General features: G+C 41.2%; 2 non-coding genes across 2 annotated transcripts; one reads left to right on the top strand and one right to left on the bottom strand.

Moving 5' to 3' along the window:
• Window positions 1-30,482: 30,482 nt before the first annotated feature.
• Trnat-ugu (transfer RNA threonine (anticodon UGU)) lies at window positions 30,483-30,557 on the bottom strand. The gene has a single exon. It is a non-coding gene; the product is annotated as a tRNA-Thr (tRNA).
• Window positions 30,558-30,983: 426 nt separating this feature from the next.
• Window positions 30,984-31,058, top strand: Trnat-ugu (transfer RNA threonine (anticodon UGU)). Its single transcript has one exon. It is a non-coding gene; the product is annotated as a tRNA-Thr (tRNA).
• The last annotated feature ends 41,031 nt before the right edge of the window (window positions 31,059-72,089 follow it).

The raw sequence follows: 72,089 nt of genomic DNA on the forward strand, positions 1-72,089 counted from the left end.
TATCTTGTTACATGTACCACACTTATTCCCATCACACACGCTCCGGTATACCCGTCAGGTAAACCTGCACAGGTATACCGGAAAGGTATACCTCTGCAGGCTAGAGCACACACACGCTATGGTAAACCGGAACTTATTAACTCAGTCAGTCGAGAAATGGCGAGCAGACAAGAAGACGACGCGATCCCATTAGTCGGTTTGTTAGTGGCCGTGAAGTGTAAAAGGAAGCAAAAACGAAAAACGTGGTGTAAAGAGTAGCTTCATATCCTTCAGATTACCGTAATTATTTGTGGATGAATGAAGACATCTACCAAAAACTATTGTCACTTGTGACTTCTTTAATACAAGGGAAAAATACAGTTATGAGAACTTCTATTTCTGTCCATGAAAGACTGACAGCTACTCTGAGGTTTCTTGCAACGGGTCGATCGTACGAATGTCTCAAATATTCTACAATAATATCACCCCAAGCTCTTGGTAAAATAATTTCAGAGACATGTGATGCCATCTACATTGTGCCGAAAGGAGTGTATCTTCAGGTATGTATAATAAATGCACACATTTTTTTAAAAAATTTTTATTCTTAATAACTCTTTTTACAACTCAAAGACAAAATTTCAACTGAGGCATAATAATGAGTAATATATGAAATTAGAAAAATAATTGAAAATTTGGTAGTATTCGTCAATTAAGATCATAGAAAAATTAAAAATGCCTCTAAAATCAAATATTATTAAAGGTAGCTAAGTAAGTAGCTGCTGAGTATGAAACTGGAAGTTCTTGATTTGTTACAAATCCTATAGGCGGTGTTTGCCGTGTAAACTTATCATATGAAGCAGCTGCTGTAGGACTTAGGTGAGCTCCTACTTGAGCTGGAACTGCTTTGATATTCGGACCAGTATGAACTCGTTGGCACGTTAATCATTCCCATTTCAGCTTCATAAACGAGGTCGTCGATTCTTCTTTTCAACAATCAAACGCTGGTTTTTTTCCAGTGTCCTCATTCTCATTGCGATAGATTTTCCCTATAGATCATACCTGTCATCTTGGGACGAAGGCTTTTTAAAATGATCTCCCACTGATAGCGGGACATCACTGGTAAAATCCACACTTTTCCGTTTTTTTTTTTTTTTTTGCCAAACTTGGACACTCGTCTTCCTCTGAGAGTTCTTCACTGCTGGGTGTTTGTGGGGCAGCATCCTCAATTCCATCCTGAAAGAAACACATTATTAGACCCTAAAAGTTATTTATCTTGGTTTTATTATTTATACCAGAAATATAATTTAAAATAAGACAAAACTATAAGATAAAAATAACACAGACCTTCCTAAAAACTATTAAACAAATACTTGTACTTTAGTATTTTATAATTCTATTTAGTATTTTCTTCATAACCCAACTTTTTAAACAAGCATTGGTTTTGTGTTATTTGAAATGCTATTTTCATTTTGCTTGTAAAAGTAAATTTTTAAAGGCAGTTGCAATCCTCATCGATATACATCCAAAATGTGAAAAAATATTAATCTGCTGTTGTTTCAGTTTCCTGACAGCTGGCCAATGTGGCCTAGCGGTTCTAGGCGATTCAGTCCGGAACCGCGCTGCTGCCATGGTCGCAGGTTCGAATCCTGCCTCGGGCATGGATGTGTGTGATGTCCTTAGGTTAGTTAGGTTTAAGTAGTTCTAAGTTCTAGGGGACTGATGACCATAGATGTTAAGTCCCATAGTGCTCAGAGCCATTTGAACCATCAGTTTCCCGACTCCGCTGAGAAATAGAAAGTTATTGCTAAAACATTTGAAGACAGATGGAATTTCTCACATTGTCTTGGTACCATGGATGGTAAACATATAGACATAGTTCCCCTAGCGAACTCCGAAGACGTTTAATTCAAATACAAAGGCAGACACAGTATGGTACTTCTTGCAATAAAGGATGCTAACTATCGGTTCCTTTCAGTGGATTTTGGAACTAATGGACGTGTTTCTGATTGAGGCGTTCTTCAGAATACTAAATTTTATGAAAAGTTGGAGAGTAATGAGCTCAGACTTCCAAAGTCATGCAAATGGTTCAAATGGCTCTGAGCACTATGTGACTTAACTTCTAAGTTCATCAGTCCCCTAGAACTTAGAACTAATTAAACCTAACTAACATAAGGACATCACACACATCCATGCCCGAGGTAGGATTCGAACCTGCGACCGTAGCGGTCGCGCGGTTCCGGACTGTAGCGCCTAGAACCGCTCATCCACCCCGGCCGGATTTCGAAAATGTCCCTTACATTTTTGTGGCTGTTGACTCCTTTCATCTTACATGCAATATTATGAAGCCTTTTCGACAAGCACAACTAGATTCAACTAGTAAAGAAATTTACAACTACCGCATTTCAAGAGCAAGACACGCTGCCTAAAACTGTTTCGTATATTCCATACTCAAATCAATTTGGAATCAGAGAACATACCATGCACACTGGACTCGCATTCGGGAGGACGACGGTTCAATCCCGCGTCCGGCCATCCTGATTTAGGTTTTCCGTGATTTCCCTAAATCGGTCCAGTCAAATGCCGGGATGGTTCCTTTGAAGGGGCACGGCCGATTTCCTTCCCCGTCCTTCCCTAATCCGATGAGACCGATGACTTCGCAGTTTGGTCTCTTCCCCCAAACAACGCAACATACCATGGCAACATGTATATTGCACAATTTGTTGATGGAACAACATCCAAGCTTTTACGTTCCTCCAAACGGTACCTATCAGGAGACGTGCGATGCAATTACTGCCATTGCACGTCTGGATACTTCGAAATCAAATATGATAACACTGAAACTTCTGAACCACGGGAACAAAATGTCTGCTGCTAAACAGTTTAGAAACGGGTTCACATCATACTTCATGAATCAAAGCAAAGTTCCATGGCAAGACAATAGGGTTCTTCGAAACAAAAAATAGACTAAAAGGAGAAGTTTGGCCACAGTAAGTTAATAAATCATACAACTATGCATTAATTAATGAAAGCCCCGCGGAGTGGCCGCGCGGTATGAGGCTCCATGTCACGGAATGCGCAGCCCCTCCCGCCGGGGGTTCGAGTCCTCCCTCGGGCATGTGTGTGTGTGTGTGTGTGTGTGTGTGTGTGTGTGTGTGTGTATGTGTGGTTCTTAGCATAAGTTAAAGTTAGCTTTAACTATTGTGTAAGTCTGCGGACCAATGACCTCAGAAGTTTGGTCCCTTATAAATTCACACATATTTGAACATTTTGAACAATTAATGAAAAATGTAGACTCTAAATATAAACTTTCCATTTGTAAATACAAAATGTAGTTTAATTAAATTAAATTGTATGAGCATTATAAATAATCAGAGTTCTTACTTCATTGATCTCACATCCATCCTCGTCATCCAAGTATCTTCATCGACAAGAAAATCGAATAAATCTAAGTACCACAATTATGATGTGTAGACGTTGTCTGTTGAAACTCCGGATTTCATTGACATGTCAAGTTTCTTCTTCTGTTTACGTGCATTACTTCTTAAATTATTTATTTTCTTAAATACTGATTGCTTTGTAGCATCGGGTTCCAACTCCTTCAATTTAATAACAAGTCTTTCACGGTCGTGGTACTCTTTACTTTTTACCTGCCACAGCAAGGTTCCAACCTATACATTTCGATAAACTCTTCTATCACTTGGTTCCGTTTTCGATTTGACGTGTTGATCAAAAGAGTTAAGCACTACCGTGCGTGTAGTCACTAGTTAACACTGTTCTACACGTAACTATAAAGACAACTGACGCTCTCTACTCAGGTTGCTAGCCCCCAGCTAACCAAAACCTGCGCAGGGGTGCCGGAGTGACTCACACACATGCTCAGGTCTACACGCCTGCGCAGGTAGAAAGAACTGAATTTTGATTCCTCTGTGGTCACCTGCACAGATCTCTACGCCTGTACAGTTTGGCCTGCAGAGGCTGGCACACACGCTCCGGTTTACCTGTACAGGTAACCTGTCCAGGTTTACCTAACACGTGTACCGGAACGTGTGTGACGGGCCTTAGCGTCTAAATGCGACTGTACATCGATCTTCACCCCGTCTTTGGTGCATGGCAAAATTAACCCTCAAATTAGATGGCAAAATGTTATTTCCATGTCTCCCATGGTCACTCATAGCCTCCAAGACGGATTATAGGGAAAAGAGTTGCATACAGCAGTTGAAGGGCTTGTGCACCACTACAGGTTTCAGGACTAATAATGTCTTTGGACAAAATCCACACAGAGGAAACCAAGCATTGTAGCGCAGTGGTTAGCACACTGGACTCGCATTCGGGAGGTCGACTGTTCAAAACCACGTCCAGCCATCTTGATTCAGGTTTTCCGTGAATTCTCTAAATCGCTTCAAGCAAATCCTGGCATGGTTCCTTTGAAAGGGCACGGCCGACTTCCTTCCCCATCCTTCCCTACTCCGATGGGACAGATGACATCGTTGTTTGGTCCCCTCCACCAAATCAACCAACCAATCAACACAGAGAAAACTTTGAGCTCTGATTGTGAATGAAAATTTAATCTTTCCGTTAAAAGTAAAATATTTAAAGAAACCAAAAACTGTCTGTATTATTTATCAAAATACAAGATATGGCTCACTTTATTCACACTACTTATGTAACTTATGGGTTATGGTACATGAGATGCCAAAAACATGACTGTGGACCCTCAAATGAAGTGTCAAAATGTTATTCCACCTCTCACACACATAAAATCACAGGGTCACTAACAGTCTCCAAGACTGGAGAGATCTTTAATCCAATGTATCAGTTAAATTGCATATTTTCGCAATACACAGTATAACTATGTAAACGGTAATGTTTCTCCTCACCAAGCACCATTTTAGTAGGGAAGAAGCTAATGCACTCTATTCCACACTATAAAAATATAGCTTACGTTATTTACCGGTCGATACAGGTATTTTCTACTTTCGGTCTTTGGCCTACTTGTTGTGCTCCACTGGTAGTTCAATAAACGAACTTTCATCACTTGACGTTTTCAAAAGTTCACCTCACCAAGCATCTTTTTAGGGGGAAAGAACATAATGCATCATGTTCTGCAGTACAAAAATATAATTGGCTTATTGATCAGCTAAGAGAGCTCCTTTTCTTACGTTCGATCATAGGCCTACTCGTAGGGGTGAAGAAGATAATGTATTATGTTTTACAATAGAAAAGTATAATTGACGTTAATGACCGACTAATACACATTTTTTTTGCTCTAGATCTTAGGCGCACTTGCTGTTGTGGTTTACTGGTGACACTGTAAATGAAATTTCATCGCCTGACGTTTTTAGAAGTTTTCGAGTAATGCTTCACCGCACCAAGCTCCATTTTATGAGGAAGAAGGTAATGTATCATGCTCTAAACAATAAAAAAATCTAACGACATTATTGGCAGGCTAATATGGTTTTTTATTACTTTGTTTTTTAAGCGTGCTTGAGATTATGTTACTGGTAGCACGGAGATCGGAAGTCTGCACCATATACCAGCTGGAACTGTGGTGCCATGCATCTCTAAAGCGTTTACGGATGTCTTTTCCTTATCATAATCAGGTATTGAATAATACCAAGAGATAGCTCAAAGCTAAGATCTACGACACGTTTATCTATCGATATCACATTTTCCAACACTGTATCACGACGAAAGTGGACCAAAAGTGGCGTATTTTGGAGAGATCTTCAATGACGTGTATCGCTTGGACTGGATAGTTTAGTAATACGCAAGTATAACTACGAAAAGCTCCAAATACTACATGTTAGCTTCGTAAACACTTAGATCAACAACATTTCTTCTGTCAGCTAGTTACAGAACAGGATCTGTTTCATCTTGGGAAATAATAAACACCACGGACTATTCCCCATATTCCAGTGCAATTTGTGTATAGAATTTTAAGCTTACCACTTCATCAAATTAATGGTTGTTAAATGCACTATTTTAAACTCTGCAAATGACTTTCCTGTTGCTAGACGCGCGATGTCGAGACAGTCTTATTTAGATATAATGCAAACAACCGCTTAAGCATTTCCAAACAGGAATGGATCTTTATAAACAAATTTCTCGAAAATTCTCTAATGTAGTATGCATCGTTGGTTTGCACCATTTTCTGTGAGTACTCCCACATATGACTGCTTTCTATTCTACCTACAGTAGATGCTGATATATTGTTTTCATCAAGCGTATACAAATTTTTCCGTATGCTGTGTTTAAAGTAGTTTGTAACACTTGTTTGCACATCTCCAGTGGCTTGTTCTTTTTCCAATGGCAGTTTGTATATGGCAATTGTTTTCACCAAATACCACAGTTTGCGTTTTATTTACTTCAGCTTGTTCCATTTTCAGGTTTCTTTCACGTAAATGTAACACATTAACGCCACTTAAAGGAAAAAATTCTGTAACAGATAATGGTTTAAGTCTGTTCGATTCGTTGATTCTCTTTCTTAAGACCTGCAGAATAATATTATTCATGGGACTCAGTCCTAATTCAGCAGTATCTACATTTGGTGGTAATATGGAGGACAATGTTCTGGCCTGAGAAAAATTAGTTTCTCGAGCATTAATGTAACATTTACGCTGTCCTCGTTTAAATCTGTGTTTACAGTTACCACTTAGTTCACAGGTTAATATTAAAACTGTACATGAACATAACATAATTCATAATCTTTTCTTAATCCTAATTGTCTGTCAGACTTACTCGTACACCAGTCAACTTTCATATGTTCTTATAACCCCAGCAGACAAATCGCAGAACATTGTTAAACACAACACAGCAACTACTATGGAGACTATCTGATAGATTACACCACACAGAAGAGACTGGCGAAGAGTGGAGTGGAACACAGGCAAATATTGTTTGTTGACATTTAATACACTTAGACTGTCTTCCATAGGAATAAACAAGCAATCCATTATGTATTTATAAATCATAGCTTTCAGTCAAATAATACTATGTTCTTTAGACAATAAAATATCTCACGACACTATTGAGACCATAAGAATGTTGCTGATACTATGGTTCACTCCCGGACTTGTAATTTGACATATAAATTTGTTATTTATCTTTATTCTCCCAACACCCACCCCAACTCACCCCACCTCCCCCTATGAACCATGGATCTTGCCGTTGGTGGGGATGTTTGAGATCCTCACCGATACAGATAGCTGTACCGTAAGCGCTACGACAAGGAAGAGATATCTGTTGAGAGGCTAGACAAACAAGTGCCGCCTTTTCAGTAGTGCAGGGGCCACAGTCTTGATGATTTAGTGAGCTGGCCTTATAACATCAATCAAAACGGCCTTGCTGAGATAGTATTTTGAATGGCTGTAATGAATGGGAAACTACAACCACAATTTTTCCTGAGAACATGCAGCTCTACTGTATGGTTAAATGATCATGGCATCACGTCATCAGCCAGCGTGTGTAGTGCCAACGGTAAAATTCGGAGGCGGTGGTGTTATGGTATGGTCGTGTTTTTCATGGAGGGGGCTTCCACCCCTTGTTGTTTTGCGTGGCACTATCACAGCACAGGCCTACATTGATGTTTTAAGCACCTTCTTGCATCGCACTGTTGAAGAGCATTTCGGGGATGGAGATTGCATCTTTCAACACGATCGAGCACCTATTCATAATGCACGGCCTGTGGCGGAGTCGTTACACGACAGTACCATCCTTGTAATGGACTGGCCTGCACAGTCCTGACCTGGATCGTATAGAACAACTTTGGGATGTTTTGGAACGCCGACTTCGTGCCAGGCCTCACCGATCGACATCGATACCTCTCCTCAGTGCAGTACTCCGTGAAGAATGGGTTGCCATTCCCCAAGAAACTTTGCTGCACCTGACTGAACGTATGCCTGCGAGAGTGGAAGCTGTCATCAAGGCTAAGGGTGGGCCAACACCATATTGAATTCCAGCATTACCGATGGAGTGCGTCACGAAGTTTTAAGTCATTTTCAGCCAGGTGTCCGGATACTTTTAATCACATAGTGTAAATAATATAATAATCAACGAATTGTTATGAACTGCTGTAGTTTTCAGGTAGCCGAGTTATACACATGCCAACAATAAATAAATAGTGTTGATGTGCTAAGTACACTACTGGCCATTAAAGTTGCTACACCACGAAGATGACGTGCTACAGGCGCGAAATTTAACCGACAGGAAGAAGATGCTGTGATATGCAAATGATTAGCTTTTCAAAGCATTCACACAAGGCTGGCGCCGGTGGTGACACCTACAACGTGCTGACATGAGGAAAGTTTCCAACCGATTTGTCATACACAACAGCAGTTGACCGACATTGCCTGGTGAAACGTTGTTATGATGCCTCGTGTAAGGAGGAGAAATGCGTACCATCACGTTTCCGACTTTGATAAAGGTCGGGTTGTAGCCTATCGCGATTGCGGTTTATCGTATACCGACATTGCTGCTCGCGTTGGTCCAGATCCAATGACTCTTAGCAGAATATGGAATCGGTGGGTTCAGGAGGGTAATACGGGACGCCATGCTGGATCCCAACGGCCTCGTATCACTAGCAGTCGAGATGACAGGCATCTTATCCGCATGGCTGTCACGGATCGTGCAGCCACGTCTCGATCCTTGAGTCAACAGATGGGGACGTTTGCAAGACAACAACCATCTGCACGAACAGTTCGACGACGTTTGCAGCAGCATGGACTATAAGCTCAGAGACCATGGTTGCAGTTACCCTTGACACTGCATCACAGACAGGAGCGCCTGCGATGGTGTGCTCAACGACGAACCTTGGTTCACGAATGGCAAAATGTCATTTTTTCGGATGAGTCCAGGTTCTGTTTACAGCATTATGATGGTCGCATCCGTGTTTGGCGACATCACGGTGAACGCACATTGCAAGCGTGTATTCGTCATCGCCATACTGGCGTATCACCCGGCGTGATGGTATCGGGTGCCATTGGTTACACGTCTCGGTCACCTCTTGTTCGCATTGACGGCACTTTCAACAGTGGACGTTACATTTCAGATGTGTTACGAACCGTGGCTCTACCCTTCATTCGATCCCTGCGAAACCCTACATTTAAGCAGGATAATGGACGACCGCATGTTGCAGGTCCTGTACGGGCATTTCTGGATGCAAAAAATGTTCGACTGCTGCCCTGGCCAGCACATTCACCAGATCTCTCACCAATTGAAAACGTCTGGTCAATGGTGGTCAAGCAACTTGCTCGTCACAATACACCAGTCACTACTCTTGATGAACTGTGGTATCGTGTTGAAGCTGTATGGGCAGCTGCACCTGTACACGCCATCCAAGTTCTGTTTGACTCAATGCCTAGGCGTATCAAGGCCGTTATTGCGGCCAGAGGTGGTTGTTCTGGGTACCGATTTCTCAGGATCTATGCACCCAAATTGCGTGAAAATGTAATCACATCTCAGTTCTAGTATAATATATTTGTCCAATGAATACCCGTTTATCATCTGCATTTCTTCTTGGTGTAGTAATTTTAATGGCCAGTAGTGTATCTGGATAGTATCCTCACCCTGTTTGTCAGAATACATGGATTATCAGTCAAAGATTATAATAGATTTAACACAACATTCTGAAGTAGCTAAGCAGTAAGTTAAATACGATATTGCAGGGCCTGTGTTTTTCAGAAGTACGATGCAAAGCCCCTTCAGACATACACCACAGCTCGTGGTCGTGTGGTAGCGTTCTCGCTTCCCGCTCCCGGGTTCCCGGGTTCGATTCCCGGCGGGGTCAGCGATTTTCTCTGCCTCGTGATGACTGGGTGTTGTGTGATGTCCTTAGGTTAGTTAGGTTTTACGTAGTTATAAGTTCTAGGGGACTGATGGCCATAGATGGTAAGTCCCATAGTGCTCAGAGCCATTTGAACCAATCAGACACACAAGCAAGTCCGAAGGAACAGGTTCCGTGGCGACTACAGCCATTATGAAATACATGAAATACTTTCGCAGTTGCGAATATGGACAATCATCAGTTGTATAATGGAATGATGATAATCGAAATATGTGGCGGACGGGACTTGAACCGGGATTTCCCGATTATCGTAAGCGGTCGCCCAACCCCCTCCCCTTTTTTTATTTATTTTTTTATTTGATCGTAGCGGACGTCACATGACATCCCCTGAAGTTCGTTCTTGATCCCTTCACTCAATTTTTTTTAATTTTTTTTTATTTCAGAGACCATCCAGCTGTCTGACCGAACACGCTCAGCTACCATGCCGGCAAACTCCTGGGCTACTCAAACACGATTCAGGGCCAGACCCAAACTTCCAAATGTCATCAACCATGCGTCAACAACCTGTACTCGTACATTCATTATGTACATTCCTGTATAGGGGAGGCATATTAATTGAAAGACCCTGTGTTCTTCAGAAGTATAACGCAAAGTTCATTCAGACATGCATGCGTGTCGGAAGGAACAGGCCTGCGACGGTTTCGAATCCGGCTCCGACACAAATTTTCATTGTCGTCGTTCAATTACGCTGCTGATGGTTGTCCATATTCGCAACTGCGAATACATTTCATGTATTTCATAACGGGTGTAGTCGCATCAGCGCCTGTTATTTTGGACATGCATCCACGTCCGAAGGAACTTTACATAGTACTTTTCAACAACACAGGCACTCCAATATCCTACTTTCCGCAGACACCGGGCAGGAAAATACATAATGACTGTGAGAGTACTGGTTGTAGACACATGGTTGATGACATATGGAAGTTTGGATCTGATCATGAGTAATGCTCGGACAGCCTAAAGGTAAGGCGACCGTTCGCGAAAAGCGGGAAATATGGGTTCGAGTCCCGGGCCGACACAAATTTTCATAGTCGTCATTCCATTACAAAGCTGATGGCTGTCCAAATTCGCAACTGCGAATGCATTTCATGTATAGGAAGTTAAATGTCGATGCCACCAAATAAATAAATAAGAATGTAGCAGTGCAGTAGGACGAAACTCTGAATTCCGTGCTTTATCTTAATACTAATTGTGTACATGGTTTAGCTGCTAGCTATTGTAGAGGCTTAATTGACTAATGCTACAGTATATATGGCTCAGAAAGTAGCTAGCGGACGCATGCTTCCATCAACGTTTGCAGATGGGCCTATCATACTAGCAGAAATAAGCCGAATGAAATTCAAAGTTGTGAGAACATTATATCGACGGCCAGAGTGTTGAAACTGAGCCCACTGCTGAGAATGAACTTGGTGTACCTGCATGGAGTCTATGCTACTTAAGAATCAACTGCAATTATATCCTCACTGATCCCTGAGTTTCGATATCTTGATCTACTGAGTGAACTACCTCTAACAAGGACTCTGTAATCCTTGATTACCCCTTGCGATCCTCCTCTTCAAGGGCAAAACTCGTGACTAAGTATCGGATAACTATGTCTGCCATTGACTACTTGTACTCAAGATCTTTGCAACTAAAGTCACTATTTCTGCGAAGCTTGTGAATGCTGGCCACCAGCCTAAGATAAGATTTCTCTGTGTATTCGCAGGGTTGTTGCATTGTAACCGCACTGTCTATAGTGATTGTCCAGCAAACATAGTGAGTACAATGGCTATGCTGATACAGCACACAGTTCAAGTGTCCACTGTTAATTGGTGTTGCAGTCGTCAGAAGATCCAAGATGGCAGTGGCGGAAAGTTAAAAAATACAAGATGGCATTTTGAGAAAATTAAAAATCCTAAGATAAAGGAACTAGCGTAGCTGTACCAGCTGTACAAATTTTAAAACAGTATAAAACTAAAAAATAATCCATCTGGGAAACTAGTCCTTTTACGCATTTCAAGCCTACTGAGGGTCTATAATACTTCCCTGGGGAACTTCAGATATCAGTTCTGTTTTACTCGATGATTTTCCGTCAGTTGCCATAAATTGTGACCTTTCTGACAGGAAATCACGAATGACAGTAGCACATCCGAGACTATATTCCATACATACGCAATTTGATTGGAATTTTCTTGTGGGCAAAGGTATCAAAAGTCTTCTTTAAATCTAAAACTATGGAATAAGTTCGACATTCCCCGTCGAAGGCATTCCTTACTTCGTAAGGATAAAGAGCTAGCTGTGTTTTATAAGAACGATATTTTCTGTATCCGTGTTGGCTATTTGTCAGTAAGTCGTTTCCTTCGACGTAATTCATAATGTTCGAACACAGTGTATGTTCCAAAGTCCTATTGCAAACCAATGTTACTGATGTGGATCTGTAATTCAGTGGATTATTTTTATTTCCTTTCTTGGGTACCTGCGTGACTTGCATTGCTTTCCAATCATTAGGTACAGATCTTTCGACGAGTGAGTGGTTGCCCATGATTCCTAAGTATGGAGGTATTGTATCAGCATGCTCTAAAAGGAACCTGATTGGTATACAATCTGGGCCGGAGGCCTTTCCTTTATTAAGTGCTTTAAGCTCACCAGACCGAGAATATCTACTTCTAAGTTATTCATGTTCGCAATAGTTATTGATTCGCATTCTGGAATACTTACTTGGTTTTCTTTGGTGAAGAAGTGTCGGAAAACCGTGTTTAGTATCTCTGCTTTAGTGGTACTGTCACCAGTAACATCATTATTGCTATTGTGCAGTGAATGTATTGATTGCGTCTTGCCGCTGGTGTACTTTACATACGACAGAGTCACTTGGGGTTTTCTACTAGATTTCAGAACAGAGTTTCGTTTGAAAACTATTAAGAGTATCTCGCACTGGAGTTTGTGCTAAATTTCGAGCTTCTGTAAAACTTTGCCAGTCTTGGGAATTTTGCGTAGTTTTAAATTTGGTATGCTTCTTTCGTTGTTTCTGCAACATTGTTCTGACTTGTTTTGTAAATCGTAGGGGATCAGTACCGTATCTTATTAATTTATTTGGTATATTTCTCTCAGTTGCGATCGGAACTATTTCCTTCAGTCAAATCACATCTGATCTACGATTGCATAGCTAGATTGAAAGAGTGGAGACTGTCTCTTCGGAAGGCGTCAAGCCTAACTTATCTGCTTTTTTAAATAAATTTAGTTTGCGTTTATTTTTGGTGCCTTTGGATGTTACAGTAATCAGTCTCGTTACAACAACCTTGTGGTCACTGATCCCTGTATCCGTCATGATGCTCCCTATTAGCTCACGATTATTTGTTGCTAAGACGCCGTCGTTTTGCAGTTGCGTCACTTTCAGTATTGTCACGAAATCGTCGAAGTTCTTCACAAGATGGGTGCAGTGTCGCTCCAAGGGTTTCAGAAGTGAGATAGTCCGTACAAGCTCGGTCACGTAGGAGCCTTCTGATAGACCGCAACCGTTTCACATTTTCTTTCGTTACAAGGAAGGAAGAAAGAAATGAAGAAAGAAAGATTAGAGTCTTGCGCCCCTCACGACAAGGTCATTACAAATGGAGCACAAGCTCAGATTAAGCAAGAATGGGGAAGGAAATCAGTCGTTCCTTTATCGAAGGAACCGTCTAGGCATTTTCCTTAAGTGATTTGGGGAAATCGCAGAAAATCGGAATCTGTTTGACCGCACGGGGATTCACTTTCGTCCTGCCAAATGTGAAGCCAGCGTGCTAAACGCTGGGCCACCTCGCTCCATGTTCTTTCGTTAGAACTTGTCCGTGAGCAAAACTATTGTCTTTCTTGCCATCTCTGGTGTGGCGTCCTTCTTTAGCTTCCTGTTTGCCAGATATTGCAGCAGAGCGCTTCTTTCCTAGTGGCAGGTATCAGCACACAAAGGAACTCTGGCATTTCCTTTCGCAGCAGGTAGGAAATGTGTTCTAATCTTCTCATAGCAATCTTAGTGCGGTTTGCTGCTGTTGCCATATTTGGTTTCGTAAGTCGGGATTTGCCGATTATCCTGCATGTTTCCACCCGTCACACTATATTTGTTCCAAGCCTGGAATTTTATATAATAAATCGAAAACTGGGTGCCATTTTGTTTTCCAATAAAAACAGTAATTTCCTTCCTTGAAGAGTAAGGATTGTAAGGATACTTAGATATTCTTTTTGGGTATCTTAACAGCTAACGGCTCCTCGGTCACTCTTTTTTTTCCAACTCTGTCTTGCTGCTACAAGCTGGACCTTGACGTAGAAAACTGTAAAACATTGAGTCAACATTCCACATTGGTGCGGGCTTGTCAATTTGACAAGAGCGGCACTAGAAGGGTAGTGGAGGGGGAACTAGCATGTGACTGAGCCTTGGAGGAGTGGGGGGGGGGGGGAGGAGAAATGGCACAGCGAGCCACAGAGGTGTTAGCGCTTGCCTTCTCGCATTTTCCCAGCAATGATCTAGACAAAACCAGAGGTCTATCCATTCGCAAGCTGTTGATTATGCTATACAGGCATACAGGCTGTTAAGTAGTATACAGGAAACATCTGGGGAAATGGGTAGAGGATTAAAAAAAAAAACAATATTCAAGTATTCATAAGGTCAATTCTTTTTATTTTATTAGTTACAGGCGTTTTTTGTTCTTACATGAGCTGCTTCGTTTCTGTCTTTTTGTTTGAAAATTTCCACCTTGGTTCTACAGGTATTTATTTCTCTTGTCTTCTGATGGGGAAACGAAATGCTCAAAATGTCTACTATTATCTCCAACACAAGGTTCTAAACACCACATCCCTTATCCCAGGCGAAGGCTTAATGTGCTGAAATCGTTATTGAAAACGCTGGCGAAGACTCTTAGCATTCGCAACAGAGCTTTGATCTGCAAGCAAGAACAATTTTAAATCAGCGTTTTCGCAATAAAAGGATAAATCGTGGGGCAGCAACTTGTTGACCTGCTCGATTTCTCGATCTCAAAAAAATGTTCAAATGTGTGTGAAATCTTATGGGACTTAACTGCTAAGGTCATCAGTCCCTAAGCTTACACACTACTTAACCTAAATTATCCTAAGGACAAACACACACACCCATGTCCGAGGGAGGACTCGAGGACTCGAGGACTCGAACCTCCGCTGCGACCAACCGCACAGTCCATGACTGCACCTAATGGTAGATATTTTCTGCATTTCGTTTAGCCATCAGAAGACAATATTAGAACAGAAAAAATACCTGTTGAACCAAGCTGGAAATTACTATACAAAAACACAGAAACGACGCAAATATTTAACAACAAAAAAGTGTTGGTAAAAAAGGGCATTAAAAAATTGACAATATATATCCACTCATATGAAAATGGATATATGTATACATGTACATGTTGAAAATTACTGAACTATATGAAAAAATGTAAAATAGCTACAAATTACGGCGTGCACACACTTTTTTCAACATGAAAACGTCACTACAGATATTCGTATTTAGGTTATGACACGTCCGATATGCCTGACGTCATTGGCGATAATGTGGCGCAGGCGACTAGTGAAATTCTGCATGACCCGCTGAAATGTCGGAACATCGATGCCGTCGATGACCTCCAGCATGTGGTCCCCAGTGTGCTCCTCCAGGACATCAAACGCTCTCCTGCTTTGATGGGGTGGAGCTCCGTCTTGCATGAACCACGTCTTGTCGAAATCAGGGTCACTGTGAAAAATGGTAATGAAATCATCTTCCAAAACCTTCACATACCAAATGGTTCAAATGGCTCTAAGCACTATGGGACTTAACATCTGAGGTCATCAGTCCCCTATTCTTAGAACTACTTAAATCTAACTAACCTAAAGACATCACACACATCCATACCCGAGGCAGGATTCGATCCTGCGACCGTAACGGCAGCGCGGTTCCGGACTGAAACGCCTAGAACCGCTAGCCACAGCGGCTGGCCCTTCATGTACCGTTCGGTAGTCACCGTGCCATCAAGAAACATCGCACCTATTATTCCCTGACTGGACATTGCACACCACACAGTCACCCGTTGAGGGTGCAGAGACTTCTCGGTCGCGAAACGCGCCAATTTTGCTTATTGATGAGCCCATTCAAATGAATGTGGGCTTCGTCTCTAAACCAAACCATACTGACTCCCGTCATACCCCGCGGCCAACCATGCAGTTTGAATGTCCTAACGCAAACCGTTCAGAAGGTATGACAATTTCATTTCCTATAGTTCAGTAATTGTCACTCTGTGTGTGTATGTAAGTATGTATGTATGTATACATGTTCCATATCTCCTCCTACATGTCTGAACATGGTACTTATTTTGCTTACTGTCAGGGGAGAACCGCTGTGGGGGTAAGAACCACATGCCTATCAAATGGGTAGGCTTTCAATCTGCCACGTCAGGCGTGACATTTTAATTTATTACTTCTTTAATACTAACTGTATTGACAACACATTTAACAAACAGTATTCACATATACCACTGAACGAACCTGCAAAGTTATATCATTGTATCAAACGTAGTTCTGGAGATATGACGCCATAAACTCTGAGATGCGTGAAAAGTGCCGCATCATGCTTGACTTTTAAATTTATTACTTCCTTGCAATTAACTGTATTTACAATAAAATTTCTCAGACAATATTCACATATGCCGCCGAATGTACCTATAAAATGAGGTCATCGAACGACACAGAGTTCAGGAGATATAGCGTCATAAACACTGAGATGCCTTTAAAATGGCCGCATCATGCTTGGCGTTTTGATTTGTAACGCCTTTACTATTTACTCTATTCGCAATACATTTCGCAGGCAATATCCAACTATACCGCTGTATGTACCTGCAAAATCATGTCATTGTATGTACATTGTTCAGGAGACATGACGTCACAGAGATTGAGCTGCGTAAAAATGAAACTTCAGGACGAAATTCCGTAGGGACACAGGTGAATATGTGTACAAATATGTGTGAAATAGCCGGCCGCTGTGGCTGAGCGATTCTAGGCGCTTCAGTCCGGAACCGCGCTGCTGCTACGGTCGCAGGTTCGAATCCTGCCTCTGGCATGGATGTGTGTGATGTCCTTAGGTTAGTTAGGTTTAAGTAGTTCTAAGTCTAGGGTAAAGTTGACCTCAGATGTTAAGTCCCATAGTGCTTAGAGCCATTTGAACCATTTGTGTGAAATATGTTAACAATATGTGGCATATGTTTATCTGGCAAAGCCACGGGAAAAAAAACCTCCTAAGCACCTGGATCGATTGCAACCAGACTTAGATCTGGAAAGACAGTGGGTGTAAGAGCCAGCAGTCTCCTGGAGGTGGGGGTGATGACGTGGAGATTGAAGGAGGAAGGAAGATACAGACAGACAGAGAGGGGGTGAGGAGGGGGCATAGAAGCAAACGTAGGGGAGGAGGAGATGAACTCAATGAGTGGGAGACGGACAGAGTAAAGGGAAGAGGAATAGATGGGCAGAGAGAGGGTGGAGATGGACTGAGAGATGCTGGAGGAGAAGACAGACTCAGAGAAGGTGGAGGAGGAGATGCATGGAAAGGTAAGAAGGAGGAAACAAACAGAGAAAGGGTTAGATTTGATGGGAAGAGAGAGACGGGAGGAGGGGATAGAGAGAGGGAGAGGAGGAGATGGAATAGAAGAGATGATGGAAAGAGAGAGATGGAAGAAGGAAAAAATGGTTCAAATGGCTCTGAGCACTAGAACTTAGAACTACTTAAACCTAACTAACCTAAGGACATCACACAGACCCATGCCCGAGGCAGGATTCGAACCTGCGACCATAGAGGTCACGCGGTTCCAGACTGTACTGCGTAGAACAGCTGGCCACTCCGGCCAGCCGTAAGAAGGAGATGGATAGAGAGAGGGAAAGGAAGAGATGGAGAGAGGGAGAAAAAGGAAGGAAATGGATGGAGGGAGGAAAGAGAAGGAGATGGACAGAGAGACGGGGGGAAAAGGAGATGGATAGAGTGAGGGTGGAGGAAGAGATGGAGGGACATGCAGGGGGAAATAAACAGAGAAAGGACTGAGGATATGGGGAGAGAGAGAGAGGTGGGGGGGGGGTGGAGGATGAGGAGGAGGAGATGGACAGAGAGAGGGGCAGGAGAAGATGGGCAGTGAGAGGAGAAGGAGGAAATAAAGGGAGTGAGGAGTAGACAGCTAGCACGAGGAGATGGCCTCAGGGGGACGAGGATATGGACAGAGGGGAAGCAGCAGATGGACAGCGAGAGAGTAGGGGGATACCGATTGTGTGTGTGTGTGTGCGAGAGAGAAAGAGAGAGAATTTTCTCGCTTCTTTTTAAGTATTTGCTGACAGCACTTCACCGTGGTTGTCCAGCAACTTTTTCTCCTTCAGATAATGTTTTACTAAATAATATTTTTAATGTAACTGTTACACTGTGACATTAAGTTAGCATGCTAGTGACAGGCAGAGCTGTGGCTGCGATCTGCAGTGTGGTGAAGCTCGGACAGCCGCAGGCCGCAGACAGCGCGTCCGGAGCAGGTAGCACAGCGCACGCCCGCCGCGACCTGGGTCAGCAGAGGTCACGCCCAGGACTGCATATCGATTCCTCCCGGGCAGAGCCGGAATATGACGACGCAGTTTATCCCCGAGATAGGAAACTCATTAAACTGAGCCAGCGGCGGCTTAGTTATCTGATGACGCCCTAAGTTACTGCTACAGCACCGAAGCCACCTTTGCACCAAAATGAATTCCGCGTCGCGGTTGTCAATCACTTCTCTTCTTTTTCCCTTGTCTCTATGTGTATACTGAAGTCGCCTCATCGCGTCCGTCTGTATCTCAGAAACTGATGAAGCGATTTTGATCCGGTTTTCACTAACAGCTTAACTGATTGGCGAGGAAGATTTTTTGTATTTCATTTGCTACTGTTTCATACAAAATGTCGGAACTATGATGAATTAAAAATTAAGTAGTGAAAATGATGCCATTGCCACCTACTGAAAGGTCGCCAGAACTCGAGAGAATAGCAGTGCCGTGAGAGACCAGAAAGCGTGGCCAAATTCGCATCCGGCATTGTCTAGCTGTAAAAGTCTGGATACGAACCAAAAGATTGTAGGATCGAATCCAAACTAGATGATCTTTTTTCACTCTGCCTTTTTAACCTGTCATTCGCCTCTCAGTTACGTGGGGATTCGCCACAAACGAAACGTGGCTAAGAGTCCACGTTACACTGTAACTCCCCTTTTAGGGATTGGATAACTGGTTAGGGACATGCAGGTCGCGTAAGTGACACCGAATTGACTCCAAACGTTTTAGAAGAACTGCATAGCGAAAAAAAAACATGCGAATGCCAAATCTGTGGTTTGCAATTCTGTATGCATAAAGTAAAACGCAGCATGGGGGGGGGGGGGGGCAGCTTTGCTTAGTTTGTACAAAGAAAGTTCTATAGTAGCGTAGCATATGACTCACATTACAGTTTTTCTTCTTTCCGTGGCTCAGACGTACATGCCAACACGATTGTCTGCTTGGTGGAGCGAAAAATAATATTTATTTGAATACCTTTAAATTACACACAAGACTGATAAATGAATCGTCACTGGCAATAAAAAAAATTAGGCCTTTTGAAGATAATAAAGACATGTGCGCGATCTTCTCGAATGGGACTCAAAATTTGTTTTGCGAATAATTACACAAGATTCTGAAATACCTCTACAGATAACTGAAGGTCGCATATGGAAATATTACAGCAATTTCAGACAGCAAATTTCTGCTTCCGTCAGATTACAAGTCACAATTCCCACTCTTCATTCACTACAAAACCTTCAAACAACGGGTTGTAATTTACTCAGCTCTGAAGTACTCTAATAAACATTAAGAGTAACGAAAAGAAAACCACGTCATCACCAGGCTGTCATGTGAGACATACAATTTGAAATATTCAAGTATTTTTTGTCATTGGTTTCCCTGCAATCATTTAAGAACAACTTCTTCTTCTTCTTCTTCTTCTTCTTTAGCTTGTGCCTTTATCAGATTTGACGCTCTACACACGTAAAAATTTGAAAACGTTAAAAACATATGTTTTGACAGGGAAAACTGTGCGAGTGTGAAACTGTTGCATTCATTTATTGCAGTTTATGTGACAAACTCCTATGTTTTCATTACTTTCTTGGGAGTGATTATCACATCCACAAGAAAACCTAAATCGGGCAAGATAGAAGAATCTTTTTACCCATTCGCCAAGTGTACAAGTTAGGTGGGTCTACAACATATTCCTGTCATGTGACGCACATGCCGTCACCAGTGTCGTATAGAATGTATCAGATGTGTTTTCCTCTGGAGGAATCGGTTGACCTATGACCTTGCGATCAAATGTTTTCGGTTCCCATTGGGAGGCACGTCCTTTCGTCTACTAATCGCACGGTTTTGCGGTACGGTCGCAAAACACAGACACTAAACTTATTACAGTGAACAGAGACGTCAATGAACGAACGGACAGATCATAACTTTGCGAAAATACAGAAAGTAAACTTTTCACTGGAGGGAAGACTTGAACCAAGTACCTCTCGTTCCGCAAATGCTCACGCTAACCGCGGGACCACGACGCTCCTGAGCTCAGACTCTCCTTGATGTTGCCTATCTTGCGCATGAACTACTCAGTTTGTATATTTTGCTTATTTTTTTATAGTTCCACACAACTTTTTCCTGTTTTCTCGATTGATCTGTGTTCAGTTTCTCAAGGCCTATCCACTGTGCCAACTTATAACTAAATTTGAGGGGGGTGCGATGGGGAGGTTCCCTTGTTAGATACACAGAATAACAGAAGAAAATACGCCTCGGCATGCACGATTAGGAACCTCATTGCCCCATCAACCACCCAATACGCGAAAGTAAGGCCTGTGGAGAATTCTTGTGTAAATATCTTACCCTAGTTCTAATTTCACGAAAAGGTACATATAGATAAAATGACCAACGGTAGCACGCATTGTAAATAAGCTATATCTTTAATTTCTTGAACTTTAAAATAGCGTTTACGAGAAGACTAACTCTGAGATGTTGCAGATTATTAATTTAATATTACATACGAAATAACTGAATACTTACACATTGTGTAATATCAAATTAACTTGCGTTTGCCGCGTTTCCTACAAGGTATTATTTATGTAAGTGGGCTAATATATTCGAAAATTGTAAATTCTGCGTTGTATTAATACATGTCACTAGTGAGGACACTGATGGAAAGGATGTAGTAAAAGCAACAGCTAGTGATAAGCTAAATAGCTGCGGTAGTGGGTGAACAAACAGTATGGAATTTTGTATAAGAGTTGTTGTTTAGGCAGGGAAAGAAAATTCTTTAAAATGAAGACTTCGATTAGAAACTATAAGCTACAGTGTCACCTTGTTCAGTCAATAGCATTTATTCCGCCAACTTACTTTCATTTCATGCTGCACTTAAGAAGCTCTGGAACAAACTTAATGACCTTTAATTTAAATAAAAGAACTGTTCTCCACCGGATCGCGATCGGTCCCTAAAAGGTTATTTCTGAGCAGAGACATTATTTCAGATGCTATCGTGAGCTCCAGTTCCGCACCCTGGGTGTCAAGTCATAAATGAATTTACAATTTATTTGTTGAAGTGGAAGAGTTTTGTGATCCCATGCTACCATCGGAAAGAATTGACACAGTGGTTAAGAAACTGGTCACGTGATCAGTAGGAATGAGATCCCAGTCCACAGCCATCCCTCATAATCTTGTGTTCTTCCTGTAAATCATTTGACATGAATACCGGTTTAGTACTGTAATCTTCCTTTTCCTGGCTGCTGGAGTTTTCTATCTCGACATATGACTGAGAGAGGATTGTCAGCTCCTGGTGGAAATGTACTTTTAAACGTTTTCTTTTTTATATACCAGTATCTCTAGAAAATAGAATAAAGCTGTAGTTATTTTAACATTATTTTGAATAATGTTTATCAAGTTCAGAACTTTTGAAGTTTCTGTCTTGTTCTAAGCTCCTCATGTCTGCACACATCACCTTTTTCTTATTAACGATGGCTAAGATGGATGTAGGTAATGCTTCACCATTCAGGAAATGAATATGATTTGTTCGAAACATGACATACAAGTCTTTAAATAGCAGAAAAACATTATAAAGAAAACAGTCATAATAAACCACTGACAACAGACAAATGCTGTGGTTCTGACTTTTGACTCTTTTGGATGCGTTTTCAGTTGTAAAAGTGATCAAACACTAGTAAGGAATTCTGAAGAAATCCGTTAGTTTCCCCGAACAGTTACGCATACCTTCTGAGAGAAAACTAAAATGGAAACGCAACTACTACCCTGCAATATTCAGATCGAATAATGCAAACCTTAATATCGAAGACAGCAAGGGAGAGACGCAAGATGTTGAGTAGTCAATATTACTTTCCAGTCTTATTCCTCATCAAGATGTTCTCGCTCTCAACCATGATCTCCTAGTAACTGTAATTAATTACTAGTTGTTTATATTCTTTTAAATTCGCTTTAATTATAAATCAACTTGCACATATTTTTATCTCAGCAAGATCGCTTACGTGAAAAAATTAATATTACATAGTTAATAAGCGCAGAAGCATACGGTAAATCAAAAATGAACATACTTGTCGGCAGGAAGTCTATTTTCAACGAGGATATAACTCCTCTGCGTGTGACAGAGTAAGTGAAGGTGCAGAGTTTTTATTTAATGAGCTACGGTGTCGTAGATAATTGTAGGTTTTTAGAGAATAACGCCACAGTCTCACGTCATTTTTCACTCTGCATGCTAAATCGTCCTCCACGAACAGCGGTTAACGAGAAACTGTTTTATAATTGAAAGAGCACTTAAGCAGGAATAAAATGGTTCTGTGGTTGCGTGCCCGCATTTCCATTACACTTTCATCAGGCGTGTTTTGGCTCACACTTCCTGTTACATGGCTCATCGCACTCAGAATACTAGGTAATAAGTCGCACAATGGTGGGGAAAAGTAATTTGCCTCTCTCCGAAATTGAGGTCATTACAGGCGATACGTTAGGTCGGTCAGACGCGAGTGAAAAGGGAACCTGTCGCAACTTTCTAGTAGAACCATACGTGCATCGGACTGGGAAAAAATTATTCAGGATGGCCATAAAGGAGGTTTAATTCTCTCCTTTTGATCAACATTGAAGACATGAGTAACATCACGTAACTTTTCAGATTATTCTTGGTTTTTCGTACAGCATCTCGCTGAAAATATCTGGATGCGGATTTTCCGAGGAGAACGAACTTTGACAGATTGCATTCGTCATCTTCATTCGAGCCACACACATGGCGAGATGGAATGTGATGCCATGGGGTACAGAAACCGATCACCTGTGATTCGCATAGCAGTTAACTTGTACAGCAGTCCTTACATTTCTGACGTGTGAAGACAACTATGTTGTACGTCGTTGCCTCTCTGTAACTTTCTCTTTCAAACGGATAAAGCAAGACCTCAGTTTGCCCGCCGTGTCCTCATCCACCACCATTCAGAAGGCACTCAATCGTTGCTGTGGCCAGGTCTAGCTCTAGATCTCTTTTTTTTTTTTTTATTTAATTCTCCTTTAACTTTAGCCACTTATGCAAGGAGAGTGAGTATTTACATATTCTTATTCCATACCATATAGTGAACATAGACATTTTAAATTAAACTCTTACTACTTAAAATACATCATACAGTCTTTAAAACTGCAATGGGATAATTCAAGCTATTATTACATTTCAGTATTTAGCATATCACAATAACAATGAGGAATAATTATTTGCAGACACCGAAAATAGTCCTCCATATACATCACGCTTGAATCTCTTGTTTATACGAAGGCCCATGGACACTGCACAGGCAGACAGCTGCTCATCCAACGATATAAAAAAAGATTTTCTCTTGAAAAGATCGATGGTATCCCTCTTGCTTAGCACTGATTGTTCACCCGTGTCCATATTGTCATAACATTTACTACTGACGAGGCAACAATTTTTTAAAAGAAATTTCCGTCATTTGAATGTAAATTACTGTTCATTTTTCAGACAATCATTATTTCGTCTTTATAGTCGTTCTCAAGTTCATGTTGAAATGTTACAGTGTATCTGACTTGTCTACGTGACATGTCATCGTCGAATAAACTTATTTCCTGTCTTATAGACTGGTTGTCAATTACAGGATATGATTACACATCGAGGATACATAATAGGACTGACATTGTGTACAGCAAATAACCATTAACACGGAAAATGCTGTATTTAACAGCCAATACATTGCTGTGACCTGAATTCATGAGCGTCACATCAATTTTTTGGCTGTTAACTGTGTGTTAATGGTTACTGACAATGCACAATGTCAGCCATATTATATATCCTCCATATGTACGCATATCCTGCTATACGACAATGAAACGTCCCATAGAAACGTCAGGTACACTGTAACATTTCAACATGTATTTGAGAATGGGTATGGCCGGCCGGAGTGGCAGAGCGGTTCTAGGCGCTTCAATCTGGAACCGCGCGACCGCTACGGTCGCAGGTTCGAATCCTGCTTCGGGCACGGATGTGTCTGATGTCCTTAGGTTAGTTAGGTTTAAGTAGTTCTAAGTTCTAGGAGACTGATGACCTCAGCAGTTAAGTCCCATAGTGCTCAGAGCCATTTGAACCATTTTGAGAACGGGTATAACACCGAAATCACGATTGTGTGAAAAATGAACAGTAATTTACAGTCAAATGATGGAAATTTCTTTCAAAAAGTACCACGTGGTTGTTGCTCTCCATGAACGAAGAACCATTCATGGGACAACAGTTTATGAGACGGTTTACTGAGTATGGGATTCTCTCTGGAATGAATTTTCCTATACCTTTGCATTATTTTTATATCCAGCAGAAATACACAAATACTGACATAATCCGCTGTGGACAGCTGCCGAAACAATTCTGTTACAAGTCCTTGATGAGGTTATGCCAATGTGTTTCAGATCTGAAACAACCTACAAAAACATGGTTTGTCATTTGGATGTTTTTCGCAATATAGAGATGCCTGAACTTTTGTTCTTTTTAGGTGCGAAGGATAACAGCCGTGATGCAACCAGTCGGAGGTAACTGTAGGTCTTTATGATGCAAACTGTTGGAAGTAGCTCTAGGTCTTTATCTCCTCCGTTAATGCTGCCACAAATGGTTTCAAAATGTTGGAAACTTTTTCCGGGCCACTTCTCTGTACCTCTCCCTGTAGTTATAATGAGTCGTCTAAACAGTTTCACTTGTGAAAACCGAGTTTTTGACGGAAAGTTTGATCGTTTTCATGTGTAAAGTTTCCCTTTTGACTGTTAAAAGATTTGCTATATCTGTGTCCACTCATGAAAGGCTTGATTCTTTAATTTAGCAACGAAATCCGTATCCGGTACACCAGTGTAGTAACTTGGCCATCAGTCTTATTACATGCCACCAGGTGGTCTACAAACTTGTTAGGTAAAATACCTGAGTACACTTTGTTGCATAATAATTAGATGCCTTCATGTTGACATTCACACTGGTAGATTAGCTGAAGTATATAAAGTGCATGTCAGTAAGTTTGTAAGCCTGGTTCCTGTTTTTCTAGGTTTTCTGTGGAGCTCCTTGAATCTGTGACTATAAGGATGTCGTAGAACTGATTTTCACTACATCTCACGGCTTCCTTGATTGAAATATTATGGTGGCTGCGTCATTACTGGTGCAATTTCTGCCGTCTACGTCTACCTCATGAGGGTCCGAGATGGTTTATGAGCTCCTCCCTCCTCCTTCTCCTTCTTCCCCTATCCATCTAGGCCAATTAGTTGATGTATTAACTGGGGTCTATTATGCTGTTGGTTGTGCTGATGACTTTCAGGGCCTAGATGCTTCCCCCGTCCCCTCCCCAACTCCTGTCCCCACTTCCCTTCTCCCAGTAGGACTTGGGCTGTGTTTATTTAGATTCTAATTGATTACCAAATTAGGACTACGCTTTCCCTTATTGCTATAATTTATTACCTCCCTGTCTTCTTCCCTCATCCCTATATGCTGTTATTCAATGTTTATTTTCAATCATATTTATTTTCCAGTTAGGACTACCTTTTCCCTTATCCTCTAATTTATTAACCTTTTCACTGATATTTATCACCCAGTTAGTATAATTTATGATCCAAGACGGCACTCTGAAACTACAACACAACATGGGTGCTTAAGGTGGTGGATATGTAAAGTGTCTAAGGATTCTCCCCCAGCACCCTCAGTTCAAAGTTGTTCCATTTTCCACAGCACTGCAGTTGCCCATCCCCTGCCCCCACCACTCATGCATAGCGTCCCGGCAGGCTTGTCATCGGATGGACTCGGGGTTTGTGCTCTGTGCACCATCGTGAATGGTAAATTATCAACGTGAATCGTCACTAGAGATCTGCCACCTCCAAACAGAATAGAAACTGACTCGCACAATCCCCTTTCCTCTCACTCATTGTTGTAGCTTGTTAAGTACACTCGTGCTATGTAACATTTGCACTGCGGAGGCGCAGAGTTCTTTTTTTAACACGAATTAAACTCTTGTTTCGCAGCAATTACACTCGGGAGGTGCGTAAACAAATTACACTGATAGTCCCTGGTTCCATGTTTACCATAGGCTTCTGTTATGGGGTCATGCTGTACCACCTGGTGTAGTCTACATCTACACAGATACTGCGAAAGCCACCCTGCGATGCGTGACTGAGGGTACCCTGTACCACTACTAGTCATTTCCTTTCCAGTTCCACTCGCAAATGGAGCAAGGGAAAAAGGACTATCTATATGCCTCCGTATGAGCCCTAATTTCTCGTATCTTATTTTCATGGTCCTTACGCAAAACGTATGTTGCTGGCGGTAGAATCATTCGTTAGTCAACTTCAAATGCCTGTTCTCTAAATTTTCTCAATTGTGTTTCTCGAAAAGAACGTCGCCTTCCCTCCAGGGATTCCCATTTCAGTTCCTGAAGCATCACCGTAACACGTGTTGTTCGAACCTACCGATAACAACTCTAGCAGCCCGCCTCTGAAATGCATCGATGTCTTCCTTCAATCCGACTTGGTACGGATCCCAAACACTCGAGAAGTATTCCAGAATACGTCGCACCAGCGTATACGCGGTCTCCTTTACGGGTGAACCACTCTTTCCTAAACATCTCCCAATAAACCGACGACGATCATTCGCCTTCCCTACTACAGTTCTCACATGCTCATTCCATCTCATATCACCTTGCAACTTTACGCCTAGGTATTTAAACGATTTGACTGTGTCAAGCAGGACACTGGTAATACTGTATCCGAACATTACAGGTTTGATCTTCCTTCTCAGACGGATTAACTCACATTTTTTCACATTTAGGGGTAGCTGTCATTCATCACACCAACTGCAAATTTTGTCTAAGTCGTCTTGCATCTTTCAACAGTCACTCAACTTCGTCACCTTACCGTACTCCACGGCATCATCAGCAAACAACTGCAGATTACTGCCCATCCTGTTCGCCAAATCTACATCTACATCTACATACATACTCCGTAATCCACCATACGGTGCGTGGCGGAGGGTACCTCGTACCACAACTAGCATCTTCTCTCCCTGTTCCACTCCCAAACAGAACGAGGGAAAAATGACTGCCTATATGCCTCTGTACGAGCCGTAATCTCTCTTATCTTATATTTGTGGTATTTTCGCAAAATGTGAGTTAGCGGCAGTAAAATTGTTCTGCAGTCAGCCTCAAATGCTGGTTCTCTAAATTTCCTCAGTAGCGATTCACGAAAAGAACGCCTCCTTTCCTCTAGAGACTCCCACCCAAGTTCCTGAAGCATTTCCGTAACACTCGCGTGATGATCAAACCTACCAGTAACAAATCTAGCAGCCCGCCTCTGAATTGCTTCTATGTCCTCCCTCAATCCGACCTGATAGGGATCCCAAACGCTCGAGCAGTACTCAAGAATAGGTCGTATTAGTGTTTTATAAGCGGTCTCCTTTACAGATAAACCACATCTTCCCAAAATTCGGCCAATGAACCGAAGACGACTATCCGCCTGCCCCACAACTGCCATTACATGCTTGTCCCACTTCATATCGCACTGCAATGTTACGCCCAAATATTTAATCGACGTGACTGAGTCAAGCGCTTCACTACTAATGGAGTATTCAAACATTACGGGATTCTTTTTCCTATTCATCTGCATTAATTTACATTTTTCTATATTTAGAGTTAGCTGACATTCTTTACACCAATCACAAATCCTGTCCAAGTCATCTTGTATCCTCCTACAGTCACTCAACGACGACACCTTCCCGTACACCACAGCATCATCAGCAAACAGCCGCACATTGCTATCCACCGTATCCAAAAGATCATTTATGTAGATAGAAAACAACAGCGGACCTACCACACTTCCCTGGGGCACTCCAGATGATACCCTCACCTCCGATGAACACTCACCATCGAGGACAACGTACTGGGTTCTATTACGTAAGAAGTCTTCGAGCCACTCACATATTTGGGAACCAATCCCATATGCTCGTACCTTAGTTAGAAGTCTGCAGTGGGGCACCGAGACAAACGCTTTCCAGAAGTCAAGGAATATGGCATCCGTCTGATACCCTTCATCCATGGTTCGCAAGATACCATGTGAAAAAAGGGCGAGTTGCGTTTCGCAGGAGCGATGCTTTCTAAAGCCGTGCTGATGCATGGACAGCAACTTCTCTGTCTCAAGGAAGTTCATTATATTCGAACTCAGAATATGTTCGAGAATCCTGCAACAAACCGATGCTAAGGATATTGGTCTGTAATTTTGAGGACCCGTCCTTCTACCCTTCTTATATACAGGCGTCACCTGCGCTTTTTTCCATTCGTTCGGGACTTAACGTTGGGCAAGAGATTCGCGATAAATGCAAGCTAAGTAAGGAGCCAATGGAGTAGAGTACCCTCTGTAAAACCGAATTGGAATCCCATCAGGACCTGGCGATTTGTTTATTTTCAACCCATTCAGCTGCTTCACAACTCCAGGGATGTCTATCACTATGTCCTCCATACGGGAATCTGTAAGAGACTCAAACGGGGGTATGTTTGTACGATCCTCCTGCGTGAAATATTTACTTATGTAGAGAACAACAACGGTCCTATCACCGGAGAGGGGAGGAGGGGAATATTTACGACTCCATTTAAAACAAACGAAGTCTGGGAGAGCCTCTTCCGCGGTCTGCGTGAAGCCCGCCCGCCACAACAGTGTATTCTTAACTGTGACTACCTAACCATGCCCCCTGCCCCTCGAGGCAATACCTACTGCAGTATTCCACTGCGCGCCGGTCGCCACGCGCCTGTGGCACACAGCCGAGCCGACGGTGGCCGTCGACTGCCTTGTCTGTCTCATGCACTCCTCCCATCCTGCAACAGTGCAGAATATTTTCTTTTCCTCCCATAACCTCAGAAAACTCTGGCCCTCGGACGCTGAATGCTCAGCCGAGCCCTCTAAGCTGGCCCCACACATACCGGGTGATCAAAAAGTCAGTATAAATTTGAAAACTGAATAAATCACGGAATAATGTAGATAGAGAGGTACAAATTGACACACATGCTTGGAATGACATGGGATTTTATTAGAACCACAAAAATACAAAAGTTCAAAAAATGTCCGACAGACGGCGCTTCATCTGATCAGAATAGCAATAATTAGCATAACAAAGTAAGACAAAGCAAAGATGATGTTCTTTACAGGAAATGCTCAATATGTCCACCATAATTCCTCAACAATAGCTGTAGTCGAGGAATAATGTTCTGAACAGCGCTGTACAGCATGTCCGGAGTTATGGTGAGGCATTGGTATCGGATGTTGTCTTTCAGCATCCCTAGAGATGTCGGTCGATCACGATACACTTGCGACTTTAGGTAACCCCAAAGCCAATAATCGCACGGATTGAGGCCTGGGGACCTGGGAGGCCAAGCATGAAAAAAGTGGCGGCTGAGCTCACGATCATCACCAAACGACGCGCAAGAGATCTTTCACGCGTCTAGCAATATGGGGTGGAGCGCCATCCTGCATAAACATCGTACGTTCCAGCAGGTGTTTATCAGCCAGGTTGGGGATGATGCGATTCTGGAACATATCGGCGTACCTCTCACCCGTCACACGGTAGCAGTCACTGACGTTTTGCTGTCCAGCGCCATCTGACAGACATTTTGTGAACTTTGTTTTTTTTATTTTTGTTCTAATAAAACCACATGTCATTCCAAGCATGTGTGTCAATTTGTACCTCTCTATCTACATTATTCCGTGGCTTATGAAGTTTTCAAATTTACACTGACTTTTTGATCACCCGGTATTACTATGAAGAAACGGTGATATGTAATGCTCGCTCTATTGATAGCATCGCGGCTGCACACTGCACGCAACAGGGAGGTTGTGTCTTCGATCACTGTCATGTGCAATTATCTTAAAATTCCTCTTTTCTCAACAGATCTAATTTGAAATATGTATTAAGCAATCAAACACTATAAAGCACAACATCTGTAGGCAAATGGCAAGCTGCAGAGCAATTCTAGCACTTATTTTAGCGTGCCATACTTGATAGCAGCTGGCTAAAACGTATATTGAAATGATAATTAAATGAACACCCTAGCTGCAAGCAGGCGTTGATACACTTCGTTGGGGACATGTTGAAAATGAGTGCCCCGACCGGGACTCGAACCCGGGATCTCCTGCTTACATGGCAGACGCTCTGTCCATCTGAGCCACCGCGGGCACAGAGGATAGTGCGTCTGCAGGGACTTATCCCTTGCACGCTCCCCGTGAGATCCACATTCCCAACATGTCCACAACACCACATTCGTAGTGCGCCTATTAGATGTTTGCCCATCATACTCATTACTCGTGGCAGATTAATCTACCAAGTCCCGTACGAGTTCGGGCATAGCGTGTGCGTTCGCACACAAGAAGGTCAAAGGCCGGGAACCCATATTTATTTTAACTATATATGACCATGCAGCTTTGCTAGAATTGAAATGATAATTAAATGAACACCCTAGCTGCAAGCAGGCGTTGATACACTTCGTTGGGGACATGTTGAAAATGTGTGCCCCGACCGGTGTGGTGTTGTGGACATGTTGGGAATGTGGATCTCACGGGGAGCGTGCAAGGGATAAGTCCCTGCAGACGCACTATCCTCTGTGCCCGCGGTGGCTCAGATGGACAGAGCGTCTGCCATGTAAGCAGGAGATCCCGGGTTCGAGTCCCGGTCGGGGCACACATTTTCAACATGTCCCCAACGAAGTGTATCAACGCCTGCTTGCAGCTAGGGTGTTCATTTAATTATCATTTCAATTCTAGCAAAGCTGCATGGTCATATATAGTTAAAACGTATATGATAACTCTGTTTGAAACATAGTACAGTCTCCGTTATGAGTATATCCCCTCATCAATACTCCCTCCTATAATAACTTTCTGTTAGTAATAATTACGCATTACTTAGTGCGATTTGTGCTCTAAATAACATCTATACACAAACAGAATCAAGGCAAAATACCATGATTATCCCTTGCAACTGAATTTCGGTTGTGTGTGAGGGCGAGCCAAGGACTGTTTTATTGCTGGAATACTTAGAAGACGCAATAAATCTACTAAAATGAATACTTACACCATGCTTGTTCGTCCTCTTCTAGAGTGTTGCTGCATGGTATGGGATGCCTACCCGATAGGATTGGTGGAACACATCGAAAAAATTTCAAAAAGGGGTAGCTCGTTTTGTATATGGGAAGATATAATGCAAGACTTGGGTTTAAAGTAAGGCTGATGGATCCTTAGAGAAGGAAACGACTGATTTGCCTTCCCACTCTTACATACTGGACATTGTGTGTTTGTTATTCTATAAGTCTTAAGAAAAATGTACCAGAAACTGCTACTGTTCCCACAAATAATGTTATGTCACAGTTCATTAAAAAAAGAAGCAATGTATCGAACAGGGTAAGGCCAGATACAGTAAAGAATTTCTCCTTTAAATGCAGTTTATGTGGTAAGATGGAAATGGAAGAGATCGAGCTCACATAGTATACGAAAAAAATCTGGATATGAAAGGGGACTACACGATATCTGCATTTACTCTAAATACTAATGCAAAGCGATCACACGGTGGTGCACTTGCTAAAAAATAATGGATTTGAGAGTGTTTACTGCAGGTATAGGAAATACGAAAGAAATTTTTTTTATATACCTCTACTCCGAATCAAGATCTGCTTAAAAATTCAGGAAATAAAAGGTGAAATTAAAATTCCTGAACGCTCTTGGTTACTGACAGGCACAGTGTATGCAGTCTCTTTAGTAGATTCGTTTCAACTTCTACGTGTACTGGTAATAAAATTCTGTTCTATTGCGACGTATAGCAATGCGCATTAGTTTATATAATCTTTTTGACATACGAAACCTAGAAGATAAGCAGACGTTTTGGATATTCTACATAATTTCCAGTGCATTAAAGATACATAATCACAGATACTAGATAGGGAATAGTAAAATATGCTGTATAATTGCATATAATCCCAGTGGATATAGCTTTTTTTTTAAATTAAAGTGAGTCAGCACACCACAACATTCTATATCAAGACACATAATATCTAGATAGGTCTACTCTTAACATCATAGCACTCCTTCGAAAAATACTAGCCGACATTAAAGATCCATTATTTTAGTTATAATGAAAAAATCAGTGCTGATGGCAAAAAAGAAGATAATTTATTAGTAATGACCGGCTTCAATCTATACAGATCATTTTCAGACCATAGTGCGTCTCTGACATTTTAACATTAATTTTCTTAGAGGGAGATCAGGAACTATCAAACGCATTGACAGTGCACTGAAAAGACATTCGATAAAATCCAAAGTAGTTACACCCTTCAGTAATCCGAAATTGACATTTCATCAGGAAGGAACCCAAGGAATTTTGCAGAGTGAGAAAGAAGTGGTAGATGAAATAATAGTATTTCTGCAAGAGGAGTCAGTTGAATGTGTGATGTCATATACGCTCGAATGTGCATGATAATTACAATGATGACGTGCTTACCGAGTGAAATTGATACTGAAATAGGTGTCAAGCCATGTAGTTCATCATTCTTGTCTGGCAGGGAGCCACAGATTTCATTTCCAATGAAACGTTGCAAATGATGGTCTTTGTCCAAGGGACTGGTATTAAACATAATTAATTTCATGGAAGATCATCCACAGCATAGAAAAAGAACAATTATGAACAGATTTAGAATAAGTTCGCACAAATATGACAGTGTAGTGCATAAGAAGAACTACGGATATTCAAGGAAGGCGCACTTTTTACAAAAACTGGTGTTTGCATGTTTCAAGACTGCACGATACGGTTTACAGGATGTGCATGATAGTGACCTCCTGTATTATGGACATCAAATTCCGCGTGACAAACTACAGAGATTTTAAGGGAAGGAGTGGGTGGCTGCATAGCTTCAAACAGTACTACAGAATTGGAAGACGTAAAATAACAAAATTTCAAACAGAGCGTCAACTTGACGAGGCACTGCAAACTGAGTAATCGGCCCAATAATTTGTGCATGAGAGAAATAAACTTTTCCTATCGTTTGGTAAGGAATTTTTACCAAATCCGAGCGATCATGATTTGAAAAGGAAATACATATGAAAAGAAACCTGGACGTTAAAAATACCAAGAGAATTGTACCAATATCAACTAATATCAATGCCTTAACGCATTCATATACAATTATGCCGACTGATAATCTGGATGATAAACTGGCTGGTAAGTTATTTACTGTGCTGCGAGAAGTTCGATGTACTCTGCCCCTATGATTCTTTCTCACGTGCGTGATCTTGCAACGGCAGTAGGGAATATTTACGTCAAAGCAAGCAAGAGTGAAAACAATGTTCAAATGTGTGAATTACTAAGGAGCCAAACTGCTGAGGTCATCTGTTCCTAGACTTACACACTACTTAAGCTAACTTAAACTAACTTATGCTAAGAACAACACACACCCATGCCCGAGGGAGGACTCGAACCTCCGGCGGGAGGGGCCGCGCGATCCGTTACATGGCGCCTCAAACCGCGAGGCCAGTCCGCGCGGCAGCAAGAGTGAGAAAATGGACGTAAGATAAATACAACTATGGTATGAACACTGCTTTTTGCCAACAGCTGGTCAAAATAACTTGCTTTTACTTCATTTCTGGTCTTTCAATAAAAATCATACAACTTTAGATAAAATTATGCCTCCTGAAAAGTATGTGACACTGCAATTCATACCATTTGAAACCATTGGATATATTTAGCCTCAGGATGTTTGTTTTTACAATGCCTATAAAACAAATTGTCGCACTACCTCCAGCTATGGCTTAAAGGATAGCCAGTTTCAAGATAAGCTCCACGACAGACTATTTCGCATTTGGTTGCACGCAATCACATCACCCCTTTAGACTGATATGATTCTATATGCGTTCTTAGAGGGGACACCTAGCTGAACTTCCTAAACGGTTTATAGCTCCCATTATTGGTCCATATGCATTCTTTAAGAGTGGATACGTAACTGTACATCCTGCACAGTTTGTAGCTCCCCAGGAATTCGCCTTCGATATTGATGGTGCAAATCTTTGTGATCACTATGGTGCGCTATTTTTCATTCGGTGTTCATGATGCAAGTTAACAGTTTGATTTGAACATTTCTTGAATGTCGACGATGTCCATTTGCGAAGTGTAATACATACATCCCATAGAAGACTGACATCTGCAAGGTGTAATACATATATCCCATAGAAGGTTGATATCTGTATCCCCTGGACATTCATTTCTTTCGCCCTCCTGATCCACATGGTGAGTAATTAGCAGCTAATATTTTTCCCGTCGTAAATGTTAACACAATACTTTCAAAGGAGCCTTACGAAATACTGAACTTACGACCTTGCACTGAAAGGGTTCCTTCTTAGTCTAGAAGACGAATATTTGTCCCAAAAACTCCACACAGCACTAATTTTCCAATAATTGCGTCCAGGGAGGCTTCACCCATTAGTCAAAGATTTCTGTGTAGTGGAGACACTTTTCCAACACTTCGTAATCATTTCGTTTCGCATGGCTGTGAGTTCTGTATGCAGTTTTAGTGGTTTATTTTCTCGTTGTGACAGCGATCTACATAGCAGGTGATAGGTTGAGGTCGAGACAGGTTCCTCTCTACAAAGAATCACCAAGAACATTAAGCTACACTTGCTCAAAAGGAAACAGCTGAAATGCATAAAATACCACTTACAATAAAGAGATGATAAACCGTTCTGAAATCTACATAACCACCACAACTATTAGGCTGACTTTTATAGCAGACAATCCTAAATCAATCCATGTGAACTCTGATTTCTCTTAGTTTCTAACTGCGTAGAAGGAGGCAACCAAAATATTTTTTGCATTGTAATCATCTTGAGGTTGAAGCTCTTTTGCCTGTGTTTGCTTTAACAACAACATATGTTTTTGGGTGGTGTCCATCTTTAGCAAAACATAATTTTGTTTGTTGTCCCAGACATGTTTCACTGCAGTTGCAGCATCATCAGTGGGTTTTTTATTATTATGGCTGTTAGACATAAGGAATGTTCTTTAATGTTTAAATACATGACGAACTGTAAAGAAAACTAACACTGTAAAAACGTTACACAACAGGAAAACCACACCATATGGTAAGAAGGTACCAATACATAATTTTATGTGCTCTTCAGAAATCTGTAATTATGATTTAGAAACTAATATTTATATGTATTTAAACATTAAAGAACATTCCTTATGTTTAACAGCCATAATAATAATAATAAAACACTGATGATGCTGCAACTGCAGTGAAACATGACTGGGACAACAAATAAAATTTGCTCAAGGCGGACCCCACCCAAAAACATGTTATTTTTGCATTGTTTTACTGCGTGTGATCCTATGACACTCTCTCTCCTATAAGTGCAGATGTTATTTATACATGTGCAGATTACTTATTGTAATACACAAGTATTATTATAGCTACTTGATCGTGAGCCGGCCGGTGTGTCCAAGAGGTTCTAGGCACTTCAATCTGGAACCGCGCGACCGCTACGGTCGCAGGTTCGAATCCTGCCTCGGGCATGGATGTGTGTTATGTCCTTAGGTTAGTTAGGTTTAAGTAGTTCTAAGTTATAGGGGACTGATGACCTCAGATGTTAAGTCCCATAGTGCTCAGAGCCATTTTTTTTATCGTGAACTAAAAGTTCATTTGATCTTAGTCCCAAAGTGTGCAATGTTATTTCCATGTCTACATTTTCTGTGTTATTTTCTCTAAAAACAGGTCTTATTTCTGTTAAAACTAATATCGAAGTCACCTATACATAACAGTTATCTCTCATACTATGCTAACTTCCTACATTAATAATTGATTGGCATTACATTTTTCTTACGTTGATTTTTTTTTCGGAGGGTAGGTGGGATGTTTTCACTGTTGATTTTGTGTTTTCTCTAGGGCTGTAGGAATGCTGTCGGACGGAATGACTCTGTCTCTTATAACATGTTCCTCATTGCAAAAACACCACTCCTAAACGAGACGCCTCGTATGTCAGAGAACTCAATTTAAGCCATGCATTTCCCATCTCGGTTTGATCTAAGAGATTAGGAATGCCCTCGTAAGTTGTAATTCTTAAAAAGACAACGAATTCGGATTTATCAGCAGACAATAAACTGGCAATCTAAACTGGTTAACATTCAGTGATGTAAGTACTTGCACATGGAGCAATTCTGCAAATTAAAAATGTGGTCTTAGCAGATGACAGAGCTTTTGCGGTTTTACGTCAGGAATGAGCGCACATAGAGTTTCAAATCAATAAAAGAGCACCGGAAAAATGTCTAGATGACTATATTTGGTCAATAGTTCTGGATGAAACTGAAAACTCAATGTGTAAAGAGCGCATGGACGTTAACAATAATCATCACATTAAGATGGGCCAATTAGAAAATGAAAACTTACGACATAATACCGATCCCAAAAATCTCAGTGTCTCACAGATATTTCATCATTTGAGTAGTTAACCTAACTAGCATTGCATTTAGTGCAGTCTCGCCAGCAAAGGAGCAATATAAAACTTTCTACCCTTACCACTTAAATTAAATTCTGAAACACAAAATTATAACAACCTACACTGACACAGGTATATCAAAAAATAATAAAAACACAAGTTTTTGAATTTTTTAAGTACATGAAAAGTCAATGTCTCGCTCCAATCAGTCAAAATTAGACAACTTCCATTTTATGACGTATCGGAAGCTTAGTTTTGGAGACCATATTTATCTTACCAAAAGCACATCAAATTTTCTAGACACAACAGGGGAATAGTTCCACTGTGATTGAGGCTAAGAGTATGTAGTATTTTTAAAGTTAAAACATTCGTATTTGTCACTAAGGAGGAAGTTTAATAAGAAATTAGTTACGGCTATTATTACAACGACTAAAAGTCATCGTTTGTCACGCGAGTGTTCGTGGTGTAACGGTTAACGCGTCTTTTTGTGACAAAAATGTCACATCGAGGTCCATGCTCCTTAATATACTAAATTTTGTGAAGATAGTTAGGCCCAATAACAATCGCCCGTAAGATTATACATTTAGAGGATGCTCGTTTTTTATTTAACAGTAATTTAAATGCCGCCTACTGGGGTGAGCTACCAGCAGCCCAATTGACGTTCTTCAGCCATTGGTACAAATAATTAACGATTTTAGTATGAATCATTTTAGAAGGTAAAATAATTTGATATTACGACCCGATGATTTTTATGTAATGTACATCTCTTCATTATCGGAATGATACGATGAGGGTTCCTGGTAAGTGAGTGTTGGGTATTGGATGTGTGAAGAGTTGGAGAAGATGTTATAAGGGAAAACACTTGGGATGTCTATGTGGGACGGGGCTCGCAGGTAGGCTATAGGCGATACAGGTTGCATGTAATGCCATCTGGACAAGGAAATTGTGAGCTGAGATCTTCATTTGCGATGGGATGGATAGGGTTCGACGGAAGGGTAGTTTTCAGCGATAAGTTCATGATCTCAAAGGGAAAAGCGATTGAAATGTTTATGGGAAGGGACATGGAGTGTTTGAAGATGGAGGAAGATTGGACGAATCTGTAGATGCGGTGCTGTCGTTTCGTCATTTGTCTAAATGGTTCAGGTCGTAATTTACTACCCTTTTGTTGTTTTTGGTATTTCTTTGCTTCTGTTTCGCTTTAAACAAAGCAACGAATAGTGTCGGCCCAACACGTGAATTGAAATGGAGAAATAAAAGTGAAGTACACAGCGTGACCTGCGAATTTGCGTGCTCAGTGAGAGACTACTTTGAATAAAATAATGAAACAGGTGAGTCATTATTTCCTGTTGCTCAGGATATGAAGAAGACTGCAACAGCATTTAAAATAAGCAAGAACATTGGAGTAACGATAGGGAAAGAACAGTACTGTATAGATTGTCTCAGAGTGGCATAACAAGGCTGCACACAGCAAAAAAAAAGCGGCCGAGAGAGAAGCAAGTGGAAGATTTGGATGATTTCGAGGAGGACGCTATTCTTCGTCATATAGAGGGAGATTCAGCTGCGCCTACAGATGAGCTTTATGCAATCTGCACTACATCTGTAGCAGGAACGGTATCCAGACAGGCGACAGCTGTTGTTGTTGTGGTCTTCAGTCCTGAGACTGGTTTGATGCAGCTCTCCATGCTACTCTATCCTGTGCAAGCTTCTTCATCTCCCAGTACCTACTGCAACCTACATCCTTCTGAATCTGCTTAGTGTATGCATCTCTTGGTCTCCCCCTACGATTTTTACCCTCCACGCTGCCCTCCAGTACTAAATTGGTGATCCCTTGATGCCTCAGAACATGTCCTACCAACCGATCCCTTCTTCTGGTCAAGTTGTGCCACAAACTCCTCTTCTCCCCAATCCTGTTCAGTACCTCCTCATTAGTTATGTGATCTACCCATCTAATCTTCAGCATTCTTCTGTAGCACCACATTTCGAAAGCTTCTATTCTCTTCTTGTCCAAACTATTTATCGTCCATGTTTCACTTCCATACATGGCTACACTCCATACAAATACTTTCAGAAAAGACTTCCTGACACTTAAATCTATACTCGATGTTAACAAATTTCTCTTCTTCAGAAACGCTTTCCTTGCCATTGCCAGTCTACATTTTATATCCTCTCTACTTCGACCATCATCAGTTATTTTGCTCCCCAAATAGCAAAACTCCTTTACTACTTTAAGTGTCTCATTTCCTAATCTAATACCCTCAGCATCACCCGACTTAATTCGACTACATTCCATTATCCTCGTTTTGCTTTTGTTTATGTTCATCTTATATCCTCCCTTCAAGACACCATCCATTCCATTCAACTGCTCTTCCAAGTCCTTTGCTGTCTCTGACAGAATTACAATGTCATCGGCGAACCTCAAAGTTTTTATTTCTTCTCCATGGATTTTAATACCTACTCCGAATTTTTCTTTTGTTTCCTTTACTGCTTGCTCAATATACAGATTGAATAACATCGGGGAGAGGCTACAACCCTGTCTTACTCCCTTCCCAACCACTGCTTCCCTTTCATGTCCCTCGACTCTTATAACTGCCATCTGGTTTCTGTACAAATTGTAAATAGCCTTTCGCTCCCTGTATTTTACCCCTGCCACCTTTAGAATTTGAAAGAGAGTATTCCAGTCAACATTGTCAAAAGCTTTCTCCAAGTCTACAAATGCTAGAAACGTAGGTTTGCCTTTCCTTAATCTTTCTTCTAAGATAAGTCGTAAGGTCAGTATTGCCTCACGTGTCCCAGTATTTCTACGGAATCCAAACTGATCTTCCCCGAGGTCGGCTTCTACTAGTTTTTCCATTCGTCTGTAAAGAATTCGTGTTAGTATTTTGCAGCTGTGGCTTATTAAACTGATTGTTCGGTAATTTTCACATCTGTCAACACCTGCTTTCTTTGGGATTGGAATTATTATATTCTTCTTGAAGTCTGAGGGTATTTCGCCTGTTTCATACATCTTGCTCACCAGATGGTAGAGTTTTGTCAGGACTGGCTCTCCCAAGGCCGTCAGTAGTTCCAATGGAATGTTGTCTACTCCGGGGGCCTTGTTTCGACTCAGGTCTTTCAGTGCTCTGTCAAACTCTTCACGCAGTATCGTATCTCCCATTTCATCTTCATCTACATCCTCTTCCATTTCCATAATATTGTCCTCAAGTACATCGCCCTTGTATAGACCCTCTATATACTCCTTCCACCTTTCTGCTTTCCCTTCTTTGCTTAGAACTGGGTTTCCATCTGAGCTCTTGATGTTCATACAAGTGGTTCTCTTATCTCCAAAGGTCTCTTTAATTTTCCTGTAGGCAGTATCTATCTTACCCCTAGTAAGATAAGCCTCTACATCCTTACATTTGTCCTCTAGCCATCCCTGCTTAGCCATTTTGCACTTCCTGTCGATCTCATTTTTGAGACGTTTGTATTCCTTTTTGCCTGCTTCATTTACTGCATTTTTATATTTTCTCCTTTCATCAATTAAATTCAATATTTCTTCTGTTACCCAAGGATTTCTACTAGCCCTCGTCTTTTTACCTACTTGATACTCTGCTGCCTTCACTACTTCATCCCTCAAAGCTACCCATTCTTCTTCTACTGTATTTCTTTCCCCCATTCCTGTCAATTGTTCCCTTATGCTCTCCCTGAAACTCTGTACAACCTCTGGTTCTTTCAGTTTATCCAGGTCCCATCTCCTTAAATTCCCACCTTTTTGCAGTTTCTTCAGTTTTAAACTACAGGTCATAACCAATAGATTGTGGTCAGAGTCCACATCTGCCCCTGGAAATGTCTTACAATTTAAAACCTGGTTCCTAAATCTCTGTCTTACCATTATATAATCAATCTGATACCTTTTAGTATCTCCAGGGTTCTTCCATGTATACAACCTTCTATCATGATTCTTAAACCAAGTGTTAGCTATGATTAAATTGTGCTCTGTGCAAAATTCTACCAGGCGGCTTCCTCTTTCATTTCTTAGCCCCAATCCATATTCACCTACTATGTTTCCTTCTCTCCCTTTTCCTACACTGGAATTCCAGTCACCCATAACTATTAAATTTTCGTCTCCCTTCACAATCTGAATAATTTCTTTTATTTCATCATACATTTCTTCAATTTCTTCGTCATCTGCAGAGCTAGTTGGCATATAAACTTGTACTACTGTAGTAGGTGTGGGCTTCGTATCTATCTTGGCCACAATAATGCGTTCACTAAGCGACAGCTACATAGTCGATATAAGTTCCCTCTCAGAGCTCCGGGTGAATATTAGCAAACGGAATCATACTGTAGAAATACAAGTGTGGATTGGCCATGAGTTACACGGTATTTCTTACTTCTGCCATACTTATTCAAGTGTCTTGAGCCTTTCTTTGCGTAATTGGCGGTGTAGTCATACAGGTTTTGAACGTCTTTGTAAGTTTATTCTTTTATAGTACTTAATCTTTTATAAATGGTTCAGAAATGCTGCGTTATTAAGTATGTTTCACCATTAGAAACAACGAAATTAACAGGAGATATCATAATGGGAAATGTAGAAGCAACTACTTTTTCCAGTATATAACCCAATGAAAATATTAGTATAGAGGGGGATTCAGCTGCCCCTACCGTTGTCATTTTATACCATCCCACATGACAAAACGATGTTGATGGCCAGTTTGTTCTGGATATGAGCGAATTATTGTTTTACATGCAGTTACGAGGGGCGTTCAGAAAGTAAGCTCCGATCGGTCGCGAAATGGAAACGACTATGAAAATCCGATAAAGCTTTGCACAGATGTGTTGGGTAGTGTCTCTAGTATAACCCCAGTTAGCATCACGTCGCTCTTCTCATTTCTGAGCTCGGAGTGAGTGCGTAAAGATGTCTAGAAAATAGTGTCTGCCGCCAAGTACGAGGGCCTGGTGAGAAATTTCGCCTGAAGCTATGCAGCTAACATTAGATAACTGTCGTGCTGTTTCTTCTTCAAGACAATTCTCAGCCGCATTCTGCAGGGGCAATGAAGATGCTCCTGCATCGTTTTCAAATGGAAATGTGAGATTACCCACAATACAGTCCGCAATTGTCTCCCCCTGAGTTTCATCTCAGGTCACATGAACCGCTGTCTTTGAAGACAACATTTTGACACTGACAACGAGGTGTAGGCCAGCGTGGAGAATTGGCGGAAAGCACTGGCGGCTGCCTTCTATGATGAGGCTATTGAAAAGTTGGTACAACGCCATGACAAAAGTCTAAGTCAGAACGGCGACTACGTAGAGAAGTAGCTGAAAGGTGTAGCTAATTGTTACAAGTAAAACATTTCTGATGTTCACTGTGGTTTCAATTTGGCAATCAATCGGAGCTTACTTTCTGAACAGGCCTCGTACATCAGACAGTTTTGTGCCAGTTTTTCAAAAGTGGTTCCAGTCATCGGTTATGACTAGTCCATAAGTGGTTGTTATGGCTGGCAACAAAAAAGACGATATTGTTCATTGGTTGAAATGGCGAATAGTGAACTTCAGAGAAGATTTAAAGAAGACTGAATTGCTCAAACTGTGCCCCAAAGTAACCATAGCTTCCATCATATGCAACTGGCGAGATTGCTAAAAGGCACGGGCATGAGTTCGTTTGGCTTCTTCCATACCATTGTCATCTCAGTGCCAATGGAAGGGTATGGGTGCAAATAAAAAAAATACGTTGCTGGGATCAATAAAAAATTAATAACCTTCGCAGTTCAAAATCTCCTTATAGCAGCTGTCAAGCGAGACCAGGACGAAAATTGTGAACAGCACTGGAAGTAACATCAGAGAGGCAGCCCAAAACGAAGACGTGGAAAAGTGCGTTGGAAATTTTATTATGCATCTGGGAGGAAGCAGTGATAGCTCGAGCAATGCTGAAGAAGACTATTTAAATCAAATTCTGACAGTAATGTGAGTGGTGTTTTTCCATCAGCGTATCTACAACACACTCAGAAATGTCAGGAGGAAGCATGCCACCGATCCATCGGAATCATCATATTGTGAGTACTTTCTTCAGATTATAGTTGTTAATATACTCGATGTAGTATAATATAAAGTCGTAGTATAATATATACTTATTGTAGAACTAAGTAGCAATGCTAATACGAGGGTAGTACAGAAAGTAAATTCCGATCGGTCGCGAAATGGAAACTACACTGAAAACCAGAAACGTTTTATTGGCAACAGTTAGGTACACCTTCCACCTATTTCTTTGCATAGTCGCCGCTCCAACCTCGAGTTTTGTCATAGTGTTGTATCAGATTTCCAATATCTTCGTCATAAAAAGCAGCCGCCTGTGCTCTCGGCCAGTTATCTGCACTGGTCTGCAGCTCGTTGGCTGTGGAAAATTTTTGTCTTCATAGCCAGCGGTTCTTGTGAGCAGAGATGAAACTCAGGGGGAGCCAATTACGGACTGTATTGTTTGTGATCAAACACTTCCCATCAGAACCGCTGCACGAGCGTCTTCATTGCCCCTGCAGTGTGCGGCCGAGAATTGGCATGAAGAAGGAACTGCTCGACAGTTGTGTTATGTGGGCTGCATGACACAGGCGAAATCTCTAACCGGGCCCTCACACTTGGCGGGTGATTCTATTCCCTACGCATCTTTACGTGCATACTGTTCACTCAAAACTGAAAAGAGCGATGCGACACGATCGACGGACATACTAGAGACACTGCCCAACACATTTGTGCAAAGCTTTACCGGGTTTTCCCAGTGGTTTCCATTTCGTGACCGATCGGAACGTACTTTCTGGACAACCCTCGTATTTAGCAACGGACACAAAAACTGCGAATTTTCGAGGATTTGCGAAAATGTTTTTCGTTTGTTTTTTAAAGTATGACAAATAACTTTAGATACTAAGTAGCTCTTTCCAGTTTTTCGCGTTTATGTATTGCAAGTAACAACTTTAAATAAATTCACGCTTACAAATACAATCTGCATGTTATCGACGTTTTTGTTTCTGCTGCTGGAGAACACATGCAATAGTGACCGGCAGCGGAGCACCATAAGCCACGTTCGGCAACATTGGCGTGTGGCCGCCTCAAATGTCATTGGTAGCTCGAATCGTTCGTAATTCCCAAAATCTGAGGCCATGAACAATTGTGTAACTCCAGTCATTTGTATATTATCAGATACCTAATATGCAGTGTTCATTTCAATTCAGTCACATTTTACTGCATTTACAACTTTCAAAAACGTTAGCGTACGATGTAAAATCTGATTTATTCCCGCACCGATAAAAAATTTAGAAGCCCACCATATCAGTATGGTAATTTTGCGATTATATCATGATATACAATTTAATTAGTTCATAACAAGAAAATAAAACCATTAAAAAGTAAAAGAGCCAGCATTATTCGATTACTGAAATGAAGGCAGCTTGATTTTGACTTGCGGTTATATAATCTATTAACGGTGCTTACAAAAAGGAACGAAGAAGCATTAGGATTCAGTGTCCAGTCGTTGACGAGGTCATGAGGGACGGAGCACAGTCTCGGATTAGGGGAACGAAATCTGCAGTGCCCTTTCGAAAGAACGAAGACGGCATTCGCCTTCAGGGAGACAGAAGAATCATGTAAAACGTAAATATGGGTGGTCGGATGGGAGTTTCAACCACTATCCTACTTAATACGAGTCCACTGTCTCACCACTGCACCACCCTGACAAAGTGATGATACTTAAAGATTACTGAACTTCGTCATATATCTTTTATATGGTTTACACGTGAACACTGAGTGAATTAATTGGTGTAAAATGTTCTTATCTTAACCGTACAGGCTGTCAGAATACGTCCCACATCAAGGGTGCCATACATAAAATTGTTTAGGGATTGACAAGAGAATATCACGCTAAGAATCCTATCCAGTACCCACGTAATGTGACCAAGAGATTCGATGTCAGCACTTACTGAGACCGATCAGGGTGGATATATTGTTAGAGAATTCGCAGGTCACGTGAAAGAGATCACTCATTCCCGTCTACAGAGCCTTCAAGTACGTAACAAGACTAGAACAGTTCGATCTTTGAAACAGGTCTCCGACTGATATTCCAGTCAAATTATCGGAAAAAAGACTATACATTGAAGAAGGTGAAGTTGAAGATTTTTTTTCTGCTTGTTCATAATGTTGGAGAATTTGGATAATTTACGTTGGCTAAGCTTTCTGTAGTCAAAAGATGTTTGAAAATTTAGGACTTTTCCAGTTTTTTCAAAAAAATCTCATCTTCTTGTGCTCCTAGCGCTTTGATGTTTATTTTCCTTTTAAAAAATTATATAAAATTTTGATTAGCATAACTTTTCTCTGCACTAAATACTAAAGGGCTAAAGTTCATAAAAAATACCAGTTTTTCAAATTTTGTGGAAAATACCTAGTTTCCAACACTTTTATTTCAGTTTCTGTTTATTTAATAGGACTGTATTACATATTATGCTATATATTCTAAGTGAACATCTCCCTTGGCAGTATTCAGTTACTCTGGATGCAATCGGGTGATTCCTGGGCATCCGTCTATCGCAATTCGTACATCACTGGTCGAAGTTAATTTCCAGGATATTGCAGTCCCGACTCACGCACATTTTATAAACTACTCATTGTGTTATATACACGGTGATTAAGCTGTCTCTACCTATGGGTTTTATGCAACATGCAACGTCTTCCAAGACCCTGTTCGAGGTTTTCATTTTCTGTCGCTCGTTATGTGCAAACTATTTGTCCTACTGAAAAAATGAACCAGACTTCTTTGTAGGAAATTCAGTATAGTTAAATTTTGTAGTGGGATACGTTTTCGCAAGAGGCTATAGTTTTCAAATTATTCAAGGAAAACGCGTTTGAAGGTCACTTTTGCATGTTTTCCTTGAATAATTCGAAAGCTACAGCCTCTAGTGAAAACGTACTCCAGTACAAAATATAACTACATTAAATTTCATACAAAAAACGTCCTCTTTCTGTAGGACTAATAATTTGCACGTAGCGAGGGAGAGAATATGACAATCTTGCTCACTGTATTTGAAGGTGTTGCGGGTTGCATAAAACCTACAAATAGGGACACCTGAATCACACTACATCGAATAACCAGCGAGAGAAAAGTCAACTATTATTTGGAGGAATATGTAAACCGAAATAAGCAACTAATCATAGTTGTATCAAAAAACATGTAATATAAATTAAACATAAGCCTCAACAGTTAATAGCACTTGTTATTATCACTAAGGGATACGTAATACCTCTGACAGTGTAATTTGATCTTCGGCGCATCTCAGGCGCATATGTAAGTCTCTTCCGACGTTTTGATGGCCCCAATTCGTTGGGGTCATCAGAAATGCCTTGAATAGCACAATCAGGGTAAGTGGATCATGTGGATTTGAGATCGACCTATTCTTCCTGCAGTGAGTCACCGTCTTTTTCCGTAAAATCTACTTCTTCTTTCATTTCTTCATACAAAGGTTTTCGCAGTTGACTCCACTGCAGTTCTTTCAAATAGAGGAATATTTTAAAGCTGGTTGTCTGCAGAACCATGTTCCGCCATAGCTCAGCTTACACGAGCACAAAACAATGTGAAGAACTGACTCAGGTGCTGGATCTTGGCTCATTACAACTGGTCTTGAACTGTGGTTCCTGCCAGTCCAGCCCCATTATTTTGGAGGTTTCCAGTTTTCTATCCAATTTTGGACTTGCTGGTAACTCCGCAACGAACGTTTGGTATACGAAAATTTTAACTGCTTGGTTAAAAAGGCATCAGTATTTCGTTTTGCATATGAGAAGCATTTCTCTTTGAAACCGAACTGACCTTTCTTCTGTGGCCGACGTGACACACCTGTTGGTTGTTGTGTAAACAGGCTCACTACGTTTAACACAGCAATCAATCAGTGTACTCACTCCTTTATTTTACAAAACATTTTCGGCATTGATCACATATTTCTCGCAAATGAACCACAAATTCAGGTTAGATTCACTCATTTTTAGCATCACAGTATCATGAAAATGTACTGAATGGAAGCCACTACAAAATGTGCGAACATTATTGTTGTGTCCTAATTGCCGTGAGCGCGATGTGACAACAGCCACCAACGGAAATCGCGCTTCACGCACCATGGAATAAAACCAATGTTGTCTGCTAGATAACAATACGTACACACTTTTTCTTATAAGTCATTATTATTATCACCCAGCTATAAAAATAGTACGATAGTTGTTCGCAGTTAGTTAGTCCTGTATGTCACAAGGAAAATTCACGCAGTCTCACCTGATTGTGGTAGTAGGTACTGAATGTAATGTCAGCACTCGTCGAACAGAAGTCAGTAGGTTGTTTTCGAAGGAAAGCCACAATCAAAAATACTAGTGTAAAGGTCCTAGAGGGAGGCTGAGTGGTCGGAAGATACTGTTCACTTCTGGCCATGCCACAAAATGAGTTGCTCAGTTTCAGCGTATCAGATGACATGTAATATACTTGTGCTCTATAAACAGAAACTGAAATAAAAGTGCTCTAAACCTGATATTTTGCCTTTTTGCAAAATGGTTGAAAAATCGTATTTTTTGCCGATCTGTGGTGCCCTTGATATTTGGTGTAGAAAAATGTTGTAGTAATTAAATTTTTAGAGAATTCAGTGTTCTTTTAAAAAAGGAAATAGATGCCAAAGTGCTAGGACCATAAGAAATTGAGATTAAAGGAATTCAGAAGAGTCAGATGTTTTCTAAGTTTACTGACTACTGAAAACTTAGGCAACATAAATTTTATTGGCAAAACTTTGTTTTCCAATCTTTCAAACCGCATGAACGAGTTTAAAAAATAAAATCTCCTACCTAACCTTTTGCGAGGTATAGGCTTTTACCGTCAATTTGAGTGGATTAGTAATGGAGCGAGTGAGATGGAGGAATCGTATCACCTGTCAGAGTCGTATCTAGACGTGTCAGGGGCCCCATATCACTCCAACTGCATACGAACTACACCATTACAGATTTCTGATATTCACGGTACACTCGTGAAGCCGGTCGGTGTGGCCAAGCGGTTCTAGGCGCAGGTTCGAATCCTGCCTCGGGCATGGATGTGTGTGATGTCCTTAGGTTAGTTAGGTTTAAGTAGTTCTAAGCTCTAGGGGACTGATGACCTCAGATGTTAAGTCCCATAGTGCTCAGAGCCATTTGAACCATTTGAACACTCGTGAAGTGGTCTTACGGAAAAATCCCCACGCCTGATGGCGTTGCGGTCATGTGACGCGGTAACAGAAGTATATAATCGGAGCAGACACTGACGACGGAGGATATGGGCTACAAACGAAGAAATCCATTGAAATAAGTGACTTTGACAAAGGGCAGATTATTATTACGTACAGTCTATGCACGAGCATCTCGAAACCGGCGAAGTTGGCCGAATGTTCACGTGCTACTGTCGTCAGCATCTATGGAAGGAGGTAGAAGGGTAATGAAACTACCAGTAGGTGCTAGCTAAATGGTTGGACGTCCACGACCCTTCACAGAATGTGGCTTGTCTGCCCTGTAATGTAGGATAGATGGTGATCTGTCATCTCTGCCGAAAGAGCACAATGCTGGTGCACAGGCAAGTGTTTCGGAACACATCGTTCATCGTAATATGCTGATCCAACGACATCGTCAACTACGACTGCGGTGGGCACGGGACTATGATGGGCCTCCCCACAAGTGCCGTCATCTAGGTGAACGGCGGCTCGAAATGTGGAGCACGCCACGGATGCTGCCTGGTGGGAACAGTATTACGCTATGGGACACATTCTCCTGAACTTGCATGGGACCTGTGGTAGTAATCGAAGACACATTTGCAGCTGCAAACAACCTGAATCCCTTCATGCTTTACGTCTTCTGCGACGGCGTTGCATCTTTCAGCATCACAATTGTCCGTGGCTCTGAGCCATAACCTTGCTACAGTCGTTTGAGGAGCATTATACTCAAAGCATGTTGATTTCTCGGCGACCAAATTCACATGATGTAAATCCTGGGGAACACATCTGAGTCGCCATGGAGCGCCATCACAGCGTACACAAATCAGCGGCCCATTATTTACGTGAATTACATGACTGTGTGTAGACATTTAATGTCACATACCACCACAAACCTACCAACAAGCTGTCGGACTCCTTATACACAGACTCAGTGATGTATTTCGTTCCAGAGACGGACAAACAAGCTATTAAGCAGGTGGTCATGATGTTTTGTCTCATGAGTGGAATTGTAACACATCCAGTAAGAGGTACACGTACAAAATACTCATCTGACCAGTTACTCGGTATTGTTCGTCAGCTTTAGACCCTTAACCATTGAACTACAGGAGAAGATAGAGAAGATTTTGAGAAGAGGTGCACTATTCGTTTAAAGATTGTTTAGTTTGTGTAAGAGCACTGCAATAATACTCTACATCTACATCTACATTTATACTCGGCAAGCCACCCAACTGTGTGTGACGGAGGGCTATTTACGTGCCGCTGTCATTACCTCCCTTTTCTGTTCCAGTCAAAAATGGCTCTGAGCACTATGCGACTTAACATCTGAGGTCATCAGTCGCCTAGAACTTAGAACTAATTAAACCTAACTAACCTAAGTACATCACACACATCCATGCCCGAGGCAGGATTCGAACCTGCGACCGTAGCGGTCGCTCGGCTCCAGACTGTAGCGCCAGAACCGCACGGCCATGTTCCAGTCGCGTATGGTTCGCGGGAAGAACGACTGCCGGAAAGCCACCGTGCGCGCTCGAATCTCTCTAATTTTACATTCGTGATCTCCTCGGGAGGTATAAGTAGGGGGAAGTAATATATTCGATATCTCATCCACAAACGCACCCTCTCGAAACCTGGACAGCAAGCTACACCGTGATGCAGAGCGCCTCTCTTGCAGAGTCTGCCACTTGGGTTTGCTAAACATCTCCGTAAACGCTATCACGCTTACCAAATAACCCAGTGACGAAACGCGCCGCACTTCTTTGGATCTTCTCTATCTCCTCTGTCAACCCGACCTGGTACGGATCCCACACTGATGAGCAATACTCAAGTATAGGTCGAACGAGTGTTTTGTAAGCCAAGGCCTTTGTTCAAAAATGGCTCTGAGCACTATGGGACTTAACTTCTGAGGTCATCAGTCCCCTAGATCTTAGAACTACTCAAACCTAAGTAACCTAAAGACATCACACACATCCATGCCCGAGGCAGGATTCGAACCTGCCAACGTAGCGGTCTCGCGGTTCCAGACTGTAGCGCCTAGAACCGCTCGGCCACTCCGGCTGGCACCTCCTTTGTTGATGGACTACATTTTCTAAGGCCTGTCCCAATGAATGTCAACCTGGCACCCGCCTTACTCAACGGTCTTGACTGGGAGACGCAATTGTCAGTATATTACACATCCCTTAAATACTGTCTCGTCAGTCAAGAAAGATATTAGTTACTCCCACACTGGTTTGACGTAATTTTCGCAGCGGTAAAATTAGAGAAATTCAGGCTCATACGGAAGCACAGCGACTGTAGTTCCTCATGCGCGTCGAATGCTAAAAAAAACGAGTTGCTATAAAACGTTACTAGTACATTGGGTACTGTCTACCACTAACAGTAAGGTGACATTCAAATACTAATATCGATGTAGCTGAAGCTCAGCCATTGCTTCGTCTCTAGATGTTGACAGGCCATATCGTTTTTTGTACAACTTCGCACGGTACGAGGCAGATGGCGCAGCTTCCGAGAAAGGAAAAGAGCTTCCGGGTGGGAAGAGGCAGCAGCAGGCCACGCCTCCCGGTTGCGCCGCCCACGGAGGACATGAGATTTGCGACTGCCCCCTCCCTCCAACGCCCCTGCCGGGCGAGCACCGGCGCTCGGTATCGACCGGCCCAGGCCCAGGTGCGCACACTCTAGCTACACCCTGGCCGTTTCTCTTCATTAGCTCCGCCGCCCAGCCGGCCCCCGGGAAAAGCCTCCCTTACTGCTCTGCCGTGACGAATGCCAATGTTATCAGGTTGCAAGTCCCGTCCGCTCTACACCGTCGGTCTACAGACTGCCTTCAGTTAATCATACGCGATAATGGGGCGAGCTGAGGTCTGACAGTGCGCGGTGCACAGCTTAAGACGCGGTCTCTGTGGGGACCGAGTTGCGCTGGCAGCATCCTTGATGAAAATGCACTGCTGGCTGGTACACTGCTTGACAATTGCTAAGGAACAGAGACACTGTTGGACAGGCAATGACGGACGACAAGAAACGAGTGCAGTGGTATATTTATAACGAAAAATGGTACAGATTTCACAATATGGGAAAGCAAGATAACAGATACAAATAAAGTTCACGTTTTACACAGGTCAGACTCCAAACTCTTTATTGGACTACCTCTACATCTACATATACATCCATACTCCGCAAGCCACCTGACGGTGTGTGGCGGAGGGTACCTTGAGTACCTCTACCGGTTCTCCCTTCTATTCCAGTCTCGTATTGTTCGTGGAAAGAAGGATTGTCGGTATGCTTCTGTGTGAGCTCTAATCTCTCTGATTTTATCCTCATGGTCTCTTCGCGAGATATAGGTAGGAGGGAGCAATCTACTGCTTGACTCCTCGGTGAAGGTATTTTCTCGAAACTTCAACAAAAGCCTGTACCGAGCTACTGAGCGTCTCTCCTGCAGAGTCTTCCACTGGAGTTTATCTATCATCTCCGTAACGCTTTCGCGATTACTAAATGATCCTGTAACGAAGCGCGCTGCTCTCCGTCGCATCTTCTCCATCTCTTCTATTAACCCTATCTGGTACGGATCCCACACTGCTGAGCAGTATTCAAGCAGTGAGCGAAGAAGCGTACTGTAACCTACTTCCTTTGTTTTCGGATTGCATTTCCTTAGGATTCTTCCAGTGAATCTCAATCTGGGATCTGCTTTACCGACGATCAACTTTATATGATCATTCCATTTTAAACCACTCCTAATACGTAATCCCAGATAATTTATGGAATTAACTGCTTCCAGTTGCTGAGCTGCTATATTGTAGCTAAATGATAAGGGATCTTTCTTTCTATGTATTCGCAGCACATTACACTTGTCTACATTGAGATTCAGTTGCCATTCCCTGCACCATGCGTCAATTCGCTGCAGATCCTCCTGCATTTCAGTACAATTTTCCATTGTTACAACCTCTCGATATACCACAGCATCATCCGCAAAAAGCCTCAGTGAACTTCCGATGTCATCCACAAGGTCATTTATGTATATTGTGGACAGCAACGGTCCTACGACACTCCCCTGCGGCACACCTGAAACCACTCTTACTTCAGAAGACTTCTCTCCATTGAGAATGACATGCTGCGTTCTATTATCTAGGAACTCTTCAATCCAATCACACAATTGGTCTGACAGTCCATATGCTCTTATTTTGTTCATTAAACTACTGTGGGGAACTGTATCGAACGCCTTGCGGAAGTCAAGAAACACGGCATCTACCTGGGAACCCGTGTGTATGGCCCTCTGAGTCTCGTGGACGAATAGCGCGAGCTGGGTTTCGCACGACCGTCTTTTTCGAAACCCATGCTGATTCCTACAGAGTAGATTTCTAGTCTCCAGAAAAGTCATTATACTCGAACATAATACGTGTTCCTAAATTCTACAACTGATCGATATTAGAGATATAGGTCTATAGTTCTGCACATCTGTTCGACGTCCCTTCTTGAAAACGGGGATGACCTGTGCCCTTTGGAACGCTACGCTCTTCTAGAGACCTACGGTACACCGCTGCAAGAAGGGGGGCAAGTTCCTTCGCGTACTCTGTGTAAAGTCGAACTGATATCCCATCAGGTCCAGCGGCCTTTCCTCTTTTGAGCGATTTTAATTGTTTCTCTGTCCCTCTGTCGTCTATTTCGATATCTACCATTTTGTCATCTGTGCGACTACCAGTAAGGAACATGCCTTCCTCGGCCACTAAAGCACACTTCACTCCTGTTATTCATGCTGGCTAGCCAATGTTGAGGAGTTCTTGGAGAATATTGCCATACTCCTCTCTCGAAGCGGAAGCAAGGTTCAAGGAGGGGTGCTCGTTTAGAAAAACATCTGCCAATGGCATCCCAGGCAAGCTCTATAGGTTTTAGGTGCTGGATCTCAACGGTATTGTGTGAGTGGGCATTGTCATCCATAAACAAAACGTCGAGACTTGCCCCACCCCTGAACGGACAGACACGATTCCAAAGTAATCTCCCCGCAATGCGCTGTGCTATAACGGTACCTCCCGCAAAAATATGCAGCGGTATTAGGCCACTGTGCATAATGCCTTTCCACACCATAACAATTAGGCCACACAGATGACGTTCACGAACATTATGTGGTATGTAACGTGTGACCCTCTCTCTCCACATTGGTGACTAGAATCACTTGCCAAAGTGAAGCGGGATCAGTCGGAAAACACCACTCTAGACCAGAGCTTCCCAACAGGTGGTCCGCGGACCCCCAGGGGTCCGCGAGCTATGCCAGAGGGGTCCGCAAGATGCTATTAGAATAAAAAATATATTAAATATATTTCGTATGATAACAGATTTTTTTGTTTTGACCGCTTCCTGCATGAGCAGAGCTTTAGCGAACGCTAACTTCTGTGTCTAGTGTCTTCCTAGAGTGTAAAGGGATCGGCAGTGAGCATGAGCAACATATTATTCATACGGAAGTAAGATGGCTTACTCGAGGTAGGATCTTGTCAAGATTTTTTGAACTTAGCCTTCCTTCTTGACACAAAGAACGCGGATTTTCTCACGACCTTCTCTTGGCTTTCCTCAGTTGCGTACTTAGCTGATGTGTTTGAACTCTTGAATGTGTTAGACTTGAGTTTACAAGGAAAAAATGTAGACATGTTCAAAGTTGAGGATAAGATTAGTGCTATGGTCAAAAAGTGTCAGATCTGGGCGTCAAGGAAAGAAAACGAGTCACTAACTAACTTTTCTACTTTAAAACAATTCTTGGAGTCATCAGAGGAGAGTTTGCCTGACCAGATCAAGATCAATGTAGCCGAGCATCTACGCAGTCTAGCCACCACTTTTAGAGAGTAATTTCCTAAACCTGACCCTGGCGATAGATGGATTCTAAATCCCTTCAGCTGTGAATAAATAGACAAAATCCAAGGCCTCACTGAAGAAGAGCAAGATCAACTTGTGGATCTGTCCAGCTGTGGTACGATGATAAACATTTTCATTGGTGATAAAATTACAGACTTCTGGGCATCAGCACGCAAGGACTACAAGAAACTTGGAGATAAGGCAATGAAAAAGATCCTTCCATTTGCAACCACATATCGGTGTGAGCAAGCATTTTCATCCATGTGTTTCATGAAAAACAAATATAGGAATAGGCTCGACATGCGGTCGGATTTCAGAGTGGAAGTTTCAAGTTTGGAACCTAATATTTCAGAAATAATGGACTCAAAGGTCAGATTGAACTCATCTCATTAAGAACTGAAAACTAAAACTAACTGTATACTGACGGATTACTCTGTTGTACCTGTATTTTTTCAAATAAATAATACCTTGTATGAAATTAGTGTTTTCTTATTTTTCACACATGTCTACTCAATGCAATCTCAAGTGTAGTACACTTGAAAGACCAATACATTCAATTTTAATTTTTTCCTGTCATTTTCAGTTCATACTCAATTTTTATTTTATTAAGGAGTTTTTTATACTAAACACCCAGATTTGAAGACAAAGATTTTGAGCAATAATCAAAAATTTAACAATAACAATGATGGCTAAATTGAAAAAGTTTTAAGCTCAATATTTTTTCAATAAGGAATATATTAATGATTTTCTTAGCACCAAAAACAGAAAACGTATAAAAAGACTCTTAATTTGACTTTTTAGGTACTTGATACTGTGATATGGCAAGGTACTAATCGTGCTCGATGAGGGGGTCCTCGAGAAAATTTTGTTGGGAACCCCAGCTCTAGACCAACCAACCAGCAACGAACACTCGCGCTACACCGACGAACCCTTTCATAACGATAGCGTGGTTGAAGTGGAATGCATTTAACAGACTTCCGAACGCAGAAACCAGCCTGATTTAAATGCCGCGAAAATGTTCTGGCAGCGATCTGCCGGGGTTTGCCAAGGAGTGAGAAGAATGTTTGTTCCTTTCCGCCACTGGGACTACCATCGATCCTCTCGTGGTGTGGTTTCCCGTCTACGACCACCGGCATGCTTTCGCATGGCATTTCCTCCTTCAGCGGCTTTTTTAACCTGTAGATGTCACTTTTGGACATGCCCATTACCGTGGCCACAGTAATAACACTTTGAACGCTTCGAGTCGTCCAACCGTTCGTCCACGATCGTAATCACTGAAATGATGTTTTGCGGACATGTTACCTCACGAATCGGTTCCACAACAACTTCCGTCAAACACCGTACTGCATGTACCGTCGAATTCATACAGAGCGTTTGTGCACAGGCTTCGCTTCAGTTAACGCGTCACGCCCTTTTACATTTCCTTTTACGTCATTGGTCGGGTGCTGTGTAACAATTGCAGGTTGTTCCGTAGCAAATAACAGTTGTTGCTTAGCAACTGTCAAGCATCTACATTTACATCTACAAGCCTACACTGCAAATCACACTTCCTGGCACACGGTTAATCGAACCACCTTCGTACTAATTCTCTATTATTCCACTCACGAACGTCGCGTTCCCGCATTTTCTGATAACGATCGTTTTCCCTACGCAAAATGACACCAACAAAATATTTTTGCATTCGGAAGAGAAGCTTGATGATTGAAATTTCCTGAAGAGATCCCGCAGCAACGAAAAATGCCTTTGTTTTAATTATTCCCACCCCAAACCCTGTATCATATCCGTGACACTCTCTCCGCTATTTTCGATCATGCAAAATGTACTGCCCTTCTTTGAACTTTCTAGATCTATCCCGCAACAGTACTGTACTATACAATTTAACGTCCTTGAGATTGTCAGAAAAGGAGCACAGAAGAAAATGAAACCTGGAGTGATTTAGAGAGCAGCAGAAAACATAAAATATCTGCATTGCCACGCGGATATTTCAAGTTCTCTGCTCTCAAATAAGAGTATATTTCATTAACGACTGTATCACTTTACACGGTGAAATGGTTTAGCTTTTCGTTAAAACTCTGCTTCTTAATCAGCAAACGCAGCCACGATAATTGATTATGCGTAGCATTTGGGTAATAATAACACACTGTATCTAACTTTCTCACCCGCTAACGAAGTGTACGAAGCATCGCTCATTCATAATAGTTGAATTCTTTGTGATAGGATGTACTAAACCTCAAATATGTAATAGAAGTGACATGATACAATTTTTAAGGCACTGAACTCGTGTACTGGAGGAAAACAGTTCAATTTCCGATCCAGTCATCCAGATTGAGGTTTCCGACGTTTCTCTCTACTGTCCCTGTCGTTCTTCTCCATCCTTGTCTAACTGATAAAGTATTCCAGTAACCTCAGAGTTAACTCAAATCACTTGATCTTCATTCTTTGAAATCTCTAATTTTTGTGGACAGTTTCTCCCTCTTTTCAATGGTCAATAGAATTCTTCTTATAACCGTACGAACGTAAAATCACTGTAACTCAATTCAACTTAATCTGAACAGGCCTCTAAAGGCCCAACGGCATCGACCAACCGCCATGTCATAGGCGTCACTGGATGCAAATTTTTTTTTTTTTTTTGGGGGGGGGGGGATGTGGTCAACACACAGCTCTCCCAGTCGTTGTCAGTTTTCGTGACCATAGGAGCTGTTTGTTAGTCAAGTAGCTCATCAATTGACCTCACAAGGTCTGAGTGCATCCCACTTGTGCCAATAGCACTCGGCAGACCTGGACGGTCACCCATACAAGTGCTAGCCAAGGCGACAGCGCTTTGCTTCGGTGATCTGACAGGGACCGGTGTTACCATTGCGGCATGCGGCAAGACCTTTGCCTATATCACTGAACCCAATGTTCGTATATATGCGACAGAAAGAAAAAAAAACTGATTTCTAAAAGCAACCCATTGATTGGTATCATTCTTTCTTCGTAGCTCCGTCTTTCTGTTGTGCTACGTATGCACTGTCGGCGTTAATGAAGAAATGGGCGTAAGGAATTGTTCGCTGAGCAACTCCGAAGGCCCCTATAGGCGCCTAGTGTGAAGGAGCATTTTCATTCGCCAACACTGACACCAATTCTTCAGGATGTTTTATGGCAGTGTCATAGTCTTAACTGTTTATTTTTTTAAAAAATGTGATAGTGTATTAAAAAGTGTGATACTGTGTTTGTATTGTTAATGGTGAAGAGGATCTCTGTGGCGATCCATAGCCTACTCAACGCCGGACTGATAGATCAGTTTTAACAGACAAGCTATCTCGGCTATAGAGGCAGAAATCCTTCGTAAATTTTGAAAGATAAAGCAGCAATTCCGTTGTTGAGACTTTTAGTCACCTTGGAAAGCGTACTTGAATAGATCAGCGGATGGAAGTCAGTATACGATAGGCAGAAATTTGCAATCGAGCCTCAGTCGGCCACACATAGTCATGAAGTTCCTCTCCAAGGATGTTTCACAATGGTAACAACTTTTAACTTTGCCGTCACTTTCCCTGCCACACAGGATGTGTATAAAAAGGGTCTCCTCTTCTTTCTGCTAATGGTATCGATCAATGATAAAAGGGTCTCGTCTTCTTTCTGCTAATGGTATCGATCAATGATTTTAAAAGTGTCTTGTAGATACACATCCAAAACATATGTCATTTGATACATGTTCCACTTCATTTGGGTGGTAGTAAGCAGTCTTCCACGTTAAGTGCTCATTTCTGAATAGTTATTGTTGTCTCTGTACGTATTACGTTAACTACAGCGCCATATCTAATGGTCGAGCAGTGAATCTGAGCGCTGAAGGCCCACGGTATACAGCTTACAATCTATTTAGAAATGAGACGGGGTTCACGCTGAATAGATTAGTAAATTACTACAACACTCCTGTTTGTGTAGATGCAAATACGTGATCGATTACGGAAGTAAGTCATCAAATTTGCTTTAGTATCGATGTATGGATAAAAATTGAGGGTGAAAGATTTGTAGGGGCAAGAATCTTGCTAGACACATTAACAGATGCTGTTAATCAACCATATCTGCATTATGAATTACGTTATTGCAAGACGTAGCTCTTGCAAAAAGACAACGGGCCTCGGTTAATGCACGACAGATCACAGTCCCACAGTATAACCCAAACTTTTAACGAACGATTGATTGTGGCCTCTACGTTCACCAGACGTGAATCCTTTGACTTTCTGTATGCTAGGCTATTTAAAGGCATTTGTGTGTGCTATACACACCTGCTACGTGCATATGTTTCATAGGCACGTGTTCCATAATTTTTCGAAAAGGGAAGTTGAACAAAGTGTAAAAATGAGTGATAACTATTTTGAAACCTACAGAATCATCAAACATATGACTATCATATGACAGTCTGGTCCATATCCAACAGACATTTGTGTGTAAGACTTCATCTCTATAATTAACCGTACAGTCTCCTATAGAAATGTGGTGTATTTTTGGTTAAACCTCATACACTTTTTACCTGGGTTCTACTCCCGCATGGTTAGCAAAAGAGCGTCAATACAGAAAGTCGAGGCAATACTGACCCTGCGACTTATCTTAGAAGATAGGTTAAGGAGAGACAAACGTACGCTTTATGGCATTTGTAGAGTTGGAGAAGGCTTTTCACAATATTGAAAGGCTTTTGGCAATGTTGACTGGAATACTATCTTTGAAATTCTGAAGACAGCAGGGGTAAAATACAGGGAGCGAAAGGCTATTTACAACTTGCACAGGAACCAGACGGTAGTTACAAGAGTCGAGGGGTATGAAAGAGAAGCAGTGTTTGAGAAGGGAGTGCGACAGGCTAGTAGCCTATCCCCGATGTTATTCTATCTATACGTTGAATAAGCAGTAAAGACAACACAAGAAAAATTTGGAGTAGGAATTAAAGTTCAAGGAAAAGAAATAAAAACTTTCAGGTTTGCCGATGACATTGTAATTCTGTCAGAGACAGCAAAGGACTCGGAAGAGCAATTGAACGGAATGGACCGTGTCTTGAAAGGAGGATATAAGATGAACATCAAGAAAACCAAGACAAGAATAATGGAATGTACCAGAATTAAGTCAGGTGTTGTTGTTGTTGTGGTCATCAGTCTTGAGATTGGTTTGATGCAGCTCTCCATGCTACTCTATCCTGGGCAAGCTTCTTCATCTCCCAGGACTTACTGCAACCTACATCCTTCTGAATCTGCTTAGTGTATTCATCTCTTGGTCTCCCTCTACGATTTTTGCCCTCCACGCTGCCTTCCAATGCTAAATTTGTGATCCCTTGAAGCCTCAGAACATGTCCTACCAACCGGTCCCTTCTTATTGTCAAGTTGTGCCACAAACTCCTCTTATCCCCAATTCTATTCAATACCCCCTCATTAGTTATGTGATTTACCCATCTAATCTTCAGCATTCTTCTGTAGCACCACATTTCGAAAGCTTCTATTCTCTTTTTGTCCAAACTAATTATCGTCCGTGTTTCACTTCCATACATGGCTATACTCCATACAAATACTTTCAGAAATGAATTCCTGACACTTAAATCTATACTCGATGTTAACAAATTTCTCTTCTTCAGAAACGCTTTCCTTGCCATTGCCAGTCTACATTTTATAGCCTCTCTACTTCGACCATCATCAGTTATTTTGCTCCCCAAATAGCAAAACTCCTTTACTACTTTGTCTCATTTCATAATCTAATTCCCTCAGCATCGTCCGACTTAATTCGACTACATTCCATTATCCTCGTTTTGCTTTTGTTGATGTTCATCTTATATCCTCCTTTCAAGACACTGTCCATTCCGTTCAACTGCTCTTCCAAGTCCTTTGCTTTCTCTGACAGAATTACAATGTCCTCGGCGAACCTCAAAGTTTTTATTTCTTCTCCATGGATTTTAATACCTACCCCGAATTTTTCTTTTGTTTCCTTTACTGCTTACTGAAAATACAGATTGAATAACATCGGGGAGAGGCTACAACCCTGTCTCACTCCCTTGTCAACCACTGCTTCCCTTTCATGCCCCTCTACTCTTATAACTGCCATCTGGTTCTGTACAAATTGTAAATAGCCTTCCGCTCCCTGTATTTTACCCCTGCCACCTTTAGAATTTGAAAGAGAGTATTCCAGTCAACATTGTCAAAAGCTTTCTCTAAGTCTACAAATGCTAGAAACGTAGGTTTGCCTTTCCTTAATTTTTCTACGGAATCCAAACTGATCTTCCCCGAGGTCGGCTTCTATCAGTTTTTCCATTCGTCTGTAAAGGATTCGCGTTAGTATTTTGCAGCTGTAACTTATTAAACTGATAGTTCGGTAATTTTCACATCTGCCAACACCTGCTTTCTTTGGAATTGGAATTATTATATTCCTCTTGAAGTCTGAGGGAATTTCGCCTGTCTCATACATCTTGCTCACCAGATGGTAGAGTCTTGTCAGGTGATGCAGGTGAAATTAGGCTAGGAAACGAGGCATATGAGTTCTGCTATTTGTTTAGCAAATGATGGCCAAAGTAGAGACGTTATAAAATGTAGACTGGCAATGGCAAGAAAAACATTTCTGAGAATAGAACTTTATTAACATCGAATATAGATTTAAATGTTAGTAAGCCTTTCCTGAAAGTCTTTGTCTGGAATACAGCCATATATTGAAGCGAAACATGGTTGACAAACAGCTTAGATAAGAAGAGAATAGATGCATTTGAAATGTGGTGCTACACAAAAAGAAGATTAGATGGGTAGATCACGTAACTAATGAGGAAGTACTGAGTAGAACTGGGGAGACAAGAAATTCGTGGCACAGCTTGAGCAAAAGAAGGGATCGGTTGATAGGGCACATTCTGAGGCATCAAGGGATCACCAATTTAGTATTAGAGGGATGTTTGGGGGGTTAAAATCGTAGAGTCAGACCGAGAGATGAATACAATAAGCAGATTGAGAAGGGATGCATCAAACCAATCTTCGGATTGAAGATCACAACTAAAATACAAAAGTGCAATGAAATTTTCACTCTACAGCGGAGTGTTCGCTGATATGAAACTTCCTGGCAGATTAAAACTGTGAGCCGGACCGAGACTCGAACTCTTTCTTCCAGGAGTGCTAGTTCTGCATGGTTCGCAGGAGAGCTTTTGTAAAGTTTGGAAGGTAGGAGACGAGGTACTGGCGGAATTAAAAGCTGTGAGGACGGTGCGTGAGTCGTGCTTGGGTAACTCAGTTGGTAGAGCACTTGCCCGCGAAAGGCAAAGGTCCCGAGTTCGAGTCTCAGCCCGGCACACAGTTTTAATCTTCCAGGAAGTTTCAATACAAAAGTAAGTTCCCTGGATTGCTAAACTAATGGCAGGCTGGGTGTTCCGAAAGGAAATTGTTCATGTGTGAAATATTCAACTCGTCTATCGTTTTCTAGTTTTACTTCATTATCACACTCAGCATGTCCGTCTTTCATTGCTTCTCCCAGCACAAGCGTAGTTGGTTTAGAATAAAGCTCCTGAAGTCACGGGATGCAACGCTGAAAGAAACTCGTCATCTGCTCTGGTCAGTATATGATACCCAGAATCAAATATGTATTTCATTTCAGAGGCGGAGAAATAAGCTATTTAGTAGGAGGTCATAATGTTTTGTCTCATCAATGTATATCCCTGTGCAGCACATAGTTCAGTAGATACGACGTCATAAACACTGAGCTGCGTGAAAATGAAACTGCAGGACGAAATTCGCAGGAGATACAGGTGAAATATGTTTACAATATATGTGAAATATATTTTATATGCGCGTACGCGGGCAAAGCTAAGGATAAAAAGCGCATCCTAAACCCCTGGAACGATCTGAACCAAATTTGGTACGCGTATTAGTTATGATCTGGAAAAAAATAGTATGGGGCTGAGAAACATCAGCGTGTGATAATGTGGGGAGAGAAAGGGGGGATAGGAGGGGATGGACAGACAGCGAGGGGGAAGGAGGAGATGGTCACAGATATTTTCGGCCAGGCAGCGACATGTTGCAAACTTATTTTGAAAATTTTGCAGTGAGTTTCGGATTTTGTTTCTGGAAAATTGTAACGAATGGGAAAAGAGTAATTCTGTGGTGCGAAATATGCCGATGTACTTCAACATTCATGTGTGTGCTGGAATTTGATTTCGAATAGTTACATCGAGTACCAACTTCAAATAATTTTGATAAGACGCGTTCTAGTGTAGAAATCAGAAAATTTTCGTAGTATGCGTTCCCTTATTTTCTATAAAAACTGCGTGGCAGTACACATACATTTCCGACATTTTAGAGCGTTCGTGTTTTAAGGCGAAAAAACATTCTCTTAACTATTACTGTTTATAATTTTTTAGTTGATGGGATATTAGAATTTTCATAGACTTTATATTGGATTGTTCCGAGTAAGAACTGGAAATTACGAGGGTTGAATGAAAAGTAATGCCTCTACCTTCATTAATTGGCTTTGGATGGGAATATTTTAAAAATCTGATGCAGAAATAATCCGTAGAAGGTGATATTTAATTACCAATATTCAGTTTTCCACATAATCACCAGCCAATCGGATACATTTCGGCCAACGATGAACAAGTTTTCTGAAGCCGTTACGGAAAAAGTCGACTCTCTGTTTCCGCAACGACAGTCTCACAGTTCTCTCAACGTCTTCATCAGAATCATAATGCTGTCACCGCAGATCGTCTTTAATTACCGGGAACAGATGGAAGTCAGACGGTGCTAAATCTGGACTGTATGGAGGATGCCGTACGGTGGCTTCCGATAGCCAAGCAAAGCAATAATGTGACCCACACGTTCTTGTGAAATGCCGATTGTGCTTGCAGTTTCTCTCTGAGTGATACGACGATCGTCCTGAATCAATCTGTCAACATTTTGCTTGTGAAACTCGGTGGTTGCTGTCACAGGACGTCAAACTCTTTGTTTGTCACGCCGGTCAGATGTTCCCGCCTCAGCATCTTTAAACTTACTCGCCCAACGACGCACAGTACTCACATCAACACAATCACGATAAACTGCTTTCATTCTCTGATGAATCTCCTTTGGGGCGACACCTTCTGCTGTCGAAAATTCAATGACTGCACGTTGCTTAAATCGCATTGACCGACCGTCAGCGCAGGGTTCCATACTTAACACTGTAACAACACTACTGTGTTCCATACTTTACACTGTAACAACACAACTGTTCAATATTAAGGCTTCCCGCCAACTGGAGCTGTAGAGAAGAACCTACGAAACAAGCCAGTACCTGCCGCATACCAATGCTGCCAACTATTGAAGAGTTACGAAGGTTGAGGCATTACTTTCCAGTCAACCCTCGTATATTGAAGAATATATGAACTATCATCTCATAAACGGTGTTTGCCACTACAATTCCAAGTCACTACCACTTCCTATTAGATAAATTCTAGTGCAAGCGTGGATTTTATGGCTAGGTATTGCGTTTTGCCATTTCTTACTATTCCCTTGTTGAAAGTTAGGCGGCGCACATCGTACGTCTTCGAGAATTTGGAAATTAAGTGAGAGAATAAATATAGAGGGTGTTTCACAATTTATGTTACTCGCTTCTAGAGATTGTACAGAGGACTTGGCAGATCAAATTTTACATTGGAACCTATGTCCTTAAACATCACTCAACAACGCTACAGAGCGTCCAAGTTACCGGGACACCGGCCATTGTACATGTATGTATATACATAGTGATTCCGTGATGATGTTACAAACTTTCGAAGATAATGGAGATGGATAAATGTACCAATTTAAGGTAAGGGTCCCTGTACCGGAAACGAGCGAGTCGAAATTTATAAGCAAAAATCATTCTGATACCTCTGACAGTGGAACACGTATACCGGTACTGTTGTTGCTAAGACTGTAGGGTAGGCAACCTTCAGAGGAAGAGGTACGGTCCAAAACAAGAACCAATGTCTAGTGAACATGGGCCCTGAAATGCATATCTAAAGAGCTATGAGAACTTATTCAACACAGAAGATGTGTTTCACACTAGCGAAGATGAATAAGTGCTCATAGCTCCCCTGTTATGCGTTTTACAGCCCTTCTTTACTGGTCTCGGTACATACTACCACCTCTGAAAGTTGCATACCCCATGTTCTTAACAACAACAGTACCGATACATGTATTCCACTGCCAGAGGTTTTAGAACGAGTTTTGCTCGTAACGTTCTACTTCTTCGAAGCAGGGTCCCTTATCTCAAATTGTGACGTTTATCAGTCTCCATCATCCATGATAGTTTGTAGCATCAAAACGAAAAAATACATTTACAGGCGCCGGCGCCTATAACTTTGACACTCTGTAGCGTCGTTGGGTGACGTTTCTTGACATGGGTTCCTATGTAAAACTTGATCTACTAAGTTTCCTCTACGATCTCCAGAACTGTGTAACATGAATTGTGAAATACTCTGAATATTAGAACTGAACGGCGACAACGTATCGCCTTCACAGAAAATACAAATTTATTCATATATACACATATGCTGAATCAGGGCGTGACCAGTTCACCTTGTGATCGTATAGGCCTTAAAATGTTCCCCCCAGTACCGTTTTTTCTTACATTTGAACGAATTCCAGCGCTGTTAACATCTTACGGTGATAAAGAGTTACAGACAGCTTCAAATGAATCCAGTAAAATGTAACTGAGTCTGTCATAAGTACACCCTCACTTTAGACTGCCACAAGGTAAGACTATAATGTTTAACTGAATGGCACGTACAATTATAAGTGGTATTCCTGTGTCAAGCGTACCCGATGCTCTTCGACCAACTGAAAGATTCAAACATGACCTACCACTCTCGTCGCAGTGTTGTTTACTCATCATGAGAATATCACAGAAATGCTCAACTAACTACAGTAGGGAACATAGTAATTCTTCCATCCTCCATCTCCAGTATTGATCACAATGCTAAAATTGGAGAAATTCTGGCCCACTCAGAGAAGTGTCAAGTGGATTCCTTCTGAGTATCGTCCGTGAGTGGACTAGGGAGGCGGCGGAGTGTGAAACTGGCGCACTATGCACCCTCCGCCACACACCTTATAGTAACTGGCGGAGTACATATTTTTATGTAAATGTTGATGCCGATGCGGGTTTCACTGAAGAAGACACATTTGATGAATGGAGATAGGAAAGGTTGTATGGTGACATTAGCTTTTTAGCGCGTAAACGGTCAAAAGCATTAACTGGCATGAAATTTTCGATGTTTAAAATTCTGTCTGTAAGAAATTTAACTCCGGCTGTAAAATCACCCGCGGGGTCAGCTCCTGTTGTCTTAAGCGGTTCAACTACTGAAGTGTCGTCAGGAGCCCACAAATGTGAGAACTTACCTGAAAGCTAATTTCATCGGAGACGTCATGTTTTTCATTCCCAATTCTGGATAAATTCTAGTGTCCGATACCACCCGTCGGCTTTGACCAATGACGTCATACGTAAGGCAAAGATGCTGCAATGGACAATCCATGAATGAAACGGATTATACTCGTAAACAAACGAATGTAGTAGCATGCCATAAAATAATACATTTAATGCGACTACTGTTTACGAGCGAATTTCATTTAAACGAGTTGAAGATGACTGAAATAAAGAAGAACACGAGAGCAATTACGAGTGCATATATTATATAATATAATAGAACAGCGTAGTGTAGAACCTGTTGCCAGCGATGTGGAAGGCGTAGTATACCGTTAGCAGAGCCTATTCTATTATATTTTCCACACGTACTGCAAAAATCTAAATAATGAACCGTCGAATAGCTGGAATCGGTAACTAGAAGCAACCTATGTAGGAGATCATTTCTAGTTACCGATTCCAATATTACTGTTTGTTGTGCAAAAATCTTGTATCAGAAACGTGCGTAAAAAATGATCTTGTTTGTGAACTGCAGAATACGACTAGACTTTCAAAAAATGAAAACATTTGCACACATTACTGCACACGCAAAGAAATAATACGCAAAAAGAACAAACCTTGCAACCGATAACTATATTACACGAAAATCAAACCAGCTGCAGTGGCTCCAAATAACGCTCAGTGAAATCGATACGCCAGGAGTGACAGTAAAAATAAGACAAGTGTAACAAACACATCGAAAAGGAAAACATAAAAGTGGCTACATAAATAGAAACTTACCGCATATGAACTTCCAAAGGAATCAAAGATCGAGGCTGACAAGAAAAAAAATAAGGACATAACAAGAAATAATAATGTTAGAAGGTCAAACTGTAACGAAAGAAGCAAAATCCAGAATAACTAGTGAAAAAATAATAAGAAACACAAACTCCAGGCACGAATGAGGTACCACTCAAATCAGTTCTTCCCGCCCTCAATCAGACGCAAAATTTTAAACTAATAAAAAAATGAAACCACGAGTCAATCACATAAGCCTTCCGGCAAAGACACAGCGATACCCCTCGGCCCACCATTGTAACCAGAAAATATTAAAGTGACGGAAAAACCTCCCTCCAGAGAAACCAAAAAAAGTAACACTCGCACAATACAGTAACTTAAAAAAAACGCAACGTAAAACAAGAAAAAACGTATCAGACCCACCAAACCCTAACTAACAAAACGAGGCCTGTACCTTTTCCTGACTACCTTCATAAATGCAAAAAATAAACAATAACCTTTAGGAACACTCTTCCTCCAACAGTATTCATCTAAATGGCCATGCAACACTGAAATCCTACTCTTTCCCCGCTATGACGCCCAATGATTGCAAATATTTTATAGTTAATTTACGGTCACTCATTTTCTGAAGCTGAATTTTCGCAGTAAAAACAACTGATATCATCCATAACGAACAGCGTGAGGAATCAAGACCTTATAAATCACGACTACTTATAAATCACGACTACTTATAAATCACGACTACTTTCATTAACAAAAGATGCCGAAAACAAATTACGAGATGAAAACAAAACAATCTACATCGAATTTTTAATATACGTGCTAAACGAGGAAATTCAGAGAAATCATTTAACGTTCATGGGCAGCAAAACGTGGCACAAACAACGTAACAGCACACATTACGTCATTGGTCATGGCATGCTACATTCGTTTGTTTGCGAGTATGATCCGTTCCATTCATAGATTGTCCATTGCAGCATCTGTGCCTTACATATGACGTCATTAGTCAAAGCCGACGGGTGGTATCGGACACTAGAATTTATCCCCATTTCTTAGTATTACCAAGCTGTGTGTTTTTGTGGTTTGTACCCAGTAATTACAAGTAAGCTTTATTCACTACTTCCTTTCGTTGCCATGCAAAGGATTTTATGCGTATAGTCTAAAAGTAAACATTTTTAGTGAATGCTTTTTATGTAAGAGTTGATACAGCTTCTTTGTTTCTTCATTTTTTTTAATTTAATTGAAGTTGAGGGAAGCATTGTTGATAACTGCTATTAAGATTTAGTTATGTACTATCTATTCTGCACTACATTTGTACTGAGGGCATTTCTTATTAACAATATGTTCCTAATCAGGTATGTACAATATTTTCTTAGCTCAGTGAGTATAAATCTTCTTATTTCGTATAACACACGGAAAATTAAAAAAAACGTACTGTATATACTATTGTGATGCATGAGTGTTTTCACTTGTTTTGAAATTTTATTGAAATTATAATGTAATTCATAGTACGTTCCTCTGAATTCCTGAAAAGTTTTCTTTTACTATTTAGATATTTTTCATTTATAGTCTTCACCCATCAGTATCTGCTTTTCCTTTTGGTTTACTAATCTGATGCTGAGCGCAAGAGCAATCAGCGAAGAGGAACTTCTCATTTCATCTTGACGAAAGCACAGAAAACTTTGGTATCATGTATCATGTTGCCTAACTTTACGCAGTTCTGTCTTCTTTCAAAATCTTGTTTTCCCTTTACCTTCAAATTACCCCATAAGTTACAAGCGCTGGAAGAAGTTGGAGGAAAAACTCTGTCAAGAAAGTTAGTTCCGCGAGAAATGTAGGAGAAAAGGAGGTGGGAGAAGGCAGAAGAAAGCTACTCGCGGAATTACTGCTGTAAGAGGGCCGCGAGTGGTGCTCGGCGAGCTCGCAATCAAGAAAGCAACACAATCGCTTCATGGAGCTACACACTGGGGTAATATTACAAGGAAAACTCATTTAAGTCCAGAATATTATGAGAGAACATATACACAGACAAAATATTGTTCGTTGTGATTATGTTTTTCTCTTTCTAACTCCAGTGGAAGCGAAGGAAATTATATGTTCCGTATTTCACGTCTAATTTTATTACGTTCAATTTGAAAAACATTGGACAAATAACTTCCATCTACAACAACATTGAACAAGTAATCATTAGCATAATTGTCACTTGCTCACTTCTTGTAATAAACGTGAAAATCTTATTTCAGTGTATATGTGGATACAGCCAAAAATAAAAAATAAAAAGGAGAAAAGAAATCTAAGAAGGCATTTGCCCAAGAAAGATAAAGTTCCGGTGTTTTAGACTCGGTCCGGCACACAGCTATATTCTGCTAAGTAGTTTCATTTTGACTTGCATATCACGTTAGTATTAACAGATTTCAAGAATTTTTAACTCTTATCTGTATTATAATAGTTACTATTAAGTTCAGTAAATCATCTTATAGACCATTTTACATGACTTGCAAATTTAATTACGCCTTTGCTATTCACTGTGCACTCCTAAAATAATAATTTACCTCAGTTCACTAACAACAGCTTTCCCGTTAAAATAATTATTGTTATTTTTCAACTACACGACTTAAACTGCTTCATATGAATAGGTACACATTTTGGTGTAGCTGTTCTACGAAAGGAAATTCCAATATATATTCGTTTTACTATCCACAACATCATTACAAAATGGAAAGAAAATATACGAAAATGATTTCTCAAATATCCTCTCCTATCCTGTAACCTCACTTTGTACTCTAAATATTTTATCATTCTCATTTCTTCACTGGATATTATTGAGATTGACCAGACAGCTAACTGTCGATATCCCCAGACTCTATTATTTTCTTGGGTGTTGAATTTCAGTTACAACCACCTGATATAAAAATTGGCACAATTTATGAAAGGGGCGTATGTGGATAGAGTAAAATTATTCCATGCATACTATAATGTTAATATAATACCTAAGGAAACTGCTACTGTACACACAGGTCGACACCCTGTGAAGTACAGATTGTGAGGTAACTAGAAGCTCACAACACTCATCCTCCGCAAATAGACTATTTGTGGTATATCCTTATCAAACTTCACATTGTTAAATTTATGGTAGTAGCTTAGTTTGAATTTTCCGTTGACTAGAATACTCACTTTCAAATTCTGAAGGTGGCAGGGTAAATCACAGTGATCGAAAGACTATTTACGACTTGAACACAAACCAGACGGCAGTTGTACGAGTCAAGGGGCACGAAAGGGAAGCAGTGATCGAGAAGGCGAGAAGGGAGTGAAGCAGGGTTGTATCCTATCCCAGATGTTATTCAATCTGTATACTGAGCGAGCAGTAAAGGAAACAAAAGAAAAATTTGGGGTAGGAATTGAAATCCAGGGAGAAGAAATAAAAACTTTGAAGCTTGCCGACGGCATTGTAATTCTGTCAGAGATAGCAAAGGACCTGGAAGAGCAGATGTCTTGAAAGGAGGATATAAGATGAACATCAACAAAAGAAAAATGAGAATAATGGAATGCAGTCAAATTAAATCAGGAGATGTTGAGGGAAGTAGATAGGAAATGAGACACTTAAAGTCCATTAACGGTAACCATTACTATTTACCATCCCCATATTTGTCTTTTGTTATGTTGTAGCTGTTATTGAATGTGTTTTAACGTGTCTTTTGACGAGGTGTGTTTTTATGCATGTGATCAGTGTTTTTATTGGACGCATTTACGTGTTTTGTTGTAGCGTCAGCCATTAGGTTCCAAGCGTGACCAATTATAGCAAAGTTGTTCCTTAGCAGTTGGAGTAAGGCACACTCTGTCGAATCATGCGAATTGTTTGTACGTTCAATAGAACATAATATTACCGCATACCCATGAATAAGTATAAGTTTATTTGACTTTCACAGTTATAACTGGGCAAACGTGCATCCTGTTTAACCATTATTTATGAAAATAGTTACGGGTTTTTTCTGATTTTTATCCTTTTGCGGTTTTTTACCAATTCCTGACATGATTTCTCTCATTAACTTTGGAAGAAAACCGGGTTCTTTTGAGTTTAAACAATCAAATTTTGTTTCCTCAAGCTTCTCCAAATCAAGTTATCATATAAATTCACAGTCAAAATTATGTACATCATCTTCTTCATATATGGTTAAAGTTTGTGACTGGGCAATGTTGTTCTATTGAGATCTGCTAATTTTTGGGTCAAAGTTCGAAATCTGTGGGTGGTGTGGTTTACTTTGGCCTGTTTTGTTTTATTATGTCTGCAATAAAACGATTAAAGACGAAGAATGCGTAGCTATCTCCCAGGAAATAAAAATCGTCTCTTAATGGAAAATGTAGTGAAGGGGTTGGCCACTAATATGGAGCTATGTGTCGAAAGAGAAGTAGGTGGGAAGAGAGGAGCAGAAACTATGTTTACATTCCTGTTAGCGAAAATGGTGGAAGGGCAGTAAGAAGTGAAAGAAATAAAAGCAGATCAGAAAGAAATTAAGGAGAAAATGTAGAAAGACAGAAAGAAATGAGTGGAAATATAAAAACTCTTAGAAATTAAGTAAAAGCTGGTAGCAAAAACGTAGATGAATCACAAATGGAAATGGATGAAAAGATAAAAATGCTAGACAAAAAGTTCGAGCAAAAAAGGACTTTAGAAAGAAGTTAGAAGCTGGGTTGGAAAAGAAAATGTCTGAGGTCAAGTTAGAAGTATATAAAGATTTTGAGAAATTTTAACGATGACGTTAAAGAGACATTTAGCACATGCAACAATGCTACTTCTCCTCTTCGACTGCGTAAGTGAACATGCGATTTTCTAGCAAATTTAAAGAATAATCATACATCAGTCAAGCATCTTAGAGCCACACACTTAGCATCATTTTAAACCCCATACCTTATAGACTAGCGAATGTGAGTGCTTATATACATGTTTACATCAGTAGTGGTCTCTTAGCATTGATAGAAACATGTAAAAACTCCCTCCTCCCCCAGAAAAAGTTTTACATGTGACCACAAAAATTTCAAGTAGAAATAAGAACAAATAAATAACTCTTCAATTGCTTATTTATTTTACATTTTATGACAAAAATGAATATATATAATTTACATAGATTTTACTTCCTAATGGCAGTCTTGAAAACACTGTGGTACACAAACTTCAACATTGCAGTCTTTGTACCACCATCTGCTTTTTTTTTTCTTATCTGCTTGCGCGTGTCTTTCTTTCCTCTGTCAGCCAAACCTTACAGTAGCAAGTGGCGTTTACTTTGTTGACAGTGGATTCCACCTTTCTGGAAATTAGCGTCCAAATTTGTATCTAGTGGTAGGTGTTGGTTCCCATGATCGAATTTCTCTTCCTGCAGCTACGAAGTCCATGTTAACTTTTTTATGAATTTCACTAGAGACATCGTTTGCTCGATGACGGTCTTGTACAAAATGAAACCATTCACAGTCGACATTAGGAATATGTGAAAGAAAAGTTTTTTTCCACCAATTCATTGTTTTGTTAGCGAGTGGGTAGTAGGTGTAAAGCTGACTGACACGGTCTACAGCAGTTTGTTATATATTGTAATCTGTGACAATGTTTGGTGTTATAGTTCTCGCAAAACCTCCTTTCGAACGTACAGAAACTACTTTTGTGGCCGCCTGATTTTTGTGGAGAGGCCGTATGCATCACGTTTATTTTTCCATTTGAGTGCTAGAATAGGAGATGTTCTCAAACAAACATTTCATTTTGCTTCAGCTTCCTTGTTTCGAAGCTTGTTGGTAAGCACTTCCCTCTCTTCATAACAGTTGTGACAGCTAGTGTCTAATGTTTCTACATCTTCAGTAAAAGCACTGTTGTAAATCGACTCCTGCTGCATCTAGTGGGCAAAATCAGCTATGGCTGTCCTACAGCCGGCAGTCGTGGAGCGTGCGGGATAACACGTTTCAGTGAATGGAAAAGTTGCGCTCGTTTGGGATACGGGCGCCGTCCACACTGCCAGTACATGCATGCCCGTATACTGTACAGGCATAGTGCAGAATGTATTAAA

Source organism: Schistocerca nitens, chromosome 3, assembly GCF_023898315.1.
Source record: "Schistocerca nitens isolate TAMUIC-IGC-003100 chromosome 3, iqSchNite1.1, whole genome shotgun sequence".
Taxonomy (NCBI): Eukaryota; Metazoa; Arthropoda; class Insecta; order Orthoptera; family Acrididae; genus Schistocerca; species Schistocerca nitens.